This window comes from Vigna unguiculata, chromosome 2 (assembly GCF_004118075.2).
Source record: "Vigna unguiculata cultivar IT97K-499-35 chromosome 2, ASM411807v1, whole genome shotgun sequence".
Lineage (NCBI taxonomy): Eukaryota > Viridiplantae > Streptophyta > Magnoliopsida > Fabales > Fabaceae > Vigna > Vigna unguiculata.
In genome coordinates this window covers 22149376-22221464 of record NC_040280.1, presented here as the reverse complement: position 1 = coordinate 22221464, position 72089 = coordinate 22149376, and the positions used below count along the sequence as shown (strand labels likewise).

General features: G+C 28.8%; 4 protein-coding genes across 4 annotated transcripts; 2 read left to right on the top strand and 2 right to left on the bottom strand.

Annotated features, from left to right (window-relative positions):
• Positions 1 to 1934: 1934 nt before the first annotated feature.
• LOC114174011 (protein JINGUBANG) lies at positions 1935 to 3429 on the bottom strand. Its single transcript, XM_028058733.1, has one exon. It carries the CDS (start codon positions 3398 to 3400, stop codon positions 2150 to 2152), a length of 1251 nt encoding a protein of 416 aa, XP_027914534.1. The 5' UTR covers positions 3401 to 3429; the 3' UTR covers positions 1935 to 2149.
• A 37906-nt stretch (positions 3430 to 41335) lies between these two features.
• Positions 41336 to 42655, top strand: LOC114166962 (metalloendoproteinase 5-MMP-like). The gene has a single exon (XM_028051845.1). It carries the CDS (start codon positions 41384 to 41386, stop codon positions 42458 to 42460), a length of 1077 nt encoding a protein of 358 aa, XP_027907646.1. The 5' UTR covers positions 41336 to 41383; the 3' UTR covers positions 42461 to 42655.
• Positions 42656 to 62119: 19464 nt separating this feature from the next.
• On the top strand, positions 62120 to 63406 carry LOC114174074 (metalloendoproteinase 1-like). Its single transcript, XM_028058822.1, has one exon. It carries the CDS (start codon positions 62145 to 62147, stop codon positions 63204 to 63206), a length of 1062 nt encoding a protein of 353 aa, XP_027914623.1. The 5' UTR covers positions 62120 to 62144; the 3' UTR covers positions 63207 to 63406.
• A 4153-nt stretch (positions 63407 to 67559) lies between these two features.
• On the bottom strand, positions 67560 to 68604 carry LOC114173995 (metalloendoproteinase 2-MMP-like). The gene has a single exon (XM_028058714.1). The coding sequence runs from the start codon at positions 68562 to 68564 to the stop codon at positions 67608 to 67610; it is 957 nt and encodes a 318-aa protein (XP_027914515.1). The 5' UTR covers positions 68565 to 68604; the 3' UTR covers positions 67560 to 67607.
• Between the last annotated feature and the right edge of the window lie 3485 nt (positions 68605 to 72089).

The following is a 72089-nucleotide window of genomic DNA, read 5'->3' as shown; positions in this document are numbered from 1 at the left end:
TTTATTGAGTAAAAGTCAAGCATAAATCTAAACCTAGGTTGAGTTTAGTCTATGCCTAGTTTGAGCCAAGTAGGCTCGGTCCAGATAAAGTTGGTCTATGACTAAGTTTAACTAAGTTAATACAAACCGATATTAAGTCAAGTTGCTTTGGGTCTAGGTCCAGCAAAGTCAATCCAACCACATGTTAAACTAAGTTGAAAAAATTCATATTCAATCAAATCATGGTAGGTCCATCACTACTAGATAAAAACATTTTAGCCACCGATTTCGTCGGTGGCTAAATGAGTTAAATCGGTGGCTAACACCCTTCGCCATCGAAAATAAATAGTGGCAGGAATCCTACTTGCAAAAACAGTTAGCCATTGATTTTAAATTGGTGGCTAAATAGCCACCGAAATTATAATCGCTAATCGATTACTAAAAAATTGGTCACCTTAAAGCATTAGAGATCATGTTTAATAGAGTTGGGTTAGGCCCATGTTAATCCTAGCTTGATCAAGATACAGGTTTAGCTTAACCCAATCAAGATTGTGTCAAGTTGGGTCGAATCAAGTTTTCCAAGACCTTTGTCAAGTTGAGTTGAGACAAATTTACATCAATCGAGTGGGATAGGTCAGGATCATTTGAATTGAGGCCGAACAATGATAATTTTAATTGGACTAGTCCAACTCAATCTTAGTCCAACCAAGATTAGATCAAGCTAAGTTAAGATTGAACTGAATTGATAAAATATAGATTGAGCTAAGCCGATCTAGATCCAGGTCAAACCAAATTGGAGAAGAATCATGTGTTTAAGTGAATCGGGGTTGGATTAAGAGAAATAGGATCAGATTTAAGTCTGAGAATTTAATTTTATAATAATTGTAGGTTAAAATTTATTCACCGGTATCTTACTCTTATGTTTTCTGTATTCATCCCCGAAACCAGTGTTTTAGCATTATTTGGGCATTTTTGTAAGGTTGATCTCCAAGTGGTGGGGATGAGGGAATCCTCTTTAACCAGCCAGATCCTGATTATGTGGGAACATCCCTCCACAACAAATACACAAGAACTACCCAATTCATTATATTACTCTGCATTCATTTTGGGATGAAACTTTTTACATATATATTGTCCTTAGTTTTATTGCTATGCTAATAAAATTATATTTTGGCCCCCCAAGTACTAAACCGATTCATGAACAAGCAAATTATGAAGATGAGTTCCGATTTTCTTATATTAATTATGAAACTTGAAGCAAGTAGGAGATTCGTTTTTTTCTTTTCTTAATATATGTACATGTGGGCAAATCATGAAGATATGAACAGTTGGGAGTGAGAATGAAAGCTTGTATAATGCTTTCCAGCTTACACTAAAAAAAAAATGGAGGCAGTGGATCAATTGAACGTGAAGGAGAAGTCCATATCCTAAGGTTAGGTATATATGAAAGGAGAGAAATCTTTTAGATTCCATTATTTGTGGTCCAAGCAAATAGTTTACACGTTAAGGATTACTTGCGTTTTAAGCTAGGTTTTTGTATTAAATTCTTATGTAATTTTCATTCCACTATAATTTTGAAAGAAAAGTTAGTCATAAGTTTCTAGATGATGCAACTTGCACCATGAAGTCTCACGTACAACAACAAAGGACAAGTATTTATGCTCTTTTGCCTATCTCCAACGTCGTATTCTTGTCTCTTTTTGCAGTCAAAGGAGAAAAAAACGGAATAGCTAGCATATGTCGGGAAATAATGAATTTTGGAGAAAACTTACAAGCTAACATTTTCATAAAAAAAAAAGAAAAAGATAATATTAAAAACAATTTCAAATATTCTTAATTTTTATATTAAATTAAAAATCTTATATTTAAAATATTTTATGAAAAAAAAATACCCACTACAAAATTTTAACCAACGTTAGTCAGACAGAATCAAATTATCCAAGTACACACCAAGTACAAAAGAAAACAGATACATTTGTGTGAATCTATCTATAAATCTTAGTTTTTGAGTCAAAGCAGTAATAAATGCACTATATTTGAGGTGGAAAATAAGTCAACCCAAACTCACACATACACGAGAATTAAAGGAAAATTCTCATCCTATTTACAAAAAATCCATTGTAAGAGTAAGAAAAGAAAAAGAATACTGGTACTGTAGTAAGAAAAAGAATTACAGTGACAACAAAGGAACGCGTATTTGCCACACTTTAATGTCACAGTCCAAACCTGCACTGTAAACCAGATAAGACCTATCATCTTCATGAGGACCACCACCAGTGTTGGAGTCAACAGCCATAGCTAAACACTTCACGGGTCGTCGATGACCTTCCAACACCGCCAAACACGAATAACCCTTTCCAATCTCTTTCCTCCATACCCTAACACTGTTATCAGCTGATCCACTACACACCAAATCCGCCATCACCACCAAACACAGTATCGCCTTCGTGTGTCCCCTTAAAGCCCCCACCACCACCATATTATTATCATCACTTTCCCACACCAAAATTGATCTGTCACACGCGCCAGAATACAGCACCGACCCATCTTCGCTAAGCGCCAGGGCGTTAACTGCGGATTTGTGCTTCTCTAACGTCCCCACGAGCGAATGCTTTTTCTCACCCTCACGCTTCTTCCACATCTTTATCTTTGTGTCGGCGGAGCCCGTGTAGACGGCGCCGTCATTCGACAAAACCAAGGAGTTAATCGCGTCCTCGTGCGCGTTTTGCACGGACTCCAGACATTTGAAGTCCGAGGTTCGCCAGATTTTGAACGTCCTGTCCCAGGAAGCGGAGTAGAGGAGGGAGCCGTCGTGGGAGAGCGCGAGGGTGGAAACGGCGTCCACGTGATGCACCCACGTGCGTTTCTTGTGGCGGCGCACCTCGACGTAGTTCTTGGAGGAGAATAGCTTGGAGACACGGTCGTGGAGCGTGGGAAGCGTGGCGATGCACTTGGTGGGTTGGTCGGCTTTCCAGACTCGGATTTTGTGGTCTTGATGTGCGGTGAAGAGCGTGTCGTGGTATACGATGAGAGACTTGATGGGCGCGTTGGTGGTTGCAACGACGACAACGTTGGTATTGGTGTTGGTGTTGGTGTTGATGTCGGTTTGGAGGGTGAAAGGGTCTCTGCTGCATGTTTTGACCTCGCCGCTGGAGGCGGCGCTGTAGAGGAGTTTGCCGTGGAGGACGAGGGAGGAGATCGGGGAGGAGTGGATTTTGACGGTGGTTTGAGGTTGTTGTTGTTGGGGGTTGTGCGGTTGTTGTGGGGTGAGGGAACTTAGTGAAGGGACTGAAGGAAGACTTGGCTGTGAATGGAGAGAAGAAGAGGTTGATGGTTCTGAATGGAAGTGTTCATAGGATCTTTGATTTTGTGGTTGTTGTTGCTGTGAGTTGCAACACAAGGGATGTTGAAGAAGTCCCATTTTGGTTTGTGTTATGTGGGAAGTTTTGAGGTTTTTATAGAGGCATGTTGATGTTAGCAATTTAAGCGAGGGTAATGGTGCATGTTAGCAGTTTGGAATTAGGCATAAATGAGGACCAATGCTTGTCCCTTTGTCTCCTTCAGAGTCTAATCAGTCGTTTAATTCCATGCTTGGTTGGGTCCAACTTTTGTTTTCTGAAAAATCATTGTCATATGAAAGAACTTTCCTTAGCTTTTGTATTTTAATTAAAAATATACAATAAATTCTTATATTTAGATTACTTTCGACAAAACTAGTCGGGATATTTAGTAAAATAGTATGGAATATCTAAAAATATAAAATGATTATTTGCATGTATTTATATAATATTTTTTTTACATAATTTCATTTTTTTTGGTTTAAAATATAACCTTTTTAAATTACTTTTTAGCTCTACAATTTTTTATTTATTTTTAGTTTCATTTATTCTTATTTTTTCGAGTTATGCATTATATTATTAATCTTACATTATATGTAAAAATATTTTTGACAAGTTTAAAGCTAAGTAAAAATAATGTACACTCAGGTAGATGTGATATTTTATATTAATTAGTGTGTTGCTTAAAAATAAGTAGTTAAATATAAATATTAAAAATAATAGGAAATAATAAATTAAGTATATTATCAATTCATTGTAGTATAACAAATTAAGTATTATAATATAACAAAAGAACGAAGAGATAAAATACATATAGAAATTACCTTATTGAGAAAAGTAATAAAAAAATTAAACAAAAAATTTGAAAAGAAAATCTAGAAGTTAGAATTAGCGTTTTAAAAAAGTTAGTTCAGGTAAAAAACACTGGAAGCTACTACAAACTGTTTAACTATAAAAAAAAAGCTAGAAAGAAACTAAAAAACTATACTAAGATCTAGTTCAAACGTAGCTTTAGATTCAGATGTTAATTAAAACATTATTAATATTATTTAATTTACTAATTACATTTAAAATATATATTTTCAAGTTTCTTTTTAATAATAATATATTGTTAAAATTAATTTATGTTAATTGAAAGTATTTTACATATGATATCAGTTATGGTATAAGTAGTTAGAATTTCTTTATTTTTGTATATGCTTTAGCTCGACGATGTAATTTTATATTAATAAATTGTGTTCTCTAACTGAAAAAATATGTAACTTTAATTCGTCGTAATATTAAAAATGGATAATGAATTCTTATCGAAGAATAAAATCTATATATTTTTTAAAAATGTTGAAACCAATTTTATTGATATTAAAGAATACCAGCTTTACCGAAAGTACAAAGACTAAAAATATTTTTATTTTTTAATTATTTTTTAAAAATAATGATTATGCAATTCTAATATAATTTTAGTACTTTCCACCAATTAAATTTTTTAAAATAATTTTTATAAGAATTTAAGGAGTGGTGGGCTTTTATAGAGACATGCTAGCAATTTAAAGCTGGCCCACGGTGCATGTTAGCAGTTTGCAACTAGGCGCATGAGTCAAGGCGCCGTAGTTGAGACTTCATATTGTTCCCTTCACACGCTGAGTTTTACTTTTATAGTGAAATATTTATTAGTTTTGATGATAAATTTACTTTTTACCTTTGAAACTCTACCTATTCACACTCTAATGATAAAAGTAACTACATTTTTTAAAAATTGATTATTCTTCTAAAATGACCTAAATTATTTGAAATACTTTTTTCACACATGTTTTGATCGTTCCATTACATTTTTCTTAGATTTGGTTTAATGCAAAGTATCAAAGAATCTTAATCCTATAATTAATCAAGGAACAAAAAGTTGTTGAGACATGACATTTTTTTTACTATATACTCTACACTGAGCTGAAATTTTGGATTAAAGTATTGAATAGGACATTGATTTGGAAGGATAGAAGAAGAGATGAAGAGACACACTTTAATAGCTTATCCAAAAATTAGAGACATAGTTCATTAAATTCAAAGGGAAGCCAATAATTTAGACTTTAATGTGAATTATTAGTTGATTTTATCATCCAACCAATTTCAGTATGAAACATGTGTGCAAGTGCAAGTTGCCATTTAGATTCCTTGACCATGCAACCAAGAGTGAAAAAAGTCAAATGAATTGGGAAAACTAATAATAATAGAGTGTATCATTAATTGAGTCAACAAGTTAATTTAATACAATATGACAAAGTGTGATTGTACGAACTAATAGTGTTTCACATTAATTAAGTGTATTAATATGTTGTAGTAATTGGTATAGCTTTTTTTTCTCCACACATAACATAACACTTACCATTGTAAGTGTTATTATTTTCCGTTGGTTAAATATTATTTTCATTTTAAACATATTTTCCCATTTTTTAGTTGTCGACTTTTTGCAATAAAAGAATACATTTTTATATGTTATTTTTAAACTTCAAATTAAACTTTTTTTTAATTATTTCTTTAATTTATTTAATATAAAGATGAAAAAATAGTTAACATAACAAAGAAAAAAAAATACTTTTGAAATAAGAAAATCAAAAGAGATATAATACAAAAACTCATTTACAACTACATTATAAAAAATAGAAAATTAAACATGTTTCTTGTAAAAAAAAACTAACAGAAACAAAAGATACCTTATAATACAGTTAAACTTATTTAATATTCTTAATTTTATAAATAAAAAAATAAATCTTCTAAACCATCTTCAATCATATCGCACGTATATACAATATATATAATGGTCAAGTTTAAACATAATTATGTTTGAAATAATATGTGGTTGAAATTGTCTTACATTTAAATTTATCAAACTGGAGAGATTTTATATTGATTAGAAATAAAATATATTTATAATATTTAAATGAATGAAATTATCTTATACTTAAATTTATTAAACATCTAAGATTTTATATTGATTAGAAATAAAATATATTTATAATATATAAATAAATGTCAACTTCATCTTACAAATTTGTTTTATACAATTAAATTAAATTTATAATTTATTTTTTAAAATTAATAACAATATTTTTTTTTGTTATATATGTGAGTTATAAGAAAATTCTTATTAAAAACTAATTTTAGAAACAAAATATGATTAGTTACTGTGATCAATTTAAATACCAATTTATAAAATTAAAAATTATTAATTACTTAGTTATTATTATGAATAAAAAATTATAATTGATCACTAAATTGGTTACTAATTGAAAAATTAATTCCTTTGATAATAAAAATTTTGTTAACAATTTTTAGTAATCAATTTAGAAATTAATTTTTTGGCAGTCAAAGTCTTGATAACTAATTTTAAACAGTAATGTAATGACCAATTATAATTTTTTATCCATAATATTAATTATTTTAGTAACTAATAATTTTTAGTTTTATAAATTAGTACATAAATAGGTCATTGTAGTAATCAACAATTCTTGATCACTAAAATTGATTATTATCTAGGAATTTTTGTGTGTGTAGTATTAGAAACTAAAATTGATTATTATTTACTAGGGTTTTTTTTTTTAATGTTAGCGATAAGGGGGAATTAGTTTTGATGTTCGATAATTATGATTGTTTTATTATGAAATCTTTAATTTTGATTTGTGATGTGGTGGTCAAAAGAAGCAACTGTTCCACAATGGGTTTGAGGTGCCACTTGCTATGTGAATTTCGTGAGACCAATCGAGAATCTTCGACGAAAGGGGGGAAATTTGTCCACTTTCTGTTTTTAGGTAATCTGTGGTTTTGGTTGGCATGGAATATGGTAGCTACTAAAAACCAATGATGAAATGGTGCAAGATCATTACCAGTGTTTTGCCAGAAGGCTATTCCATAACTTCTTAACCTTTTCTGTGACGCGTCGTCCCAAGGAGGCTCCACCACTCACACAAATCATTCGTAGACTATTATCATTGTGCAATGCATTCGGATCAGATATATATCATTTCCTTTGGATCATTGTGGCAAACATTGTGCAAGGAGTTTTCGATTCACTTCTTATAAAAAAAAAATAAGTTATTTTAAGTCTACATTTTGCAAGTGCAAAGCTTACATCATCACAAGACTTGGCCTAAAACTAAAACAACAACAACAATAGATAATATATTCAGTTTTACTTTTTCTTTTATTAAGAATAATGTATGCGTCAAAGTATACCATTGAATAAAAAAAATTAAATGTTAGATATAACATCCATAACCCAATTATATTAAGGTTAAGACTTTAGATTATAAAAGTGTAATAAATCAAATAATTTATATTTATAAGACTAATCTCATATATAAACATAACCTGACACTTCTTTCTAAAAGAGTTATTTTTATCAAAGATCATTCTGCATCAAAACACATTGTGTTGCAACACTTCCAATAAAATACGATAGTTAAAAGGAAGCACCAACTCTTCCACTTTTATAATTTTTGAGTTATTCTTAACCGTATACTTCTATAATTTTGATGTTACTTTTAACTTCATATAGGATGGGGACGCACTAGCGTCGATGTTTCGTCTATTTTACAAATCTAGGTTAATTTAATTTTAAAATTATAGATTTGGGTCACATTTTTTAAAAAGGAGTACAAGATCAAGTTATATTTACGTGATACGATTTTATTGTGTATAAGTTATGACCTTCAAAGACAACTTTAAATTAAACAAAATGAAGTCGAACAAATACAGGACGACTTCTGTATAAATGCAGAAGTCATTAGGGTTAAACATGACTTCAATTAAATTAATCATACACTTAACTAAAGTCGTACAGCAAATAGACGATTTTACTTATAGAGCGACAACAACTTCTTCTAAAGCTCATAAACACTGAAGTTGTACATGGTGCTAACAACGTCTTCATTTTCATATAACTTTATTATTAATTTTTTGTTTTTTTATAAAATTCGTGCTTCATTCTTTTTGTTTAACTTTTGATGTACATAATTTTTTAAAATTATTTTTTAATAATTTGGTTAATGTATTTTGAAAATTTCAAACATTTTTAAATTTTCTATACAATCATATATTTTCTAATTTTAGTATATTTCTTTTAATAATTTAAAAATTTTGATCACATTTTATATCTTAGTTTGTTATAATATGATTAAAAAATTTATAACTTTTTATTTTAATTTGTGAATCAAATTATTAAAAATCATATCAAAGAAAAAAAGTTTACACCAAAATTAAAAAAAAAATTGAGATGATTTTTAATAATTCGATTGATTAAATTATTAAAAAATAATTTAAAAGAAATATTTTTGAATGGAAAGACTTTGGTTTTGTGAGATAATTTTTAATAATCTGATTCGCAAATATTAAATGAAAAGTTATAATTTTTTAATCATATTATTATAAAAGATTAAGATATAAAATGTTATCAAAAAACTTTAAAATATTAAAAGAAATATCTTAAAATTAGAAAATACATTATTATAATAAAAGTTTTAAAATGTTTAATTTTTTTTAAATCAATTAATGAAATTATTAAAATATAATTTAAAATTAAAAAATTATGTATATCAAAATTAAAAAAAAATGAAAAAAAAGTTAAAGAAAGGAAAGAGATGTTTTGCAAAAGGAGCAACAGTTAGTTTTGATGCACCAATATTTAACAACCAAGAGGGTGGAGTGAATTGGTTTTAACAAATTTTGTTCAGTTTTAGCAATTTCGAAATTGTTTTGATAAACCCTTTGCTTGTTGAATCAATTGAAATAGTGTGATTGAATGCTTAATGTTTGAAGTATTTATACTATGTTAAAATATAGAGAAGAAGAGATAAAACACACAAAGTTTTTATACTGGTTCGATTACTAAGAATATACATCCAGTTTCACCTAGCAAACCATAACTAGAAATTTTCACTATATCTCAAGAATTTCAAGATTTACTAATACACTTGATAAATCTAAACTCTAAGATAAAGGAACACACACGCAAGGCTTCCACACACTTGCTCAAACAAACACAACAACAAGGCTATCACACACACTTGCTTTAGGCAGAAAACAACAGAAACAAACAGTTTCAAACAGTATCAAAACACAAGAACAAAGCCTACGAATTGGATTGAGTACACCTTTTCCAAGACTGAAATTTCTTCATCTTGCCAAGTCAAATTGGATGTGTCTTGATGGAATTCTTCAAGAGGACCTTCCAAAATAGCTCCCAGAACTTGTTTCACACTTCTCTTTCTTTCTTTTGGTTGAACTGTTTTCTTTCCAAAAAGTGCAGAAACTATTTTTTATATAACAGTTGCTATCAGGCACGAACCTAGTTGACTACATTAGTTGGCTAATCAACTATATTATGACAGAGTCCAACACCAAGTTCCAGGATATACGTAGTTAACTATATTAGTAGCCTAGTCAACTATCGGGGCAGCAGATTGATATTTTCAGGATATTACATACATGTCATATTAACCAATGTCATGTTATTATGCGCATCATCAAAAACTTAACACATCACACATGCATACATTTAATAGCAATAGCAACCTCTATTAGAAAAACATAAAGTAATATAAAATTGAAGAAGTTGTCAGTGCATGTTAAGTGTTTTTGACTTTTGAAAGAACTCGTCACCTCTCTACCCGACTTCAGTATGTGTCTGGTTGGAGTAGAAGTCGTCCACCTCTTACTCGACTTTAATAATTAAGTGTATGTAACTGTAATTTTAAACTTAAATTAGTTGTTCAATTATCATGGACTAGGTCTCCTTCTAAGTATAGTTGTTAAAATAGGTTAAAATTTGTGAGTTAATTTAGTTCACCATCGGTTTGGACTAGTTTGAGTTAAAATTGTTTTACAAATTTTAATACGGGTTGATTTTTTATCCAGCCTATCTATAATTCAGCTCACCTGGATTGAACCCATGATGAGTCAGGTTGGTGCAAATAAGGATTACACAAGTATTTTTTGTTGAGTAGGACTTTGCATTTGAGTCAGGTTAAGTTGTTTTTTTTAGCCAATACATAAATAATTTGTATTTTTGTGATTTTAGTTATATTTGAATTGTATTAAAGTTTATTTATATTTTAATTAGCATTATTATTTAGTTTTGAATAAAAAAGATAAAAAATTTGTATTTTTTTTAATTAAGTGAGCCCGTGAGCCAATCTGTGGTGGGGTCGGGTTTGAATTTTTTTGGCTTGCAAATAAGTGAGCCGGGTAAAGTTGGCTCATTAAATGATCAACTTGTGGTAGGTCGAGTCGGACCAGGCCGAGCCAGGTTACCCATTGTGACAACTCTACTTCTAAACAAACCTCTCCCTGTTTCAATTCAATATATTGCTTCCTGCACCCCATGATTATTAACCACACCCCACATTAAAATATCTTTCATCACTCTACCACACCAGCACGCCGCTACAGAAGAAGAATAAGAGAATTTTTGTGGTGCACAAAGAAATTGTGGGGGTGAAGGAAGTAAAAGCCTTCAAAGAGAAAGTAGTGACTATTAGGGCCTGGCCCCATGTCTATTTAGGTTTTCTTAGTGCTTTCATATGATTTTTCAAGTTTGGGGTGTTTCTGCCAAAGATACAACGTGGGAAAGGGAAGGTCTAGGGTGGCTGAACAAGTCTTTATTCATGATTAAAATAAATCAATATTAATACTTTCATACAGTCAAATAGATATTTTTAAAAATAATAAGTATATCTTTTCATTTGATTTGTCTTCCTTTTTATGGTATTCGTCGTGCACTTGCAAACAAGGAAGCGGGCTTTTCTATCGACCCAGGTTAAAATGGATCCAATTTAGTGTCAATTGTTTACGGTGTAGGCCGATATCCAATAGGTTTTTGGGTGATTCTCTCTGTCCCACCAACAATTATTTTAGCACCCTCATAATTTTCAAAATACTAAAAATACCCTTTTCGACTTTGACCTGATAAGGAATCTACCGTCCTAAAAATATGATATCGGATGTCGAAATTTGGTTAAAAAAATTATATAACCAAATTTCGACATTCGAAATATATATATATATATATATATATATATATATATATATATATATATATATATATATATATATATATATTAAATTTTAAATTTTGATATTAAATTGCATTTCATTTTTATTAATTTTTTTTTTAAATATTTTGATTTCAAATTTAAAAAATTAAAATGTATACATTAGATTTTTTATTACATAAAAAAGGTTTAATGTATGAACTAAAAGAAATATACTAATTTATTTTTAAAGTTTCGAAATTAAAATAAGGATAAATTATAATTTCGCGTCAAAGTTCAAAAATTAAAAAGTATATTTAACCATTTTATTAATTCATTTTTAATTCATATAGATTATTTTTTAGTTACAATACATTTTATTGAAAAGTAAAAGAGTATTAATTAAAAAATATAAACTATTTGAAAATATTATTTTTAACTGTCCATAAACATTGTAAAGAAAGGTAAATAAAAATTCCTTTAAATTAATGACTTTTTTTTCTTTCATATATATATATATATATATATATATATATATATATATATATATATAAAAGTCCTTCTTACCAAATTTTGTTAAGTTTATTTGACATTTTAAACGCATTTTATGATAATATTTGAGTTAACATTGAAGCAAAAATGTCTCAAACGGTATAAACAATTCACATACTATGATGAAATTCGCTTGAAACGTCAGATAAACTTAGCAAAATTTGGTTAAAATGACTAAATTCACGTATTTTTAAAGATCAAAGACTGAATTGGTCAAAAGTTTTGAAGAGAGACTAATTTCAAATTTCACTGAAACTTGAGGCACCAAAAACATATTTAACCCTTTAAATAAAGGAGACATTCTTTTTTATTGGTTTTTGCTGTGTATCCAGGAGCTATTTCTACTACATATCTTTCTAGTCTTGTATATGTATCATAAAGATCGAAAAGAACTGGAAAGGGTTGCATTTGTGAAAGAAGGGGCAAATATCTATTTTAAATATTCTTGGAGGAGTGTAGAACTCAATATATGGCATCATCATGGAAGTTAGCCCCTTCGTAAGGATCAACCTCAACGGTAAGGATAATGTGAATAGACTTTCTCAATTCGAGATGTTAGAAGGTGCAAAATCAATGGGTGTAGGAGCTGTTACAATTGCTTCAGCAGAAACTGCTCTAGGTATTGAAAATGTATTTAATTCATTAATTTATTCTGCGACAAGAAATCCATCATTGGCAAAACAGTTATTCGGATATGCAATTTTGAGTTTTGATCTAATCGAGGTTAATACCTTGTTCGAATTATTGATGACCTTTTTTATTTTCTTTATTTTTTAAGTTTCTTCTTTTCAAATGTGTAGTCTATATATATATATATATATATATATATATATATATATATATATATATATATTTATATTTTAAATTGTTTCTTCCAATAATCTAAACTAAGGGTGTGTTTCTTTGTGTAGATGGATATGGGGGAGAGTGTGAAGATGAATTTGTGTAGATTTAGGTGGATGGATATTTGTGTTTTTTTGAGTGAATTTAGAGGGTAAAGTGAGTGGATTTAGAAATAATTTGTATGAAAGTTAGTGAAAGATTTGATTGATGTGATAGATAAAATTATGTTAAAATAGATATATTTATTAAGTTACCATAATACCCTTGTGTAAAAAAGAGAATGATTTTGTAATTTGATGTTATAAAAATAATTATAATTAATTAATACGAATTAAAAAAAATATTAAAATTATATAAAATTTTAAAATAAAAAAAATTAAATTTTTATGAATGTAAAAAAAATATATAATTAAACTTTTAAAAAAATTATATAATTAAATTTTAAACTAAAGTTAAATAATGTTAAAAAAAGTTAAACAAAATTTAAAAAAAAATCAAAAGAAGTTAAGAAAAAGGTAAAAAAAAAAAAACCAATGACACCGGTGTCGTAACCGGTGTCGCCCCTTTGAAAAACAAGGCACCGGTTACGTAACCGGTGCCATCACTCTCTCACTCACCTCAACGCCGGTGCCCACACCGGTGCCATCCAATCCAACCCCAACACCAGAGCACCTCACCACCACTGCAAGACACCGTGCCCCGCTCACCACCCTCACCTGTCAGTGTCATCCACTCACCACCCTAACACCTGCCATGCCCCCTGCAACACCACTCACAACACCGGTGCCCACACCGGTGCCTTCCCATCCTCCACATGTGAAATGAAAAGCGAGGGCAAATACGGTAATGTGCTCGTATCACTCTCTAATCTGCTCATTCTATGGTGGATGAAAAAAATTGGGTATCCCTCAAATCCGCACTCGCTTATCCGTTTAAATCCATGCAATCGAACACTTCAATGTTCATCAATCCGCACTCGCTAATTTATTTGAAGAGTGTAATCAGTGCAAGCGAACAAGCCCTAAATGTACACAACTCTTCCGAGTCATCTTTTGTGTTCTCGAATCATTCCCCACAAATATTCAGAAAAAGCAAATAGCCTTTAACAAAGAAGGCATAAAACAAAAAAGCTATTGTAAGTTTTTTCAACACAAAACTTGTTAAGTCAACGAAGAAAGAGACTCTGATTGAAGATTTGCGTGATAAGGTATGGTAGATACAATAGAAAGTGGTAAGAATAATGTGGACATATATCAGATCAAATATCTTTGGAGATTTCATCGTACCATTCAACAATTGAGACATAATTATTCATCATTATTCTATATTTTTAAACCTTTTACTTCCTCCTCTATTATCAATTTAATATCATCACAAATTCTATAATCTTTTTATATTGTATGTCTTGTTATACAATAAAATTGTGTGATACTTTTTATCCTCATATTATTTAGCCACCAAGAAAGGAAAATCCATTCCAAATATCTCGAAAACAACACTTCATACATATAAAACAAACCTATCACATCATGTCTGAAATTGTAATCCCTATTTTTTAGTGATATTGTTTACTCGAGTCAAATCGTAAGAAAACATAAAACGTTAAAGAAAACAAAGACAATTAAGTGAAAGTAAGAAAAAAAATGAAAAATTTAGATTTTGAAAAAAAAAATCAAACATTTTAATAAATTTGAGAATAGTAGCTGAGTTGTGTAAAGATAAATACGAAAGAAAAAAAAAAGGAGCAGTAAGTAGTTAATCTTAGAAAACTAAGTTTGAAGAAAAAAACTTAAGATAAGAAGAAAATTTTGAAAGTAGTAAAAATTAAATATTAAAGCTATATTAAAAATAAGTAATGAATAAAGGTAAAATTATGTGTGATAAAAAGATAAAAAAAAAATTATGAAATAACGACAAATTTTAATTTTGATTTAATCATTGATAAATTCAAAAAATCAAATATGAAAAATAAAAAATAATATTTTAAACATGTATAATTTTTTTATAATCATAATCATACTAAATTATGTTCTATTTTTTTTAATAAGAATAACTAAAAATATAAATTTTAAATATATTATTTTAATTTCTTTTATATTATTGGTTTATATTTTAAATCTATATATATATATATATATATATATATATATATATATATATATTCGCTATTTTACATTTCACATATGATCCCATCAAGACGGATCTTAGTACCGTGTGAGGGGATTATGACCCCTAAATTTTTTCAAATAAATAAATTAATATATAAATAAAAATAAATTTTTATAGTTTTAATATATTTAATATAGTTAAATACGTGAAATTGTAATTTGTTTATATTTCAAACTTTGATAAATTTTGTTTTCTAACATTTAAATATAAATGAACATGATTATTAATCAAATGACATTAAATTTTGTTTAACTTATTAAACAACATTCTTGAAAAACGTTTGAGCTAAAAAAGATGTTATATGTTGTACGTAGTTTAAACACTTATCTAAAATGTAATTTGACATATAAAAAGATTCAACACATTTGAGTTAAAAAAATTATATTTGTTCATTTTTTAATTTTGATGATCAATTTTTATTAAAATTTAAAAAAAAATAATTCCAATGCCGTATAAGCTAAGAGACAAAAAAAAAAAATATTTTGACCCATTTAATATGTTTCAAACCTTAAAAAAAAATATTTTTTTTTGACAGACCAAAATAATTTTGGAAGATGAATCTAACTCACTCTATGTGACACTGAGACAATACAGACATAGTCACTGCAACTCACAGTAGCGTGAGAGTGGCCTCGGTATCATTTTATTTAGATGGAAAATTGGTTGGTTACTAGTGGAGTCACATAGACAAAGAATAACTATGTGATTAGAAAGGTGCTACTATTCCACTGCATACAAACAGCTACAATGCTCTGTAATCACAGGATTGGTGTGTCTCTCTAAACACCTAACCCATTTTTTTCCTACATTAATATTTAATTATTCTTCTCATCTTTATTTATTTTTTATTAAATTCCATCGTTCGGAAATTAAACTGTAGTTCATAACTAGTCATGAATAATTTATCAAAATTAGTTTATTGACCGAATAGTTATGACTAATATTTCATAACTAAACGAGGATTCGACATAATATATTATTAGCGAACATACAAATGTTATTGTATCTGTGTATCCATATTATTTAATTTTTATAAGATCAATAATATTTATTTTTAAAATATATAATAAATTTTAAAATAATTATAAAATAATTAATTTTTAAAATAATAATTAAGATTAAAATTAGAAAATAAAAAATAACACACAATTCGGTCAGAGTATATATATATATATATATATATATATATATATATTTTGTTATAGATACTGACTGAATTTATCACTGCCTGAATAAATTTAATATTTTAAAATTTTAAACGTTGTTATTATTTAGTGAGCGGGACAGAAACCGACATAAAATTCAATAATATTGTTATATCAACTAACGCTAAAGCTTTTCTCGCAAAAGAAATGCTTGTTTTTTAATATTTAATTTTATATTATGGAAGATAGTGTTAAAAAAAGTGATGACAAGAGACAAATTAATTTAAAAGGGAATAGTGCTGGAAAGTAAGTTGTCCACCATATGTGGATCAATGGATGAAATAACTTACCACTTGTTTTTTAGCGTTAGGGTATAGGATATGTGCATTGAGGGGATTCACATTAGTAGAGTGAAAAAAATCAACTAAAGCAACATTTCCAACAATTTAGACTCTTAAAATTCAATAATAAAGGAACTAAGATAGTGAGCAAGAAGGAGAAAAAAAAGACGTCGAAAGAATTCTGTTGAGCACAAATTAAAATATTAGTCCACATAATTAATAAATTTTTAACCATATTAAATTTTAAATCTAATTCGATTTTATAAAATTAATTACAAAATAAAATTGATATTTATTTATCTTAATTGATGTGACGTGAAACTTTTGTATATTTTTACAACTTGGGGATAAGATATAAATAGTAAGAGAGGTATCATAGGATGTTGATTGTAGATAAAAAAACAGAGAAATAGGTATGTTCTGCAAATGTTGTGGTGTAAGGCAACGAGGTAAAGAAAAAGACACACTAGAATGCCCCTAATGGTTGTGTAAAAATTGGTAGATAAAGAGGAATAGAAGTTGTGTGCAATGATGATTGTTAGTGATGTAGGAATAAGATGGGTTAGACAGAGTGGTTGGTAGGGTGTTGATCTATATAAGGGAATCAAGTAGTAAGTTAGAATGTTGTATAGTTAAGCTAGATACATCATGCAGGCACAACAAACCAAAATTTCTTTTCATGTGCAATGGCTCTGCATAATTGTAGATAGATATGAAGGAATCTTATTGGTTATACTGTATGCATAAAGTGAATAAGTCATATTCTTTTGGGATGCTGCTGATGAATATAAACTTTACAAATAGTAACATTCTAAGCTACCGTTATAATATGGTCTATGTGTAAAAATGAAATTTAAATTAAATATCGTGTCAAGAATAATAAAACTATAATTTAGTTCATTTTTAAATTGATGATGAACCGTACGTCAGTCGGATTAAATATGTTTTTAATATTTTAATTTTCAGTGAAAATGAGAATTAGTTTTTCTTCGAAATTTTGATCAAATTTAGTTTTCAATTTTAAAATTATATGATTTTAGTCCTATTTCAAATATATTTCATGATATCATTTAAGTTGTTTACGTTGTTTGACATAATTTAACAAAATAAATTTACGGAGTTCTAAAGTTGAAAGACTAAATTAGAACAAAGTTTAGAAAATTAACTAATTTTAATTTTAAATAAAAAATAAAAAAATAAAAACATATTTAATCCATATGACCTTAATTTACATTAAGATTGTATTAATTAACATGCAGTGACAAAATTTAAAAGGTATAGATAAGCACGAAAGTACAAAAATGAGCATCAACTTGGTGGTTGAAAGGCAGAAATTACCAAAAATCATACTGTGTCGGCCCCTACTAGGAAGCCTGTGCAGTGTTTTGTATGATAGTGCGAGACCTTAGTGACATAGCTCTATTATTATTCAACAATGCTTTAAAAGTGATGGCCCAGACAGAGTTCATTGAACGCAATCCACCAAATTTGGATTAGATCCAAGAAAGATACGAAGAAGAGCATTCAAGATATCTATATCAAAAACACTGATGATATGTTCACATGTACGGTACATAACGACCTAGAAAAAATAGTAAAAATAATAATAAATAATATGTCAGATGAGGAAAATAATTACATTTTCATTAATCATTAGGAGGATAGGAGGACGAGTACCCATAAAGAAATTGAAGTTCAAGCGTGCTTTTGAAATCTCCAAAGAATATATTTGGTCTCATAAGAGCACTTTGGTAACGTCTTGAATTGCTTTTAATGTATGACACATAATACTCTTTACTTTTTGGTTATATGGGAATGCAAGCTTTGTGTCTAATAAACTTAGTGTGGGAGAGGAACCACATAAAGTGTTAATAATTTTTTGTTTTCTTTTGATTATGTTGTGTATGAGTTTAGGTAACCTAATTACATCATTAATTTAATTTGTTTTTACTGATAAAAAAAACCTATTAAGTGAACAAATAGTATACCTCTTTGAAGTTTAAGAAATTGAACAGAGTCGTTTGCTGGTTATGCATCTAATTAACTATCATCTATTATTGAAAACAAGCGTCGGGCTCTTTTATATCTTTTACAGGCTCTTTGTTGTACTTCTACATGCGCATTAACTGAACTTTTTATAATTTACAAGAGTTTGCCATACCTGATTTAATTAATCTAGATATTAGATTCAGAAAGTTATGTTAATGACCTTGGTGAGAATATATATAGCAAATAAATAACATCATTACTGAAAATTACAATTCAAGAAAATGTCTCTTTAACAACCAATTTTAATAATTAAAAGTTGTTAGTAAATGTAGTGATTAATTTATATACCAATTTACAAAATAAAAAATTATTTATTACTAAAATAATCACTATTATGAATAAAAAAATATAATTAATTTTTAAATTGATTTCTAAAATTTAACTATTAAGATTTTAGCTATTAAAAGAAATTGGTCACTAAACATTAGTTATCCAATTTTTTGCTACTAAAGAAATTGATTTCTAAATTAGTCTGTGATTAATTAGTCACCAATTATTTATTCATAATATAGACTATTTTATTAACTAATAACTTTTGGTCACTAAAATTAATCGTTAATAGCACATTTCTTTATTGTGTGATAAGATAAACATATTGAAAACTTTTGGGATTGTACAAATGGAGATATTAAATTAGATTATTGGTAAAATTCAGGGAGCTAACCTTTCTTATTTTTATTGATATTTTTATCCTAAATGCGATATATTATCTTCACTTAATTAATGCACTTATAACAAGGGTGAATATAATAAAGACATATTCCTGGTATACAAATATAAAAGGACATACTATAATATGATCTACCAATTAGTCTCAAAGGTTTTATATCTAACTAGGTCATGAAGATTCAGCCTTGAAACCGATGGTAGTATAGGGCCAATGCAATTAAAAGCTAAGTGGGAAGTATAACTATTCTCTAATCTATAGGCTAGCAAAGAGTGATCTTTAAATGTGTATCTTATTATGTTTGTTTGTTCGGGTATTGTAAACCTCTTTTCTGTGTCGATATCAGTTTATCATATTTTCTAATCCTATCAATGTTTAGGATAAGTTTATCATTTTCAGTTTTTGTATAGTGTAGAAAGTTTAGTTGTTTGATGCAGCATAAACGCTTAATGAATGTTTTATAACTTATTATCAGTATGAGAAACAAATATAGAAGGGTTTAACCATCAAGTTAAAAACATCAGTAGAATAGAAGACAATGGGAGATTGTACACACCCTTGAAGTAAAATTATCTTTGTATATTGCACAATCATTAGTATGTGTGTACCTTGTTATACTATACACCCATCAAATATATATATTCTTCACCTTATGATTATGTAACATTTTTTTTTCTGTCATCAAAGAATTAATAAATAAAAGAACATAGTATTTGGAGTGCTCTACCCCTTTTACAAAAGTACAGTATCATCTACCTTGAGTTATATATATATATATATATATATATATATATATATATATATATATATATATATATATATATCAAAATACTAGTATATGGATGATAGCTTAACTAAAACTCAAAAGGATGCTTACATATTGCTCTCCCTTTATGATTGTGAATCAAGTTATGGTTGAAAATTCTATTCACTGGAGATGCAAATCTATGATTGAGAATCACAAAGATGGTACATGTGGGTTTGGTTTAGGTTGAAAATTATGTTTTGTTGGACATGTAAAGTTATATAAGAGCATTATTTTGTTCATAATTGTTTGTATAAGGGTTAGAACACCCTTTAAGTGCTCTCTTTAATTTAATTTAATTCTTTACTGATAAAAAATAAAAACTAAAACTCAAAAGATATGTTATGTTCTAGAATTATATCCTTCAAAAATTCTAATAATTCAGTGAAATTTTTATGTGTCCATAATTTTCTTGTTTTTAAACCGAACAATCTTAAAGTTGTTAATAATTATATAAAGTTATTTCATCTTGGATACAATTGTTGCTCCAAATTTGACTTCAAGAAATCGTACACATAAGCTCTTTAACAAATTTCTTTACTAACATTACATATCATGTTCTCTAAATGTTTGTCCATCCCTTTTTCAAAATTTGTTGTTGTTGGCATTATAGAAATTTCAAATATTTCCTTTTGTCAAGTTCATATTGTATAACTCTTCATTACCAAAGATGAATAAATGATTACATATATCCTAATAATAGGTTTTCGGTTTTCGTGAGCAAATTACCATTACTAAACAAACTTATATTTTTTGCCAATTTTGTTTTGAAATTTTTTCCGTAGAAAATACGTACAAATTTTGTTGTGAAAATTTTTTTGCAAGAAATTGCTACTAATTTTTTGCAAAATATTTTGTATAAAACACTTTTTGCAACAAATTTTGTAGGAAATAGTTGCAAATTTTATAATTTTGTAGGAAATAATTACCCATGAAGGAATTATCTACGAATTAAGATTCTTAAAAAGAGGTAAAAAAAAATTTCTCGTAATATTTTTTAACAAATTAAAAAATTCTATGTAATATAAAAATTCTTAGTAGTGTACAAGAATATGTGAGTTTCCTTTACATATTTGTTACTAACATGACATGTAGGTTACAAACTTAATCATCATCAACCATATATTCAATGTGTAATTCTCACTAGTTGAAGATGAGACCTTACCCATTTGAGAAATATTTTCCATAAGTCGCTAGTTCATACAAAAAAAGTCTATTATCTTAAATTTGAAAAATGTTTGAAAATATATCGCATTAGTCTTAAGTAGCACGAAAATAAAAGTGTTAACAAAGCACCAAAGTCAAGTATGCATCCAAATTTACATATAGACTTACAATTTGTTTGTAAAAACAAATTATGAAATAATGAATACATGAATAATATATTTAATTTAAATCATATTAATAAAAAATCATATCATCTAAAAATATATTTAATACACCGTCAATGTAAATTACATTTAGGTGTCTTTGGATTTGAAAATGAATTTATGGAGTGAATTTGAGAGAATTGATTAGATTAAGAGAAAGATGATAAGAAATGAAGGAATTTAAGATGAAAGTTTACGAAAATTACTGATGTGATAAATTTATAAATTAAAAAAATATTTTAATTTATAAAAATAAAAAATTATAATTATTTATATTGATTATTATAATTATTATTTATATTAATATTAATATTAATATTATATTATTATTATTATTGATATTAAAAATTAACTTCATTTAAAAATAAAATTAATAGGTATGTTGAAAAGAAAGCTAAAAGCGAAACAAAAGTTTTGATTTCTGTGTTTTTTTTTCTTCTTGTAGTTACTTTCTGCATAGACGGTGAATAAGCACATTTCTATATGTTGAATTCTTACAATTTAATCTCTATCAATTTAAATAAATTAGGGACGAAAATAATTAATTAGTCTATAATTTTTAATATTCATAAAATACAAATTATAATTTTAATCTTCGCATAATAGTACTAACTCCTATTAAAAGTACTTTCAATAATTAAAATTAACAAACAAAATATCACAATTTAAAATACACAACAAACAAATTCAATGGAAACATTCATTCTCGTGATTGAGTTCTCCAAAAACAACAATTGCAATTTAAATAGTATAATGGAGATATGAAACACCACTCAATAATCCACTTTAAGCCAAAAAAATGAAAGTTGAATATGACAAAAGACCCACACCAACTGAATCAGACTTTCAAAGCGACATCCAACACCTTTGGAAACATGTAGAAACCGAGTTGCCTAAGAAGACATGAAGAAAATGGAGGTTTGCATTGTCAAAAATGCAAGGAAAATGAAGTGTAATAAAGCACCAATTTAACCATATTTATGTTGGACTCATTCAACTCTAACTTAAAAGACGATATTTACGTTGGACTATGAGGTGGTGCGATGGAGTTATCACGTTTTGCATTTATTCATAAAGATGTAATCACAAATTTTATTGTTGATTTCTTCATGGTCCGTTGTAAAACGTCTTACGCAAAACCCAATTTCGCATTAGTGAAAACTTATGATTCATTGATACTTCAATTTGAATCACATATCTATGTGTGACATGTATGGTATCCGATATTTTAGGTTGTTTTAACAATACTTACAATGAAATATCTAATATAACAGCAAAGTACCTTGTATGAATGTTTATTTAACCAAAGGTTTATCTATAACAAGCCTAAATGGAACTACTACCATAGCCATTATCATATTTGCAGATTCTAGAGGTGATTGGCCTAAACCCTGTTTGTTCTAATCTTCCGATAACTATAATGTATATTAGAAACTGTTAAATGTATATCGTATCGTATCTACAAGCTTGTATATTCACAGGTAGCAACAAAGCATAATGATAGCAAAATAGACAGCAATAGACTTCTAGTAGTAAAGTATTGTTGCGTGACCTGGATTAGGTCGATTTGTCCGACATTCGAACAATGGACAATAATGAAACCACTTCGAGTCTCGCCAGACGTCAAGATGTTGTTGCAACTTGCAACTTCCACAGTCCCAGATTTTGCACAAACATGCTTTTCGAACGCTTTTTCCTCCCTTTATAAAGAGAATTAATTTAGCACATATTCCTTCGTATAAACATAGTAGTATAGCATATATGAGTTCATCCTCAGAGAACAAATCTTCTCCTTCTTCTGCTTCTTCTTCTTCGGTGTTGAAACTATTTGGTTTTTCTTGCAGGGATAGCAGCGATGACCATGACAAAGGGGGTAAGAAAATTCAGTGCCCGTTCTGCCATCGCAAATTTCAGAACTTGCAGGCAATGGGGGGTCATCAGAACGCACATAGAAGAGAAAGACAAATGGCTAGGTTGGCCCAATATGAGTATATGCGTGAACATCAAAGAAACCATATATTCCAAGCGGTAACACCTCTTGTAGTTGCACAAGGAGCATCACCGACCTCTGTTTTCGGTGGTGCAACCCGGTTCAGGACACCACCTGTGGCGGAGCCGCCAGGTACGCGCCACCGTAACGTACAAGTATCAGTAGTAGGGCTTGACGATGATGTCGATCTAGAATTGAGACTAGCTCTCTCTTCTAATAAGGAGGCTGGGATGTAAGATATATATATATATGAATTTAGGGTTTGGCTGTTTTAATAAAGGTGAAAATAATTTAGGTATAAGAAATTTAAATGTTCCGTCGTTGTATGTGGATTTAAAATTAGGGTTTGGCTGTTTTAGTAAAGGTGAAAAAAACAAGAGAGGATATTTGTAATCAGCTTAATTTAATCCTCTCTCTATTGTATTTAAATTTAGGGTTTTTCATGTTTAGGATGCAGAATAATTTGGCGAGGGAGGGGTCTGCAATTATTTTAATTTTAATTTCTCTCCCTTGTAGGGCTTGCTGCAAATATAAATGAATTGTATCTGTATCGTTTGAAGAACTTTTCATTTTGATAGTTTAATTGTGTTTTGGAAGTTTAATTATCTGTTGCAACGCCAGGTCGATCCAAATAGGGTTAACACTGATGAGATACTCCTGAGGTTTTTGAGAAAACAGGTTAGAATATTTGTTGATAATAAAACGACAATCATGTAATTGCATAACAATAACACACGTGATTAAGGAATTTTAGTAATGGTTTGATGCTCATATATCGTTGATCCTTCTAAGGTGAGTGGTTTCATAGTTACATAAATTTTTTTGACTATCCTAGGGTATTTTTTTAGTAGACCTGGTTACTTACTAATTGTTGATCTCAAATATCTTATCAGTTTTCTAGCTGATAACATTAAAGTGTCATATTTTTACTACCATATGTCAAATTTCTTTCCATATATGAAAATCAGTGAATGCAATGTTTTATTTCAACCTTTAAGGGAGGAATTTAATTTGATTAATTTTATTTCAGCTGTGATTCATGTTATTGTCTGAATCTATTGCTGAAAAAGTTTATCTAAATTGCCGATAATTCTTAGTTTTTACTTACTTCAGCTGATTTTAAGTTAAACATTGTGAAGGGCCACGTTAATAAATTAAAAAAAAAAAGGTATAGAAAATAGTTTAACCCAAATGCTCCAGCTGATTATAGCAGGACTTTGTCAGCACCGAAATACAATCAACCGGAATAGTGCAGCTTTCTGAAAATAGAAGAATAGTTTTAGGAAAAAATAAGAAACAAACCTTATTTTAATAAAATCATAAACACTAATTATGTCTTAACCCATTAAGATGACCTCAATTTGTTTTAGTGAAAACATTTTCAAAGCATACTATCAGACAAATTAGTTTTGGCATAGTTTGTTTACTTAAATCCGTCCTCACAGCTTTACCACTTTATTATATGTTAATGTTTTTTATATGTTAATGTTTAAGACCCCAACTTGTATTTGTGAAGAAATCATGAAGATCCAAAGAAATTTTCCATGGGACTGAGGTTCAGAGGGAAGAAAAATAGCTAGGGTGAAATAGATATCTCTTTGTAAACCTAAGGATAAGGGGGACTTGTGATCAAAGATATAAAATTGTTCAATATATATAACGTTGTTAGCTAAGTGGAAGTGGAGATTAAATATAGAAAGTCAAGAATTATGGAAGAACATCATGGAATCCAAATATGGATCTTGAAGAAGCTTAGAGGAAATGAAGAGTGGGAGAGCAAAGTCCTACTGGTAGACTGATTTACGTCAAGCATGTGGATCAAGGGAGGGGAATACATGGTTTGAGAAGATTGTCATGTGGAGAGTAGGTTCAGGAAATAGGATAAAGTTTTGGGAAGATGTTTAGATTGTAAATAGGCCACTCAAGCACGTGTACCCTAGATTATACTCAAATACAAATATAAAACAAGGAACATTTGGTTGACTTTGGAAAGTGGAAGGATAATAATTGGGGATGAGAACTACTTTGGAGGAGAGAATGGTTAATGGGAAAAATCACAAGTAATATCTTTTTTGTTAGAGATTGGAAGGATCTCATTAGACAAGGAAAAAGAGGATACATGGGTATGAGTGCATGAAGAGGATAAAAAATATACAGTGAAATCTGCATATAAAAAATTGGAGGGTAATTGGAGTACTAATTATGAATATATGTTCCAAAAATTGTGACAGGTTAAAGCTACCCCCTCTAAATAAGTTTGTGCCTAACAAGTTATGGTAAAGAGTTTGGGCACAAAGGATAACCTAAAATGTAGGAGAATAATACTTGGAAATGACATGTGCCCTATGTGTGGTGAGAAGGAAAAAACAATAAGGCATTTATTCTTTATGTGTAAAGTAACGGTAAAAGTGTGGAACATGTGTGATAGATGAGTAAGGATCATGAATGTACATCACAACCAGACAAGTGAACACTTTCAACACTTTCACCTAATAGAACTTAACCACAATGAGAACATGATTTGGTGCGGGGTTTGGATAGCTTTAATTTGGGCCCTTGGAACCATAGGAATGATATAGTGTTTAAGAATGCAAAGGTTGATGTTGAAGAGATCTTCTACATGGCTCAATTGAGAGTATGGGTGTGGCTAAAATGTAAAAGCTTAAATATGAATTTTTCATACACCAGTGCAGGAAGGGCTTTTGGCCCCGGTTGTTTTTGATATTCTGCCTCGGTTCTAGAACCGAGGCATATTAGGGTGAGGCCAAAAGGGATGGCTTTTGGCCTCGGGTGTGAACCGAAGCCGTAGAACTACTCTTCTACCTCGTTTCTACTGTGAACCGAAGCCATTGTGTCAACGGTGGCTCAGCCGCGCAATCTGCAGGGGTCGCGACAATGTTTACAGATTTGGTTTTTTGATTTGCAGGTTTTAGAATCACAGATCTGGTAGAGGTGGTCGCAGGTTTCGCAATCGCTTTCACGCACGTCGCTTCTGCTTCACCCACTCCTCCACCACCATGCGCGCCGTCACCGCCGTGCGCCCAAAGCTGGTTTGCTCGCTCCACTGCAGCGGCTCCACTGCACCACCTGCTCGCTCCACTGCAGCGGCTCAACGCCCACCGCCGCCCTCGCCTTTCTGTGCGCCTCCATACTCGTCGAGGTTCAGTTGCGGGAAGAGAGGGAGGAAGGAGTTGCGGGAAGAGAGGTAGGAAGGAGTTGCGGGAAGAGAGAGAGGAAGGAGTTGCGGGAAGAGAGAAAGGAAGGAGTTGCCGGCGTCGACGAGGGAGGATTCGCGGCGGCGGGGCTCGGGCGCCGGTGACAGCGTGTGGAAGATTGTGGGGGAGGCTCGTGCTCGCAGAGAGAGAGAGGCGCTGGTGGTGCGGGGGGAAGAAGGGTTTGTGAATTTTGAACCCTAAATAAAGGGTATGGCTTCGGTTGTTAGAGGAACCGAAGCCATTGACCCTCTTTTGGCACCGGGTCTCCTTGGACTGAGGCCTATACCCCTGACTTTCAGCAACTTTTTGGCTTCGGGTCCTATTGGACCGAGGCCTATACCCCCTTTGGCACCGGTTTTGAGCGAACCGGGGCCTATACCCCTCTTTGGCTTCGGGTATTTGGAGAACCGAGGCCTAAAACTTGACTCTAATAACAAAAATGCCACCGCGCCATTATATGCTTCGGTTTCTGGTCAACCGAGGCATATAAGGCGAGGTAAAATGGGAATTCTGCACTAGTGATACTTGGATTGGTGTCTATGTCTCGCCCATTGTATAAAAACATTGTTAAAGTAATTTAGACGGGACGAGTCAAAGGTTAGTATCTTAGGTGAGAGGACCATAAAAGGTGTATAATAGCAAACATAAACAAGGTTATCACTATTATAGAGCAGGTTTATAAAAATCATTGGGTAAAGTCTTTGAGATTGATAGGAATGTAATGTAAATTTTGAGGTTTGCGTATTAGCTCTTAATGCATTGTATATATGGGTTAGAGCATCACAAATGCTTCATTTAATTAAAATTCTTTGTCGATAAAAGAAAAAGATAGATTAGTTTTGGCTTATATTACATGAAAAGAAAGTCCTCCATGCACGAGCAGAGGTAAAGAAATATAATATTTGAGAGAAGCACGATAAACTATAACTTTTCTTCGTGACTCCAACTCCTTTCTCTCTACAACTTCTCTTTTTCTTCATCTGTCTTATTTTTATGTTTTTAATATCATTTCTCATTATTTCTTTAATGAAACATTATGAGAAAATTTCAATTTTATGGATAAAAATAATTAGTCACTATAGTGATCAATTTATATACTAAATTATAAACTAAAAATTATTGGAAACTAAAAAAATTTCTAAATTGTTCTCTAAATTTGTTACTATGATGAATTGGTCATTAACATTAGCTACCAAGATTTTTGCTACCAAAAAAATTAGTTACTAAATTTTTCCATTAATAACCAATTTAGATATAAGTATTTTGGTCGTTAATATTAGTGACCATTTAGAAACTATTTAGTTACCAATAATTTTTACTTTATGAGTTTATATCTAAATTGATCACTTATACTCATTAATTATTTTTTGTTACTAAAATTGATCATTAATTATACATCTTAAAAATTTCTCCAATGAGACAATAATAAGTTCTCTTATCACATATCTCATCCTGTTTGTGAATATTCATGGGTCTTATAAGTCTAACAAGTTGAGAAAATACTATTTGAACTACTTCAATAATTTGATTCATGTTTTTGTTTAGATGGTTATATTTACCAAATTATTGTGATAACCAGTGCAAAATCACTTCCCATAATTAATAACAATTGTAAAATCACCCTTGTAAAAGAATATATGATGACAATTTTGTAATTGAGATTTTTTTATCGTTAATTATTTGGGGATCATCATGGAAAATCAAATTTTGGATTTTAACAAGAAATATATAATTAAAATGTTGTTTAAAGTGTGAGAGAGATGAGAACCCCAATGGTGATTGCATTTAGAATTGTCGATAAGTGTTGGAAACAATGACAATTGTATTAAAATAATCGTTAAAAGTGTGAAAGAAGAAAAATAACAATTCCATATACAACCACACATTATTCTGATCGTTTGGTCACCGCACCTGAACATAAAAAAGAAAAAAAAATATTTATTGAAATTATTTAGATTTTTGTATGTTTTTCTTCACATTTAAACCCATATATATAAGAAGCTAGCAATGTTGTTAACAATACCAGGTTCAACTATCACATGGATTAATTGAAAGGAGTTTCAATAAGTTGATATATACGTCGAAAGCATAGCTAAGTGAAACAGCTGAATGAAGAATCAACCAGAAAAACTGTAATTGAGAATTGCTGCAGTTATAATGATAGAATACTATACAGTAGATGATCTTATATGCCTTGGCACCACCATCACACGACACGATGACCAAGACATAGTACAACAAAACCATAAAAACAAAGACAAAATGCAGAATGCTTAGGAGGCCCCAACCAAAGCCAAACTAGGATGTCGACACATTCATAGTCACCACTGTCTTAGAGTTCTTATGTGTGTTGATTTGTGTTCTCTTTATTACATCATTTCATTTGAGAACTACACCTATTTCCCTGTCTTGGGTGTGAGGGCAATATAAAAGGTTACTTAACTGCTTCTTCCATAGACAAGTGTTCCAATCCCAGAACATTACCTACTGGAATAAGAATCCGATGAATGCTTAAACCAAGTACGAAAAGTTTCTTTTTTTCGGAAAGCAAACTCAATCTTTCTCGGATTTTCATATATAACGACGAAACCAGAATCAAATTCATTATCTGCTGATGTACATTTTTAAAAATATTTATGTAGGGGACAATTTGTGCTCTATACGGTAGATCCCTATCATATCTTATCGTATCAACCAAAATTATAATATTGTAAACAAGATTACTCTTTTACCAAACTTTGGAGGAAAAAGAAAAAAGGAAAAGAATTCCATTACATGACATACATGATCATTATCCAAAGTGCTTTCCGAATAAACTAATATATATATATATATATATATATATATATATATATATATATATATATATATATATAATTTTGTAAAGCATAGAAAATTTATAAGAAAGACTTCATTTTTTTTCTGAAATTTAAGTGTATGAAGTTAAGTTCCATATTGAATAAATATAAAAGAGTTGAGTATTAACCTATAAATTTATTTGATTTGAGAAGTTGGATTAAAAGTAGTGTTAATTTTTAGAGTTTAGGGTTAAGTTTATGTTTTTTGGTATTATTTTTCTTGAAATGAATCTCTTGCTCATCGATTGTATAAAAATCATTATTAGTCTTGGTAACTTACTGACAGTCAAAGATAATGTAATAAATAAACATAAGATAATAAAAAGACAATTTTCCTGAAACACAATTAAATGTAATCAAACTAGTATATCACACTTCAACATGTACAGAATAATGTCAAACAAAGCACACTCTTTTTTCTTCTCAAAAAGTACTAAACTGAGATAATAGAAATTTCATTAGGCAAGACCAACTGCAAAACAATTATGATGCTATTAGAAAAAATATATATAAATAAGTTATTATTAATTTTCAATGAGAAATACACAACTCTTCTTTTACATAACTCAATAGTTGGTATATGGAATACAATTTATTGTGATAGTCACATGGGATCTTCAACTGTGACTCAGAATATTGCAATTCAATTGGTATTGTGAAACTCAATTTCCATTCTAGTTCTTATTTGTAATAAATTAAGCTGATAATAATTTTACTAGTTCTAATTAAGCTTTATATGATAAACTTTCAATGATTTACTTGAGAATGACTTGGTGAATATTTTTTTTTTCTACCGCACCCAAGAATTTTACATCGCTTAGAACTCAACCTAAGGTGGTTTAATTATCCATTCTTCCTTTCACTCACCAAAGTGTCTTTTAAGGATAAAACTGTGACGGAGCACAAATTTCAAAACAGACAATACCTCAGATGATTGACCCTAACGATGACTCACGGACTTGGGATCGAAACAATGGAGCCCATCATGGGGTCGATAACGAAGTTTTAAGACGAACCATTGGTCTCTTAAGCCCTCCATTGGGGATGATTTGCTCATCCCCTTTGGACCTCGACTGGGGGCTTATGTTCATATTGTCGTATCCAATAGTCTCACATCGCATAGAACTTGAGACCTAAGACAGTTTAAATACTTCTTTCTCCTTCCACCTTCCAAGAGGCCTTTTAGGAACAAAATTGTGACGAAATCGACACTTCAAAGCGGACAATACCTTAGATGTATTGTGATTGATAGCGATTTTATCATCAGACTTAGGATTGGAACATTGACGCCTATCGTGGACCCGATAACAGAATTATTTGACAACGATTCTATCATCGACTTGGAATCAAATTTTTTTATATGAGGTTTAATTAGTGTCCAATGTTAGTTAGTAAGTTCGAAAATTGGTTGAAATTTGTTTTATCATATTGAAGTTCTTTACATGTTACAAATCTTCACATAATTCTATAAATTTTATTTCCTTCAATTACGTATTTACGCTAAAGTACATCTCAAAATTATTTTTAATAGCTTAAAATTAGCCTAGCAATATAAGAAATATATTTATGGTAATTTAAAAAAACTTATAGTGTTATGAATTAATGATTGTCCATTGATTTGATATATTTACTCATATGATTCATTACTCTTTATGGTAAATATTTGTATTAACTAAGTTGATTTGTTTCCTTTATGGATTACATATTGTATCTATAAATAGGACTCTTCCTATCAATAATAATACACAGATGAGTTGCTCCCTATTCTCTTATTCTCTATTCTCTGTTGTTTCTTCTCTATTATGTTCTCTGTTATTCCCTTTATTTCATAACACGTTATCAGCACGATGCTCCAACCAATTGAGGACTAGTGGAAGTTTTTTTCTCTATAACGACAATGTTATGCGTGTCTCAATCCAGGCTCTTTCTAATCCTTTCTCAAATTATAATTTTACCTTATATTCTTCCTCTTGTGATAAGAATTATTTAACTTTATCAATTTTCATCTTCATCTTATTATTTTCATTTTTATTATGGTGATTATTATTATTATTAATATTATTATGTTATATGCTAGTTCTAAACACGCGAAAAGTTGCAAAATTTGGATTTGTGACTCTTGATATTACAAGGAAGAATTCCTTATATTGGAATTTTAAATGTTGAAATACATTTATATGCAATTGATATTGGGATACCATTGAATAAAGAAATAAAGCATCTAAGCAATTAATTTGCTCATGCGACAAAAATATTGTGAAAAGAGATTTCACAAATATTATGGATTTATTTCATGCCTATGTATGGCTGGCTGGACAAAGCAATAAAGATTTTGATGAAAAATCATGAGATCCGCCTAATATGCTTCATTCCCAGAAGTGAATGCAGCAATAAATATATGAATTTATTTCATTACTTCATGCCTTTGTATGGCTGAACAAAGCAATGAGCTTTTGATAGAAAATCAAGAAACCTGTCCAAATTGGTTCTGCTCCATTCCCAGAAGTGAATGCTGCAACATTTGATTTATATTTTCATGATCGTGATCATGATATTGATTATGGACATGGTTATAAAGAAAATTTCAAAGACACATTTTGTCACCAGAAGTAACACAATAATGTGAAAAAGGGTAAAGAAAAATGTGAAAATGCTGACAAAAAGATGAAAGTATATATTATCATTATGGTGGTAAAGGCCATTTGAGTTGTACTTATTGTACACCAAAGCATCTTACAAATAATGAGAAAAACATAGAAACATATTTTACTTATGAAGATGGTGATTTTGATTATGGCCATATGGATGCTACTCATCTTAATATTGTTATTTTCTTTGCTAAAGCAAATGAAAGCATTGATCACCTAATTGATTATGAGAGTGTTGAAAAAAAAAATCTCATATTGATATTTACGTTTATATGAAAAACGAATGTTTTGCACTAGTACCAAAAGATATGCGTCTTATTGATAGTGCAACAACTTATACAATTCTCAAGAGTAATAAATTTTTCTCTTGTTTGATAATGTGAGACATCGATGTTAGTATTATTTATAGTACTACAAATATATTTGAAGACTCTAAAAGAGCTACTATACTTCTACCAAGAAGTTGAATAGAAACTTATTAAGTTTCAATGATATTTGTCTGAATGGATATTATATTGAGACAAACAATGAAAAAGATATGAAATATCTTTATATCTCTATGATTGAGTTGAAAAAGAAAGTGTATTGGAGAAATTATCAACATTCTCTTATAGTTTGTACTACAAGTTTATTAGTACAATTAAAATGCATGTCATGGTAAACCAGAAGTTTACAAATCAAAATGATTACCTTGTTTGACATGATCAGTTATTATGATGCGAAAAAAAAAGGGTTGAAAAACTCATGTGGACACGTTTGAAGCGTGATAGACCTATTGGTTCCAAATATAAAAACTCTTGAATGAGAAAGGGAGCTAAAATGCAAAATGACCTAATCGAAAAGGTTAAAATCCCAAAAGATTCATTTGACATAATTAATGGTTCGGTTCCAAAAGAACCTCAAGTACCTGAAATGGTTGAAATGATGAGATCTCAATAAATTATGTCATGAATCATAGAATATGGAACCAAAATAAAGTTAACATTGACGAAAATTTTACTTATAACATAGCGATGAATGTTATGAATGACAATGAGGATCAATAAGCAATGATCATTGAAGATTGTCGACGAAGAAAAGATTGGCCAAAATGAAAATATGCAAAGAAGCAAATTGTATTTGCTTACTGAACGAAAGGTTTTTGGACGTATAGTTCGCACACCTGAAGTTGTGAAACTTGTTGGGTACATATGGATTTTTGCGCAAAAATCAAATTAAAAATGATGAAATTGTTAGATACAAAGCATAATTGGTTGCTTAAGGTTATTCACAAAACCTTGTATTGATTAGTGAAAAAACATGTTCACTAGTATTGGATGCAACAACATTGCAATATTCGATTATCCTAGTTGCACAACAAGGTTTGCATTTACATCTAATGGATGATGTTACAACCTATTCGTACGGTTCTTTTGAGAATCATATTTATATGAAAATCCCTGAAGGATTTTATTTGCCCAACAAGACAAATTCTAAAGAGGGTTATTCAATAAAATTGAACATGTTCTTTTATTGATTAAAGCAAGGATGTGTGTGGTATAACCATCTTATTGAGTTCTTATTAAAATAAGGATATGGAAATGATCCCTTCTGTCCTTGTATTTATATGAAAATATTAGAAAATCAATTTTTCATAATTATTGTTTATGTAGATGACATAAACATCGTTGAAACTACTAATGAGCTCACAAGGCAATTGAAAGAATTTGAGATGAATGATCTTTGAAGGGCAAAGTCTTGTTTGAAATTAGAAATTGAGTATTTAAATAAAAGTATTTTTATACATCAAGAGGCTTATATGATTAAGGTGCTTAAAATGTTCTAAATGGACAAGTCATGTCCATTATGCACTTCAATAGTTGTGAGGTCGTTAGATGTTGATAAAGACTCTTCTTAGACCTCAAGAAAATGATGAAGATCTTCTTGGTCTAGAAGCACCATATCTTAGTGTCATAGAAACACTAATGTATCTTGCGAATTATACTCGATCTAATATTGTATTTGCTATAAATTTGTTAAGCAAGATATAGTTCTTCAACTGCAAGAAGAAAATGGTTTGGAGTAAAACATATACTTCTTTACTTTAAGGGTACTACGAATATGAGCTTATTCCATCCAAATGATTCAGATTCAGACCAATGGGTTATGGATATGCATGTTATTTTACATATTCTTACAATGTCACAATGGTTGATCACAAACAAAATGTTTGTTCACATGTGGTAGCACAATAGTTTCATGAAGGTATATGAAACAAACCATAGTAGCAACATCGTCTAATCATACAAATTACGAGGAAAGTTGTGAATATGTTTGGTTAAGGTTTATAATTCAACATGTGCAAGAAACTTGTGACTATCCCCGAGAAAGATGGAATCAACAACCATATATGAAGACAATAGTGTATTGTTCAATTGAAAGGATGATATAGATATCCAAAAATTCGTTCATCTAAAAATATGACAAGTCTATTTGTAAAGTTTTTGCCAAGAAAAACTTTTGAGCAAATGACTCACAAATTCGGACTCACCTTAATGATGTAAGTTTACATGAGGGGGAGAAATAGAATATGTGATGAACAATATTGTATTAAAGAATACAGAATGTTGTACTCTTTTTCCTTCACTAGGTTTTTTTTTATCCCAAAGGGTTTTTCCTAGTAAGGTTTTAACGAGGCACATTCTTTATCAATGGACACTCAAGGGGGAGTGTTATGAATTAATGATTGTCCATTGATTTGATATATTTACTCATATGATTCATTACTCTTTATGGTAAATATTTGTATTAACTAAGTTGATTTGTTTCCTTTATGGATTACATATTGTATCTATAAATAGGACTCTTCCTATCAATAATAATACACAGATGAGTTGCTCCCTATTCTCTTATTCTCTATTCTCTGTTGTTTCTTCTCTATTATGTTCTCTGTTATTCCCTTTATTTCATAACATATAGAAATAATTTACAAAATCAAATATTCCATTAAAAATATTACTTTAGAAACCTTTTAAACTATTGGAAAATATAGTTTGTAATTTAACTTTCTTTTTAACTCCAATGCAAGAACAAGGTACAGTACTAAACTTTTACTAGAAACAAGGTCAATAATTTTGTTTGACCACATTATATATTTTGTTGCACAAGCTTTAAGAAAAACAATAACAAGAAAAAGTAAATTATTTTTTTATATGCTAACATTAATTTGCAAAAGACTTTATAATATAATCTTGATTGCAATCGCTGGTGAAAGTGTGGAAGAAACGAGGGTATTTAAAAAATAAATAAATAAATAGAGGGGTGGTGATCTTAAAAAGAGATAGAAAGAAAAGAAAAAAGGTTGCTTCAGTAAATTTTTATAGAAAACAAAGGTAGGAAGTGCATTTATTAATAACTGGGAACGTAAATAGTAGTATCCTGCTCTTTATTAGTGTCTAAACTGGGCCAGTTTCTATTTCAGCCTTATATTTCTGAGCCGGCGCTTCTCCCTGCACCTCCAAAGACTTCTACTACATCCCCAAAAATTTTAAAATTTCAATAATATCCTCTGAACTTTTTACTGTTAAACGGTAAAAAAAGTTAAAAAAGATTCTCTGCTCTTAATTCACGGCTGTCATAAATCCGTCCTCCAGTTTCTCTTCAATAAAAGTTACCTTTAATCTCACACCCCCAAATTGAAAGCAAAGCTTCTGCTGTTAGGGGAGACCCTTTGCATCCAAAGCCGCACCAGCCGCTGTGAAAATCTGCAAGGAAACTTTCTTTTTTCAGTAAGCATTATTCTTCTATTTATGATTATTGTTTGAATATACTTGTATTTATGATTATTGTTTGAATATACTTGGAGATGTAGATGAATATGCTTATTGTTTCAACATGGAAAAAATATATCGTGTAACATCATTTATAGCATCGTTCGTAGAAGTTAAAAACGGATTTGGGTAGAACGGATTTCGAAACCCGATAAAATATTTATCCGGCTTTCTAAACCCAGTAAAAACTTGAACTTTCGTAACCCATGGTGCACCGACATTTGAAATCCGGTGAGTGATTAAACGGAATTCAAACTCCATTTTATTTGTGGACCGGCATTGTAAACCCGTTTAATTTTCTACCGGCATTCGAAATCCGGTTTAATTTTCTACCGACAATCGAAGCTCGGTTAAGAAATCCAAAATCAGCTTCTTTTTAACCAGCATTTGTAATCCACTGATAATTTAAATTTTCATATTTTTTTATTCATTTGTTTATAAGTTTTAATTTCTATTATTTTATAATTTATGTATTAATTATTTAATTTTAGATCGTTTACATTTTATATAAGTACGTTAAATAAAATTTTATTATTTTAAATTTTGTAGTTATTTTTAGTTTGTTAATTTTTAATTAATAATGATAAATTTTTATTTAAAATATTTTACTTTATAATATGTAGATTAATAAAATTTAATAATTTTCGAATAATTTTGATTTATTTATTATTTGTTACCTTTTTATTTATTTATAAGATTTAATTTCAAATTTTTTATATTATATATTAATTATTTAATTTTAATTCTATATTAAATAAAACTATATACCGGCAATAGAAATCTGGTACGTTAACTATTTTTTTATTTAAAATTGATATTTGTATACCGGCATTTCAATTCTATTAGTTTTTTTTTATTTATTTTACATGTAAAATTTAATCTAATTTAATTTCACATTAGTATTATTAAGTTATTGTTTAATTGTTTTTAGAATATATTTTATTAATATTTTTTTATTTTTCTAATTCTGAGTTTTTATGTATTTATTCTTATTATTTTTGTTTTAATTTTTTAATTTTTTATTCATTTTATTACTTTATTTTTAATTTAATTTTTTGTATATTTTTTTAGTTACATATTTTATAGTTATTTTTACTTTTGTTAATTTTTAATTAAGAATGATAAATATTTATTTAATATACTTGTCTTTATAATATCTAGATTAATTATATTTAATTATTTTAAAGTTAATTTTACTTATTTATCTGTTGTTAGTATAATTATATTAAATAAAATTATATACCGGCAATCATTAAACTAAATTTCTTTTTAAAGTCACCGACCTTTACTTTATTTATTTACTTTATATATAAAATTTAATTTGAATTTGATTAATATTATTTAGTTATTATTTAATTGTTTTTAAAATATATTTTATTAATATTTATTATTTCTTGAATTTTAAACTTCAGCTTTTATGTATTTATTTATTTTCTTAATTTGTTAATTTTTTTATTCATTTAATTACTTTATTTTTAATTTTATTTTTCATATATTTTTAGTCATATATTGTATAATCCTCTTCACATATATCATTAATAAAGAAGGAGAAATATGACATCAAGCTCGAATTTATTTGTGAATCCAAATAACTCAAATGAAAATCTTCCATTTTTATATATGAAGAGATTATAATCACCTACATGACATAATAAAAAATTAAAATAATTAATAAATGAATAATATTTATAAATTTTTTAAAAATTTGAAAAATAAAAAATTACAATACATATAAATAATTATATGATACACAATAAAAATTTAAAATAATTATAAATGAATAATATTTTTTAATTTAAAAAAAATTGAAAAATAACATTACATAGAAAAAATTATATGATACACAATAAAAAAAACTTTAAAAAATAAACAAAACATAAAAAAAGTATTATTAAAACAATAAACATTGAATATAAATTTTAAAAAAATAACAAATAAAAAATTTATTAAAAAACTATTTAACATTAAATTAAAAGGAAATTAAATTTTCAACCAATTAATAAAATTAAAAATAAAAATATAAAAAAATATGTCAAATAAATAAAATATTATACCTAAAACTAAATAAAAAAAAATCCAAAATCAATACCGGATTTCGATTTCCGGTTTGTGTAAAATGAAATCCGTGGTTATCATTACCACTGATTTGTTTTATATTTTTATTAAAAAGATTTAACAAAAGATTTAACAAAAGATTTTATTTTTAAAAGTTGGAAAAAGAAATATAAATAAAATAAAATATATAATGAATCAGAAAAAATATAAACAATTTAAAAATTTAACCGGATATCGAAATCCATGTAATGTGTGAAACGGATTTGTAGATCCGTTTTTGCGTAATCGGATTTCGAAAACCGGTGTATGTGTACATGGAAAACCGGATGCCAAAATCCGTTTAAATTTTTAACCGGATTTCTAAATCCGTTTAAATTTTTAACCGGATTTCTAAATCCGTTTAAATTTTTAACCGAATTTCTAAATCTGTTTAAATTTTTAACCAGATTTATAAATCAGGCATAACCGGATGTCGAAAGTCGGGTTTATGCTTTCTAAGTTTTTTTTCTCTTTTCGATGTCGTTATCTATCAGTATCTTCAAACACAAATCACCCATTCATAACCATTCACAAACATGCATTCACTATATACAAAAAATGTATTTGGTATTCCATATATACAAAGCTTATTGTATAAAATGGTTGATATATGAAAGTTGAATGCATAATATAGTATTTCAAAATGATGGATGATGGACGTCCAACAATAACTTACATACCTTAAGAAGATATAACTTAAAGAACTGAAAAATGAAACAAAGTTTCGATAAACCTGAGCAGCGAAAGTGCAAACACAGTTCACAGTGAAAGCAATAGAGGTTCTAAAAACAGCAATGAAAGTGACTTGTCGAGGGGGAGAAGGGCGCAAGGCGCAACAACCAAATCCGAGTCTCAACTTTCAGGTCACCTACCTCAGTAAATATTTTAATTACTTTTACCTAATTAAGAGAGAGGTGAGTCAGAAGGGTAAAATGGATCGTGCAATTAATATTTGGGGGTGCAGTAGAAGTCTTTGGAGGTACAGGGAGAAACCCCCTTTCTGAGCCATATGCACGTTCGGATGCTACTTCATACACTCCATATTTTTTCCTGCACTCCTAATTTTTAAAATGTCCATTTTACCCTTTTGAGTTAATAATACAGTTGACCTTCGGTTCTCTTTCTTTCTTTCTTAATTTGAAATATTCATTTTAAGAGTGTCATTTTGAGCCATATGTACTCTCTGGAAATCATTTCCAGGTTCAGAAACAAACCACATTCTGGAACTCTTATTCTGAAATTTTCTTTTCATATTTTAGAATAATTATTTCGAAAGATATTTTCGAAAATTATTTTGAAATAAAAAGAAAAAAAATTGAAATAGGAGTTTTGAAATGTATTTCTAGATTTGAAAGTGATTTCAAAATACTTGTTCTAAAATTTGTTTTGTATTTTGATTGAATGTTAAAAAGAAATTCTGAAACAAGTATTCTGAAGAATATTTTTAGATCTAAAAATATTTTTGAAATATTCATTTCGAAACTTTTTTTTCCAATATTTCGGATTGGATTTTCTGAATCCGAAAATGCCTTCCCGTAACATTATTTATTTATGCGAAAATTATATTTAACTTTTTAAATTATATTTATATTATGTTCTAAATATAAAATAGACATTCAAAACCACTGTATTATTAATAAAATAAGTCTCATACTCCTTATTTTATTTACATTCTATTAGAATTTTCAGACTAGAACAATTTTATAATATATATATGAGGTGCAAACTTTAACTTACAAAAAATAATTAATAGTTTTAATAATGTATTTCATAAGTATTTTTACTTTTATATGAAAATTATGTGTTTCTAAAAATATTTATTTTTACTTTTACTTGAGTGATAATATAATTTTTTATATATATATTTAATTCATATTGATTAAAGTGTTTATATTTTATAACAGCCTCTTAATTTTTTATGTTTTAAAACTTTAATTATTTATTTTAATAGTTTTTTATTATTTTTTATGTATATTATACTATTTTTAAATAAAAAAATGAAGTAACACCTTTTTAAAAACATAAAGTGTATGACTAGAAGTGAAGCAATTGTTATTTTACTAAAAATTAAGCAAAAAGTGAATATTTATTTTAAACCTAAATGAAATTTAGTATAATTTTAGATACATAAAGGTATGGGTGATGATAGAAAAAGAAATGCACCCGGTGAAAAAGCCTTGAACTTAAAATTCTAACCTTTGCATTGCATTTAAAACCTTCAAGCAATCTAAGTGATTATGTCTTCCATAATGAACTGCAAACTTTATTCTTTGATTTGCTTTCAAACTTCATTGAGATTACCTTCTCACATATTATTTATTAAATTTAAATACTATTTTAATCTCTCTTTAATTCAATTTATTTAATTTAGTATTTTTTTATACATTCAATTTAGCCTCTGATTTATGAAATTATATTTAATTTTATTCTTTTTATTAAGACTGTTTAAATTAATAACGATAAAATATACAGAATAGCATTATTGCATTGTTTATATGATGTGGAACTCTTCATATTATAATTAGTTGTATTTTGTTCAATTCTGTCTTGGTTAAATTTATTCAATTTAATCTTCATCTTAATTAAATTAGTTCAATTTAATATTATTATTTATTTCATAAACAAGGACTAAAATAGATCAAAATAATATTTAAATCTATTTATTAATCTTGCATTCACACTCATACTGGGTGGCGACGTTGATTCTGTCCTCCGTTCAAACGAAGACGCATTTGCACCTTCTTCCTTCGTTCGAACGAAGACGCATTGTTGTTTCGCTGTTGGACCACAGATTGGACTTGCTACCGGTGTTGTTTGGTCACATTGTGAGTGATGGTTGCACTTTCGTGGAAAAACTAATAAATTCTACAAAGCTTTCGATTTCTATAATTTATTCTTTGATTTTCATTTGAATTCAATATGTCTACTTAAACTTATAAATTAATTAGTTTTTCTTTTTTGCTATATGAGTTATCTTTCGGAAAGAATTGTCCAACTATCACATCAAGTACACGATACCTTTTAGACCGGAGAGATTAACCTATAACCTTGTTATATATTCTTAAAATAAATCTTTGAATAAAAACGAAAATGCATTTTCAGAATGGCTGATGTGTCATTTTTAGGCTTTCTTATCATGGAAAGGATGATGAAGACTTGAGGTCAACGTAAAATCATTTACTTCTCTTCAAATCCATAGAATCAAACATGGATTGCAGACACTGATAGCTAGCCACTCTTCACTTCACATGTTGGCTTTAGCAATTTGCTTCGTCATCACCAAGTTGCTATAATCATGCCAATAATGGCATACCAACGTTGCGTTTTTCGAGATCACCAACTTGTGCCAAAACTCTTTCTTTACACACACTTTCTCCAACTTGGCAACTTAATAAATCAATATTTTAATCATATTTCTTTTATACTTCCTCTATAAATTATTCCTCAACTCCACTGCATACACCAAATCGACCAAGAACTTATACTGATAAACATGAAAAAACCATTCCTTTCTGCGTTCCTATTATTGTCCCTTCTCCTTCTCGACCAATCCCATTTCGCGAAGGCTGGTATAGGGTCTTCTGTTGCGTCGTGGTTCAAGTCTCTGAACAGCGAAAAAATTATCAACTATGTCAAGGGGAAAAAAGCACCAAAGCCAGAATGGGATAACGAATTCTATAACTATGTGAAGCCAGATCCCAAACTACCAAACCTGCCACTGAATAAGGAAAGAAAAGGGTTCGCTCCACTCAAAGAATACCTTTCTAACTTTGGCTACCTTCCATCCTCCGACTCATACAACAACACTGTCGACCAACAAACATTATCGGCCATCAAAACCTTCCAGGAATCTTTCGATCTCCCAGTCACCGGCGACATAGACAGCCGCACCCTCAAACTAATCAAGCTACCACGATGTGCTGTCCCCGACATGGATTTCAACTACAGCTTCACCCAAAACGTGTCGTGGCCCAAAGCCGGTCACCGGTGGTTCCGAAAGAGAAGCCTCACGTACGGTTTTCTTCCGGAGAGTGAAGTCCAACCCAACGCCACCAGGGTGTTCAAAACTGCATTCACGAGATGGGCGAATGCCACGGGGAGTTTGAACCTGACGGAGACAACCTACGACGACGCGGACATTAAGATTGGATTCTACAATTTCTCCGATTCCGTTGTCGGCGACTTGTATGGCTTCAGCTTTATAACGGAGAACCCTCCGTCTGACGTGTTGACGGCGGAGATAAATCTCAACGGCAACATGTACTGGGCGCTGCCCAGTGAAAAAGAGTTCTTGTCGGCGGAGGATGGAATTCTGGACTTGGAGAGTGCGGCGATGCATCAGATAGGGCATTTGCTTGGGTTTGACCACTCTTTCAAGAATGACTCTGTTATGTACCCTTACATTTTGCCATCGCAGGAACGAAAGGTGGAACTCTCCATTTCTGACAAGAACAACATTAGGAAACAGTTTGCTAACGCTGACTCTGCCAATGGTGGGTGTTTGGGAGTGCCTTCAATCACCACTTTGTTGTTGTCTCTGGGATTTGCTTGCATGCTTCTTATGTGTTAACCCTCCTCCTACTTCTCGCACTCGCAACTTTGATTTTGTTCTTGATTTATATTGTAGGGAATAGTTTTGTTTCGAAGAAGATTGAGGAATATGTTCCTCGCCCCAAAATGTCTTTCATTTGAGTAGTGTGATTGTTTCGAATTGGCCTCTCGTCTGAATATGGAAATAAAAGATGTTTATATGTTTAGTTCTGTACATCGTTTTTCACACCTTAATATTGTAATTAATGTTGTAGATTAAACATTCATAAATCGTCTTAACTTTGGGTTTCGGGTGATATTAATGGTTTATTTGGTGAGGTTCAAGCTTTATTGGAATGGTTTCTTTTTAATGAATCTTTTTTTTGGAAAAAGTCCGACAAATGAAATTAGAGTTGATGATTAATTTTGGTGAATGATTCAGACAAGTACAATGTCATTGTATCGAAAAGTCTTTTTAAGAACGACCATATTAGAAAGGGTATAGTTAGAAATATTTTTACTGGAGAGAAAATGTATCAATGTGGTAGAAGAGACTCATCCTTAAAGAATGAGATTGTTGAAATTTAAATCTCACATTAATTATAAATAAAAATAAGACTCATAAATATATTATCTTAAGATTTTAAATTGACAATATCTTATATAATTAAACTTAGATCTCGTTTACGAGAGTTACACCGACTTAAATCCCAAATATTAATATCTAATATAACAGATCGTGAATGAAAATAATTATATGGGAGCCAAATACCTTATTTAAATATATTTGTTCTTGTAACTAAAAATGGAAAACGACAATTACAACTCATCATGCCGGGGGAACACTGTATAAGAGAATCTAAGTTTGAAGGAAATAACAATTGAATGCTACAATTTTGTTAGTAGACAGTCAATCAAATGAATCCCGAGATACATACAACTGTCATTTTTTTTGGATAAGGTTGATCTCTGTCCAAGTCTTTTTCTTTTTTTTTCTACCACGGAGCATTTGAATAGCCCTGATATATAAAAATAAAAAATACACAAAGAGGATAAATCTTTAAATCCTAAAGTAAGTTAAAAATCCTTATCAAAACTTATAATCAAAAGATTATAAAAAGCTATTCCTACTTAGAAGTTAGAGAGCTTTATTTCACTACAGAACATTTCTTCATTATTATTCATGAAATTTTATCGTTGAAAAAAAATTCTGGTAGTAAAATATATTTTATTGATAAATTTTAGATTTTTTATTATTAATAAATATTTTTATCATAAGAAATTTATTGATAAATTAGAATTTTATTATCAATAAATATATTCACCAATAACATGTTTATTAGTATTATATTTGTTAGTAAAATTTAGTAATTTTGAATTTGTATTATTAATAAATATTTATGTCAACAATGAATCGTTTGGTAGCAAATTGGTTGATAAAATGAATGTAAAAATTGTTGCTTTAGACTTTTATAATTTTTTATAAAATTTGTCAATAAAATTTATCGATATAACATTTTTTTTTATGTTTGTCAGACTATTTTTTGAAAATCTTTATATGATTAAATTGTTTTAAAAACTTATAAGGAGAAGGAGGAGAGAAGAAAAAACAAGAATCAAATTATCAATGAATAATTATCAATGAATAAAATTATAAATAATTATCAATGATAAAAATTTGTTGGCGATATGTGATAGTGATTATTGATAGATTTTTTGATAAAATTTACCTATATGCATTCTACCAACAAATCCTAGGTCATCAAAAATTGTATTTTATTGATAAATATTTGTTATTAATTATGAATAATAGTCGTCAATATTTTTTTTTTCTTATAGTGTTTCATACACATTTGTGATATCATCCAACAATAAAAAGAACCAAAACAGGTTTTATCATATATTAGAGATGTAATTATGCTAATGTAAATATTGTGGCTGGCTCTCTTTTTTTCCGTAAGGAACAATATTCTGCAAGAGTTTTAATTCTTTACATTTCTCGAAAAATGTTTAGGAAGTTTTGGGTTGAATTTGATAAATATATTCTTTTTGTTCCGAGAAGTGATCAAACCTATTTGAATGATGTTTCACTACAACAAAAATGAATTTTAGTGACAAAAATTTAGTGACAAATATAAATTTTGTCATTTTTTATATATTAGTTGTGACTAAATTTTTATTTGTCGCAATTATTAATCATAATAGTGATAAAACAAAAAAAATGTCACAAAAACTATATTAAAAAATTTATTAAATAAAATTATTATTAATATATAAATTATTAAATATTAATAACTTAGTTTTTATTTTTATTAGTAATAAACTATTAATTATTACAATACTAAAATATTTGTTTCATTAATAATAATAATAATAATAATAATAATGTATAACAAATTTATTTCTTATGTTTAAAATAATATATATATATATATATATATATATTAAAAAATATTAAATTCTTATTTGTTCAGATATGAGTAACATATTTTTATTTTATAAGTAGATATTATTTTCATTTTGTCACAACGTGGTTAATACAATAATAAATATAAATTTTGTCACCATTTATTCATAATTTATAATTATCTTTTAATTTGAAACAAAAAATTTATTAAAAATGACAAAATATATATGTCACAAATAACTGTTTTTTTTACAATATAATTAATAGTGATAGAGATAGAAATTTGTCATTATTTATATATGTAACCGTTTTTTAAAAATTTTATTTAAAACAACAAAATATCATAGTTATTATGACAAAATTATTTTTTGTATAAAAATATAATATTAACTTTCATTATATTATCGGTAACGGTTAAAAATAATAATAAATTTGTTTTATTTTAAATTTAAACTCTAGTTCTTTTATTTAAAAATTAGTTGTATTTCCACTACGCCACTTCATATTTATAAAATTAATTTTACTAATACATTAAATTATCTATTTGTACATACTTTTATACTATGATATTAATAAATAATATATTCATTTTAAATTTAAATTCAACATATTAAATTTGAAATATCTAAATTATATAGTAGGTCTATATTTAACATATTTTTCTAATTTTAATTTTTTTAAAATTTGAAGTTTACATATTCAACTATTGATAAGTATAAGATTTTTTTATCGAAAAGATAGTACATTATCATGTAATGGGTTCCAATTTATTTTTTTTCTATCATTTGAAAGATGGATTAGATCATTTCCAAGGAGATGATCTTTATTTACGAAGATTTGGTTACAAATACTAGAGTTATCAAAATGAGTTGGAACCCGCGAGCCAACCCGACTCACCATGAGTTCAGGCTGGGTTGGGTTGAAATTTTTTTACAAATTTCAATACGGGTTGATTTTTTACCTGGGTCACCTAGAACCCTGCTCACCCGGGTTGAACCCGTGGTAGACCGAGTTGGCTTATCAACTTGTAAATAAAGGGTCATATAAGTATTTTGTGTTAAGTTGGGCTTTGTTTTTGGGTCATGTTAGATTTTTTTTAGCTAACACATAGATAATTTGTATTTTTATGATTTTGATTTGTATTTGGATTGTATTAAAGTTTATTTAGATTTTAATTAGAATTAAAATCTAGTTTTGACTCAAACAAAAAATAAAAAAATTGTATTTTTTTAATTAAGTGAGCCTGTGAGCCAATCCATTTAACCCACCAACCCGTAGTGGGCCAGGTCGGGTTGGATTTTTTTTGGCTCGCTAATGAGTGAGCCGGGTTGGGTTGGCTTACTAAGTGATTAATCCATGGTCAATCGAGCCAGATCGGGCTGGGTTACCCGTTTTGACAGCTCTAACAAATACCAAGTAAATGTCTCGATTTGAAAAAATATATTTGGCAAATCTCATGGACATAGTCTAGGTGCAAACGACCATTCCAACAGAAGAGACCTCGAATTAAATGAAACATAAAGAGACCAATTACTATTTCTTTGGAGAGGGTCCTGATACAAGCAAATCGATTACCATTCCCACACAGAGGGTGTTGTCAATGTAAATGGAACAAAATGAAATTAGTGACAATTCATATAAAGAGGGTCGTATGTAAAGAAACCATATTTTTTTAAAGAATTTGAGGTTGGTATATAGGTCATTTCATATGAATGAAGAGGATCATTAACCTAAAGAACCAACTAAACATTTTTTTTTCATTTTCTGAAGAAATGATTTGATAATCATTGGTATGACTGAAGAGAGTTTCAATACGAAAGGTAGAAATTATTTTTTTCTTTTCCTTTTTGAATTTGATGAATAATATGTACATTATGCATGATTATGTCAACACATAAATGAATGGATAAAAATTTGTTTTCTATTTTCTTCTACCAACACAATATATAGAAACCTTTTTGTTTGAATTAGGTGTCAAAACCTTAAGATGAATGCATGATAAAGAATTTGTTCTTTTATTTTTCTTGCTACTCAAGGAATAAAAAGCTTAGTCTTTAACATTAAAATAATTTTCAAAATCATATAATTTATGATCTACATATATCTCAAATATCAATAGATACCCAATATTTTACATACTTGAATATACTAAATTATTAAATTTAATTAAATATACCAAATAATATTTTAATAAATTAAAAATTAAATCAATAAATTAATTATAAAGTATGAACTAAACTTTTTTTTTATATATTTTATTAAACCTTATCTTTAATTTTATATCTCTAAAAATAAAATTGATTCTTATTTATGATATATATATATATATATATATATATATATATATATATATATATTATAATTGATTTGTTTTAAAAAGATTATAAAATTTGTTTGCTAGTGTTATTAGGATATATTATTACATAATCATTATTAAGTTATATTAATACAAAGATATATAATTATAAATTTTGTTCGATTAAATATTAAACTTTTTATTATATAAAATCAAACAGTTTAAAAAAATTTAAATATGAAATTGTTTCTTTAATATACGAGGATTTTATTATGAAAGTTCGGTTAGTAAACAAAAATTATAAGCGCTCTTATTTGGCGCTATTAGAAATTTTTAGTTGGCGCTATTAGAAAATTGACAGGTAGTTTTATTAAAATTTGAAATATTAATGTAATATTAGATTTTTAGTCAGATATTTAGGGAGTTAGTTTTCAAAATTTGTGAGATTTTTGTGGTATAACTGTATGCAGTTTCTCTTTCCATAGTTCTCACCTCCTTTAAAAGCATCAGTTTTTAATTCATACGCTTACGCCACAACACACAGAGAAATATATTGAAGTTCCAACTCAAATTCTTAATCAAATGTCCATGAGGGAAGAACCTAATTTGTCTATATACGTATTAACTTCTCTCTTTCTCTTTTTTCAATTATTTGTAACGCTATATAATTGTTTATGTCATGTCTATGAAATACCTATTGTTCCTATTTCACGTGAGACTCAAGAATCTAATTGTTCCTTTCTCATGGTGAGACTATAGAATCTATTTGTTTCTTTTTCATGGTAATTGATAAAACAAGTTAAATATGCAGTTTCATTTTCTTTCCATTAGATGTTAATATTTTGCTTTAATGTCATCCTAATTCATTGTTTTCATATTTACTAACAAGTACACAAATCTTGAATCTTTATGTCGTATTACCTTGTAGGTGAGTTTAAAGTTGATTAAAATTGTTTTGCTATTGTTTGGCATTGTAGATATATTCATGATGTTAATTATTCTATTTCAATATTTTACAGGACAATTTGATAAAGGGGATTGAGGTGCACGGAGAAGAAATTGAAAAATAACTTGTCCTTTGAAGAAAACACTTTAATTCTGTGTTAGAATACAATTGATTAAAATTGTTTTGGCATTGTAGATATATTCATGATGTTAATTATTCTATTTCAATATTTTACAGGACAATTTGATGAAGGGGATTGAGGTGCACAGAGAAGAAATTGAAAAATAACTTGTCCTTTGAGGAAAACACTATTCTGTGTTAGAATACAATTGAATCATTCAAAGGGTGTGGTGAAACAATTTGTTCGAAGTCAAGATGAAGATGCACAAAAAAGAACACTTAATTTAGAAATAGAGTTATAAATGATCATATGTATTATATTTGGATTCATTAGTATATATTTATAGTGTATTTTTATTATCATTTAAAATGTAATTAATACTTTATATTTTAATATTTATATTTGATGTACATTTATTTTCTTTGTTATTTATTTTAACACTTTTCAATTATTTGTCTATTTATTATGATATGGAAGGAATGTGACAATTAAATATTAACATAATTTCTAATGATAATTATAAAAATAATTAATAATTATAAAAATAATTCATAATTATCCTAAAATATTTGAATTAATAACATAATTTTAAAATATTGTCACAAATATAATAGTAATTAGAGTATTAAGAGTGACAATTAATTGATATTATTATTATATATAAAATATATATTAGTGATACTAATTTATCGTATATGTGTGATAGTGTCTTTTTGTCACTATTATATTAAATTATTATAGTGACAATTATTTTTACCACAATATAGTTTAATTTTAGTGATAGTGTATTTTTGTCACTATTATAAAAAATTATTAGTGATAATTATTTTTGTCACAATATACTTTAATTTTAGTGATAGTGTATTTTTGTCACTATTATAAAAAATTATTAGTGATAATTATTTTTGTCACAATATACTTTAATTTTAGTGATATATAAAAATATTGTCACAAGTACAATAGTGGCAAAGTTATTAGTGACATCTTAATTATTGTCACAAGATGATATTAGTGACATATTTATAATTTTTAGTGATGAATATTAGTATCACTATAGATACTTTTTCTTGTAGTGTTTGTTTGACGGTCTATTAGAGCCAGTCTAATATGTGTATGCTTGTAATTACTATCAATATTTATATAATTTTTGTGTTCCTTATAAAAGAAACGTGTAGTTAATAAATTTATATTTACCGCTAAAGTTCTTGTTCCTTATAACTCACGACAAAATCATCAAAATAGTTTCATTTTGACTTTAAAATTATGAAAATTGTGTAATTTTGAAATCGTTCTAGTTTGATATGATTTTATTTTGAAAAAATCATGTCATTTTAATATAACTTTAACTTATTATAATTTTTTTTAAATTTTAATTAAAATTATGATAATTTGATACAATTTCCTATAATATAAACTGAAGCCGTATCAGTTTAGTACGACTTTAGTTCGTTATTTTTTCTTAATTTTAATTGAAATTATGCCTATTGATATAACTTCAATATATATCATTTTAAAACAATAAAAAATTTATATAAATAACTAAAACTACTACAGTTGTGGAAGAGAGGAAATATCACATACATATTATCAATGCTAAAGAGAAATAACACAGATAGTAATTATAATATTTTTTGTTGTCATATTATTTATATTAAAAGTAATAATATATAATATTTTAATAGTGATGCCCATGACCTTATTTAAATATTTTAAAATAATTTAATTGGAAAAACTTTCCTTCTCTGTTAGTAAATACACGACTTTCAATGAAAAAGAAAGAGTAATTAGATTGAAAATAATTTAGGAAGAAAAAAATTTATATGATTTATTAGGATATAAAAAAAAGGTAATGATAGACAAACACCCAACTTTTCATTCAATCCCTATCCACACCTATAAAATAATATTTTTACTTTAAAATATAAATAATTTAAAATAAACTACGTAAAAAAAAGTAAAAATAATATCTCTAGTAAGTGTCAAATAAAGATAGAAAACTCAATTATTAACTTTTCATCAAACTTTTTCATAAAAAAATCAGTCAGTTTGAAATATTTTCAGATGGCTAAAAGTGCAGTCCATTAAGTAAAACTCGTTTTACTTCTGTAGTCTATTGTTCACGGGATTACTATTTATAATCCAACAATATTTTGTATAGATAAAGTCCAAAAATAAGATTTTTTTTTCTCTGCTATATAAATTGTGTTTCGGAATGTGTGATGCTAAAGTGTTTAACCGTTTAACTATCAACCTTACGTACCTTATATATATTGTTAAAATAAATGTTGGAATAAAATAAAATAGAATAAAATGAGAAGTATAAATTGACAATGGCTTTCTTATGATTTGAAATGTGAACTTAAAAACATTCACTTCTCTTAAAATCCATAGAATCAAACATGGATGACACATATAAGAAAGACGTTGATAGCAATGTTGGGTTGTGAGTTGTGAGCAAGTTGTTTTAAGCACACCAATAATAGATAGACCCACTTGCCTCACACCAGTGACCAAAACCACGAATACATCGTCGTACCATGTTTTTGTGAACCAAAACCACGCGTAGATATTTTGGTGCCATGCATGTGTGAACCAAAACCAAGCACAGATAAGGCAATTAGGACAGCGAAGGACAGAAGAGAGTGGGACAGGATAGGGAAACTAGGAGGAAAATAGAAAGTTTCAATGATTTCTTAACATATATTTCAATATAAAATTTAAAAAGTTCAAATCTAAATCATATAAAATGTTTCTTATTAAGACATGTTAACAGAATATAATCTTCAATAATATTTTAAGTTATAAAAAAGTATTTTCATACATAAATAAATAAATTTTTACTAAATTTTGTCAATAATCTATTTTTTTGTTAAAATTGCTAATAATTGATTTTTTTTTTTTTAAAAAAAATTTAGAAGAAAAATGAAAAAGAAATTAATTTGCAATATTATCGACAAATAATTATCTACGGTTAAAATCTGTCAAAATTATAAAAAATAAAAATTTATTTGTAATTATCTTATATTTATCGGCAATTAAAAGTATTGATGATTAAAATCTTTTAATTAGTACATACAATAAAAATTTATTTATAATTATTCGTTAATAATTGTTGACAAATTTTTCTTATTTGTCAATAAAATTTACCTTGAAATTTATCGTTATAGTTTTATTTTACTGTTAAATGTTTGTTATTATTAACATATTTTACTTACGATATTTTCATTTTTTTTTTCTTATACAGTTAGAGTTTTAGACTTTTCAGTTAATGATTAAAAAAATATGTAATACTTTATTAAATTTGGATAACTGATATATTTATCTTCAAATAAAACTGTTCAAGGATTATATGTATAATCTGACCTTTGAAACTTTATATGTAATCTAAATCCAAACTTTAAATATCTCAATTACACATATCGCTTTAGTCATCCCTATAATTGCTACACCAACTTTCTTTTAAAAATGTTATATGTGAAATAGCACAATAATAATAGATATAATTGAGATACAATTTCTTATATTTCTTTTACAAGTTTTGTAAAATAATTTGTCCAAATATTTTATTTCAGAGAGAAAATATACAATAACTTATTCATTTACATTCCACTATTATTTTTTTGTTGTTGGAAGAGTTAACTTATGTTCCCAACTTTTTTTTGTTACGTGCACTTATATTGTCACTCCAACATTTTTATTAAATATTAAATGTCAAATAAATACAAACTATAAAACTGTAAAAAAATATTAAATTAACAAAACAAATTAATAGACCACAAACCAACAATTTTATGAGAATATAAAATTGAAATGAAACGACTTGAATAACGATTCACTTGAATCAATATAATTGTTTTTATTATAGATTATAATCCTTATGCTAGAAATTTATGCTCTAAACCGTTGGACGGACATTCATAAAAAGGTTATGGTTTGTGTAATGAAACCTGTGAAACGTCTTTTGCACTGTAAAATTGTTACAAGTTTTTGTTGTGACTCTCCATTTGAATACTTTATTTGGTTAAAAAAATATAATAGTATTTTTATAAAATAAAATTTATTTATACATATGTTAAAAATAATATTTTTAAAAATATAAAAATGTAATTTGTGTATGATTTTTCAATAAGTTGAGTTATTTTTTCTTTTCTTTTTTATAAAATTATATGAGAATAAAATTGAAATGAAACGAGTTCAATAACGATTCACTTGTTTAATATAATTATTTTGTTATAGATTATAGTCCTTATACTAAAAATTTATGCTCTAAATCGTTGGACATGCATAAAAACACAAGTTTATGAGTTGTGTAGTTAAACTTGTGAAAATTCTTTCGTTGCGACTACATTTGAATAATTTATTTGGTTAAAAAAATAGAATAATTGTTTCATAAAAAAAAATTGTTCATATGTTAAAGATAATATTTTTAAAAATATAAAAATTTAATTTGTGTATGATTTTTCAAAAAGTTTAATTAATTTTTCCTTTTTTATAAAAACTTTTATAAAAAAATTATCTTAGCATAACAACAAACTTTTTAAGATTAGAACTTGTCATTTTCTTTATTACTAATCCACTTCAGCTGATTTTCTTTATTGAATAAACTAGCATACACACAGGCGCTATCGCGTCTATGTACGCATTTGTTAAATATACGTGATATTATATTAGTAGATGATGATAATGTAATGTTATTAAGTTAATATATAAAATAAAAATATATTTATTAAAAATAAAGTGAAATATATCAAAAAATATAAGAGAATAACAGTTGATAAATAAAGAAAAAAAGAAGAACAGAGATAGACGATTTTATAAAAAAGTTTGTAAAAGTAACGATTAATTTTCAAAAATTTAATAAATAATTATATTTTAAAGGATAAAATTGGTATTTTGAAATGTGAACATAAAAGAGGAAATTATTTTTATATATTGTTATAGATATTATTAACTTATTTTTAACACAAAATTAGATTAAATATATAGTGTCAATATATACATATTCAAACAAATCCATTATCACTACATTTTTTTTCTAGGTATTATGAGTCCACGACTTAATACAATAAAGAAAACTTTGAATATTTCAACCTAGAATGTTGAAATAAATTCACTTGAAAACAAATTTGAAGAAGTATTAATTTGTCCATTCAAACTTTATAAATAACAGTAATAATAATTAGTCTCTTTGTCTATGTGAATCCTTAATTATAATTCTAGTATATTTTCACCCACACTGGATAATTGTCTAACTAATGTTATAGAATTCTTTATAAAGTGACAATGAAAAAAAAATATGAAAATGATATTTAAAAAAATGTATATATATAAAAGATCACGTCCACAAGGAAAAATCGGAATTTGAAGGAAAAATGTATATGTATTGACAGGAGACAAGATGGAAACTGCTAACATAGGGTACATTAGCAGGGCTTGCTCTAGATTCTTTCTATAAGAAGGTCCTGTAAAATGAATTTATTTTCTACCTTTTTTTACAAGCATGTTTATGATTAACACTTCTAAAAACATTTATATTTCATGTTAATTTTACTTTGAATTTTTTTTATGTAATATTTATAAATTTTGTTATAAAAAAATTTAAAGAAAATTGTTGTCAATTTTTTTCATAATATTTTGTATAAAATACTTTTCATAAAAAATATTTATGAATTTTATAATTTTATAGGAAATAATTATCCATTAAAAAATCATCTTTCAGTTAAAATTATTTAAAAAAATAGTAAACTTTTTTTCTTACAATTTTTTAACAGATTTGAAAAAAAAAATCCATATAATATAAAATTTTTTAGTAATAATTATTAGACCAGACATGAAAAAATACTGATAACTCTCGATTCCTCAAATATCCTATACTTGAAAAAACAAGGGGACAATCAAACTCGTGAGTACTGTAGGTATGTAATTTCAGTTTCGGTCACATAAATAATATAACCATAGCTTGGGTTGTTAAAATGTTATAATCATGTCAACCAAAAAAATATGCAGGTTACCAGGTTGGTAAAATTGGGAATGGGGAAGTTGGAGTAAATGATGTTGGCATGGTTCAGGAGACTGATGTTGGAGTTGGTTGGTATTAGTGTTGCTGAAGGTATCAGGTATAAAGACGATGTTATTAGCCTATGTCAGTTACTTCTATCGGTTACAGTTACTTTTGTGTTCAAATTTATGACAAACAATCTTATATATGAGATAATAACTTATTGAAGAACTGCTTAATTAAGAATTTTTACATTAATATGTCATTAATCTAATCAGTTCTATATGGTCTTAACCTTGTGTTAGTTAATATGTGGTCTTAATATGTCATTGTATTATTTTCAAATTATGAAGAAATTCACTTGAGCATAATTAACCAAGTTGTCAGACCAACCTGCATATGCAACATAAGTTATCAGTTATCAGTGTGTACATAGAGTTGTCTCTATTTTTTTTTTCTTCCTATATTTCGTTGCACCTTAATATATATATATATATATATATATATATATATGAATAAATTTAGTCTAATTGGTTATCTTGCCCGTTAATTTCTATATAATTATAATAATTTTTTTTTTTTTTACAAAATTAGAAGAAGAGGATTTGTTTAACAGTCATGTTCACCCTATATAGATTAGCAGAGTCACAAGATATATATTAACTAAGTAAAGTTTGAGTATTCATTGTACTGAGAACGGGTACTGTATTTGTTAAATGGAAAAAACTATAGTCTTCTGTTGCTGATTATCATCAAGATAGTGATTTTCATTTGTTGATAGGTATAGGACAGGATAGAATATTTTTCTGTAATAAATAAATAAATAATTTAAATAAAATAGATAATTAAAATATCGGTTATCATGAAAAATAATTAATAAATATTTGAAAATTTTTAAAAATATTTTAGATATGTTTTTTGTGATTTGTAATTATTAAAATATAATATATTTTATAATAGTTTTTAAATGTGAAAACAATAATATATTTAGTGAGGGTTAAAAACTATCAAAATATAATATATTTTGTGGTAATTCTTAAACATCAATACATGATATAACATAATATATTTTGTGATGATTTTTAACGATAATAAAAATAAATTTTGTAATGATTTTTTAGTGTTAATAATCTTTTCTTTAAAAAAATACAGACGATTAAATTGTTTTTGTCACAAACTCTTTTTTACATGTGCAATTCTGATATTTTTTAAATGGTTAAAACATTCGTTTGTAATAATTTTTAACCGTTAAAATTTGTAATTTTTATTTTCACAAATATCCATTGTTTTTGTAATAATAATTTGATATTTTAGATATTTTTATTTAAATATTTGAAAAATAATTTAATTGATCAGAATAAATAACTTCAAACTTACTTATAGTTGTGTATTTATAGAAAATAATATATATATATATATATATATATATATATATATATATAATGATTTTAATAAGGTGGATGAAGATTATAGGAATTATGAAATAACTAAGTTAATGGGAATCAATATGAAAGAAAAAAAGAAAAGAAATGGTTGAAGACCCTCTAAAAGATCAAATGATTTTATATTATATTGAATCACATTATTGTTATTTAATATATAGTCACACAATTTGTATTTAGTCTTACAGTCATGCAATTTTAAATTTTAGTAGTTAAATATTATGTTATCTTTGTAATCATATTTTCTTTATGTTTATCTTTACATGAAATCACACATTTTATTTTCTTGTCGTACTAGTTTATATATTATTTTGAATTTATTTTCAATTTTTATCATTTAAAATTATATGGATAAAAACATTGAATAAAATATGTATAACAATTAAAAAAACAGTTCAGAATAAAAGAAAGTGAGCATGGGTAAAAGAAAAATAACGAAGAATATGATTGATTATGAAAATTGATTGGATAATATAATGAATTATGAAAATAATTTTTGGTTATAATATAATAAGAATGAATATGAACTAAAATTTAACATAATTAACTATGAAGTATTTATATTTACAAAATTAAAAAATATTATTTGAAATTGAAATCAATTTATTTAAATAACTAAATGAAAACTATTTGTAATTGTTTTTCACATATAAGTTTTAAAAATTAAAATATAGTAAAATTAATTAATAAATTAATTTATTAAATTTAAAAATTCTCATAAAATTTATACTAAATATTGAAATAGTTTATTCACAAAATATAAAAAATTAAATTATTTTATTTTATTTATTATTATTAAACTTCTTATTATATTATACTAAATAAAAATATTTTAATATATTCATAGAAATATAATTCAATATTTGTAATATAATCGTTTATGTCTTTAATTATTTATGTACAGTTTTTGTAATATTTGTAATATTATGTTTTATTTCTAGTATGCTAACATTTTACTTTTTATATTTCTTTGCCTTTCTCCATTTTCTATGTTTCCAATATGTTTCCTCGGTTGGAAACAGTATAGAAATTGTAAAGCACTATAAATGTTAACTTTTAAATTGTAAGGATTTTCTAGGCCCAACACCTTATGTAGGAGAAGGTCATTTCTTCCGTACATATAAGTCAATACAAAAGACCATTTTACCCTTAATCTCATTATAAACTTCTATCTCTATGTGCATCTCCTACCAATTCTTTTTTAAGGGCTAATTATTTTTTAAGTTACAAAGAAAGTGAAAGAAAATACTAAAAAGGTGTAAAAATATGATTAAACACATTGATTGAACACACATATCCTCCACCTCTTCTGGTCCACGCACGCATAGCCTCTTTCCCTACTCTAACCACACGTACACCTCCCTCTTCCACTTTTCATTTGTTTTTTCTTATCAAACATATATTTTCGATTTTACTATTCAAAATACAAAATAAAAAGTATATTTTTAATTATATAATTCGAAATATACTTATTTTAGATTACACAGTATATAATATAAAAATTAAAAAAACATTCTAATTTATATAATTCATAATATAAAATAAAAATATATATTTTAAACAGTATAATCTGTAAAATTTGTATCTTAAATTTTATATTGTTTTTCAAATTTTATATTTTGAAATGTTTATTCCGTTATATAAATTATATGTTCCAGATTATGTATTCCAAAATATTTTCATATTGTGTATTGTGAAATAAATAAATAAAAAACCGTAAACGTGGAATTTAAAATGCATGAAAGTGCAGGAAGAAATTTTAGAGTTGCCAAAGGTGCAGAAAGAAATGCACGTAAGAGAATGGAAGAGATTGGCCCATTTGTCATGTTTTGTCCATCCATTTGATATGTACTAATGCGACATGACTCTGTAAGATACCCTTAAAAAATATATTACCAAAATTAGAATTATAAATTCTAATAATTAAAAATCATAATATTTTTTATAATTATTAGATTTGTGTATATCAAAAATAGTTTGTAGCAAAATGTTTCAAAGGTCGATGTTTTTATTGACAAAAAAAAGTATTAACTTTTTAACAGTTTCATAATGTCGTATATTTATTATATATTTATTATGCGCACAATTATCTTTTTCACTTTTATTCATTTACTCTATCCATTCTATCTTTTTATCTCTCTACTCACACACATCTTTATTATCTACATTTTTTCTCCTCCTCATCTTTTTCATTCACAATTTAGTTATTTTATCCACTACAACATTTTTATTTTGTTATTTATTGTTTGTATTTTATTTTGTGGAATGTGGGATGTTGTATAAAAAAATTTATTTTTTAAATTACCATCATAAATGTCAATTAAACCAACACAAATTAGATTAATATTAAAAATAAATTTATTTAGCAACTATTTATTCGACACTAAGTTAAATGAATTTTAAAATAAAAAATGTCAATGTCAACTTCATCAATGTTAAACTATTTTAATTAAAAATCAATTAAAAAATTATAGATGAATTAAAATTGACTTAGTCAACTCTACGTTGTTGGTTTTCAAATGTATTTCTTTTATATGGTAACTTTTGCTTTGCTGGTCTTTTATTTGAATATGCATCTCTTTTGGATGAAGCTAAATGTATATTTAGATCTTTCGAAAGAAGATTACTGAAAATATTTAATATTAATAAAATATGAACTCAACTCACACATGAGATTGATACTACTCTTAACCCAAAACCTTAAAATAATGAGTTTATGGAGGTCTTCATCCTTATATGGTGCCCAACTTTCTCATTTTTACTCAATGTAGGACTTAAACTCACACTTAGATTTTCAACAAGATGAAATAAGAAAGTAGAGACGAGATACAAAATACTTATAATCTTGTGAGAGAATTATTAGAACCGTGAAGCTAGTTTACCAAATAGTTTTTCATGGATGAATATACTTGAATGATTTACTTTTGAAAAGGGTGCTTTTACTGAGAAAAGGATAGGGATATTTTTTTATTAAACATCAAATTTGTGGAGTTAAACTAACCATAAATGTTATTATACTCTTAAAGTTTCCCTTTTCTTTAATAGGTCCAAGAAATTTAACAATAATGTTAATAAAACAAGAAAAATCTAACATAACTACACATGAAAATGAAATTGAAGTGTTGATTGAAAAAGTAAAAGAAGACAATGAAGATGAACAAGAGAATTTCATATTAAAAGAATAAGATGAATTTATGAAGGACTAAAAACCACCATCAATATGCACAAAGAATAATATATGTAAACTTTATTGAAGGACAAACTCTTGTGAAGGGATAAAGAAGCAACAATATGTGACAATTGAAACTCTATATTATGATCAAACTTTTGAGAAGTTTAAGTTACCTCTTTATAATTCCTTCACAACATAATTTAATTTTAATTTTAATTATTGATATTAACATTATCATCACTAGTGCAGAATTCTCATTTTACCTCGCCTTATATGTCTCGGTTGGCCAGAAACCGAAGCATATAATGGCGCGATGACATTTTTGCAATTAGAGTCAAGTTTTAGGCCTCAGTTCTCCAAATACCCGAAGCCAAAGAGCGGTATAGGCCCCGGTCCGCTCAAAACTGGTGCCAAAGAGGGGTATAGGCCTCGGTCCAGTAGGACCCGAAGCCAAAAAGTGGCTGGAAGTCAAGGGTATAGGCCTCGGTCCAAGGAGACCCGGTGTAAAAAAGGGGGTCAATGGCTTCAGTTCCTCTAACAACCGAAGCCATAGGGTTTATTTAGGGTTCAAAATTCGCGAACCCTTCTTCCTCCCCGCGCCAGCGCCTTTGCAATTCCACTCTCTCTCTCTCTCTCTCCGCGAAGCCCTTCCTTCACTTTCCCTTTCTTCCTCCTTCACCGCCCGCATCCCGTGGCGAGCTTCCGACGAAACCTGCAACGGCGACGATAGCACCGACTTTGGTCGTTCACCATTACTGTGCGCCACTGTGACCACTGTGCAATTTTGCGCCGCCAAACTCTCTCTGCACCAAGCTCAAAGACGAGAGTCTCTGCACGTTTCGCATCCTTTCTCTCGTTCACGGCGTACCAAAGAGGGTTGACTGCACCTGAGCCCTAAACAGCCATTGGTCGCTGGTGCCTTCAAGGTTCAACCCCGTTTCTCCTTTCTCTGTTTTATCCATTCTTGGACCCATTGCTTGAATGTTGTTTGGGTTTTAATTAATATTATCATGGGTTCCTTTAACGGAGTTACCAATAGGGTTTTGAGGCTGGCGCCGCCGTCAACAGTGGGCGAAGCGGGGCTTGCGGCGAGGTACGCGGAGGTGGTTTTGCTTGCGGAGCAGTGCCTGCACGCGCCGGCGACGATGAGACAGGGCGCGCAGGCGGCGTTTTACGGGATGTTGCCGGAGAGGGTGAGTATGCATACGAAGCTGGGGTGAAAATTGGTGGCCTGCGAAAATTTGAATTAAAAAAAAAATATTTATCACCTATGGCCTCGGTCCTAACTGACCCGAGGCAGAAAACTGTGTATATGGCATCGGTTTTAAAACAACCGAGGCATAAAATTGGGTCTATGGCTTCGGGTGATAACCGAGACCAAAAGGTGTACCTTTAGGCCTCGTCCCAATATGCCTCGGTTCCAAACCCGAGGCAAAATGTGGAAAATAACCGGGACAGAAAGCCCTTACTGCACTGGTGCATTCAACATAACTTGATTATAAGGCTCAACACATAAAGGAAAAATATATATTTCTACAGGGAACAAAAACATAAAAAACCATAAATTGAAATAAGATGAATTTATTAAGTGATGCAGGAAAACACTATAAATTGATAATTCACTCATTTCTTAAAAAATTTCTTATACGTATGTGATGGAATTAAGATATACTTTTTAGATTGCTTAAACTTTTATTATAAATAATGTTTATGTTTAAAAAATATTTGAAATTAAGGATTAATCACAGTTTTGAAAATTATGATAATTTATTTTATAAAGATCAACTAAAACATTATTCATTCCAAAAGGAAACAAAATCAACCATTTCAAATTTTAAAGATAAAATTTAAACAAAAACAATTTTTTCGTAAAAAATATTTATATTTATGCCAACTTTTAGTATTATCACTATCCTCGTATATCTTTTATATTTTATCTTCTGATATATTTTAAAAGATTATTTGGAAAAATATTTAAATTTTTTTAATTATAGTTTATAACTGTTTAAGGATAATAAAAATATACTACATTGTGATTGGTTTAAATTAAAGCTTACTTATCCTTAGTTAAGTAATATTCTGATTGAGTCGCACGAAGTTTCTATCCAAAGTACTGTATTGACACCCTTTATTTTAAAATACCTAAACATTATAAGTTTTATTGCACATCATATCAACAATGTAATATCTATAATTATTTTTCCCACCAAGTGCCATTTATTATTTATACTGTAATTTCCATTGACTTTCGTAATAGCATTCTCATTGGTATCTTCCTAAAATCTCTTAGACTATCAGAATTTTATAAGATCATATATATACATGCCATGTTGCGCGTCTATTTCAATCTGACTGTAGTTTCGACTTTCTATTTCCTGAGTCCTAAACTCGCACAAACCTTATTTTATACTAAGAAAATTATTTTTCAGACACCAAGTTACTAGTACTAAACATTTTAACAACCTCATAACGTTGACTCTTCATATAAAAAAAAGTAATATCACATTTCATCCAATATTTGTTATAATTCTTTGATATGATTCAATATTTTTGTTCAACTTGTTTTTTATATTAGTTAAAAAGAATCAATATGATTATTTCTATTAAATTGGTATAAATAATGTTTTAAGGTGATTATTTAGTATTATCTAATGTGGTTGGGTCATTTAAACCGATATCAATCTTTTAAAGTTTTTTTATGCCTAAGCATAAATTTTACTTTGAGTAAAAATCAGAAAGTTTAATACAAGAAAAATATATTGTTTTAAAGTTTTGGGTTGAGGTGGTATCATATCTTATGAGTTCATGTTACATTAATGTTGGATCTCTATAACGATTCTCCTTCTCAAAAGACTTATAAGTGTTATCCGATCCAAAAATTTGTCTTAATGATTAGTTCAAACGAGTACTTGTATTGAAAGTCTTAATGAGGATCAGATACTCATTAAAATGAAAAAGGAATACAAATAGGAATACTAATTGGCTGATAAATTTGTAATATTTTGGGTTGAAGTTGATGTCAATCCCCTATAAATTAGACTTGTTATATTTTTCTATTAATCCTCTTCGAAAGATCCATCAAAGAGTTTAATGTCATATTACAAAACAATTTATATTTTCACTTTCTAAACTTTGTTAATATCAATTTAATAAAAAAAAATATATTAATCCTTTTAACAAATATAACCACATCATTTTAAAAAAATGAGAATATACGATTAAACACATGAAAATAAAAAGAATTTGGATTCTCTCATGAAAATAAAGTGGAAGTCGAAACCCTCATACTCACCTTCCTCTATATATTATTCCCTCAATTCCCCTCATATCCACCACGAATTGATGATATCTATCAAAATGAAGCCAAACCTTTGTGCATTCCTATTATTGTTCCTTCTCCTTCTGGACCAATCCCTTCCCGCGAAGGCTGGTTTTCTTAAAGGGTCCCAAAACGTATTCAAATCGTTCCTCAGGGGAAAATATCCCTCAAAATGGATTGTAGACGTCGTGGACATTTTGCTCAAACAAAACTTTTCTTCCCCACAACCAAACCAAACACCACAGCAAATCAAAGGCTTGTCTCAAATCAAAGAATACTTTTACAACTATGGCTACCTTCAATACTCTGACCCATTCGACGATTATTTGGACCAGCAAACAGTATTAGCCATCAGCACCTTCCAGCAAACTTTCAATCTCCAAGTTACCGGCGACCTAAACAACCAGACTTTACAACTAATCTCTCTACCACGATGTTATGTCCCCGACATCAATTTCACCTACGGCTTCACCCAAAACCTGTCGTGGCCCAAAGCCGGTAATCACTGGTTCCAAAAGAACAACCTCACCTACGGTTTTCTTCCCGAAAGTGAAATCCCCGACAATGCCACCAAAGTGTTCGAACAGGCATTCACGCGCTGGGCGAATGCCACAGGGCGTTTGAACCTCACCATGACAAACTACGATGACGCAGACATTAAGGTTGGTTTCTACATTTTCAATGTCAGCTTTGATGGCGACGTGTTTGGCTACAGCTTTATAAGGGAGGAACCTCCGTCTAACGTGAAGACGGCGGAGATACGTCTGAACGCGAACATGTTCTGGGCACTGCCCAGTGAAAATAACAGCTTGTCGTGGGAGGATGAAGTTCTGGACTTGGAGAGTGTGGCGATGCACGAGATAGGGCATTTACTTGGACTTGACCACTCTTTCGTAAATGACTCTGTTATGTACCCTTACATTTTGCCATCACAACAACGAAAGGTAGAACTCTCGAACGCCGACAAGAAAAACCTTCTGCAACAGAATGCTAACGTTGGCTCTGGCGGTGGTAGGTGTTTGGGAGTGCCTTCAGTCATCACTTTGTCTCTGGGATTTGTTTACATGCTTCTTATGTATTATTAAGTCTCCTCGTTAGTCTCGTACTCGCACGTTTGGTGTGTTGTTGATTTATAAGCTTAGTGGGAAGTAGTTTCCTTTGGAATAAGATTGAGGAATGTGTTAGTCAAATCCAAGATGTTTTTCGTTTGAGTGGTGTGGATGTATGTTATTGCATGTATGGAAATAAAAATGATATAATTATAATTCAAAAAAGAAAATACACTATTAGTCTTTTTCTATTCGCTTAATTATTGTCTTTTTTCTATTGGAAAATTATCTTCTTTGACAACAAAAATTTTAACAAACTTAAGAAAGATTTAAAAATGGAATTAAAGAAGATTAAATTTTTAATTTTTAATTAAAATAAAATAATAAAATAATATTTTTTTACTTGAATAAGAAAGCTTGTCAAAAATTTCTCAAAAAAAAATTTTGTTAACCTATCATAACTCTTTTCTATTATTAAGAAGTTATCTTTTATCTTCTCAAATTATAATTTTTCTAAAATAAAAATATTTTTGAATTGGATGGTTTGCTATGTACATATGTACTATACATACCCCAAAAGCATCATGGCTATCTAGTCCGAGATCATCTCGACCAAAACTAATTAAGACCAATTTGGATTTTTTGTTGAGATTTTTGTACTGTTCTTTTTACTATACCTTTAAAATATTTTGATTGTTATTGATTTCAAAATTTCAAAATATATTAAAAATATTTTTAAAGTATCTACAGTATATTTTTAGTACTTAGTAAAAGATAGCATTAAAAAATTCAATAGAAAATTTTGACTCAACGAATACGCAAATGATTAGATAAATTAATTAATGTGATTAATCAGGCTCATCGAGGTACAATTTAGAAAAAAAAAAAATGTATCGCTTGATCGGAAGATAAAAATATGAATCAATTTGAAATATTTGTAGATGGTTAGAACTGTAGTCGAATGGAGGGAGTTTGTAGGTGTATTCTTTAAGTTAAACGTGTTTTTACCATTCTTTATTTTCTAAAAGAAATATTTTAGTACTTTAACTTTTTTTCTGTCATACATTTTCTTTAATATATTGTGTGAAAGGCTAACTTTTCTATTATTCTCTTACAATTTTTTCTATATATAGACCAAGCAGAGGTTCATTGGTGCAGATAATGTGAAGTAGGATATCGAAGAATTCCACGAAAAACAAGGTGTAACAGTAATATTATTGGATATTATTGATAAAAACAAAATTTTGAAGTTGGTTTAGGCCAACGAAGAGGCCCAACAAGAGATTCATGGATTGGTGGGCTTGAACGCAACATTTATTCGTGTGAGGAATTACCCAGATAAAAATCTCAGTGCAGAGGGTTTACCACGTAAATAAGAACTATAATATAGAAATAACATAACTAAACAGTTTGTAATAGAAAAAATAATAAATATGTCAACTAATTTGTAAAAAGTAATTTAGTAATTTATATTTGGAGGATTTCCAATAGAGTAAAACTAAAAAATCTAATTACATTTATCTCTTGCATTACATTCATTATGTGATTAACAAGGATAAATAATTTTTTTACAGACACAATATTAATTTCAATTTAACGAAAATATCAAATTGAATCTTTCTAAATGAATAGAATAGTAAATTAAAAATCAATAATATAAGACCAAATTAAATTAAATAAAATAATTAAGAGACTAAATTAGTAATTATACTTATAAATTAATGCATAGTTTTTTATAAGATGCATTATACAATACTTCAAATATTTCACATTAACTTTTAATAAGTAATATTTAGTATTATTAGTAATTTAAATTCCATTAATATTGTATTTAATTCTCATTATATATATATATATATATATATATATATATATATTATGGATTATTAAAAGGATAAAAGATACAAAGAAAAAATCAATATTAAATTGATTTCTATGTGCATAAATAGATGTAAATTTTACTTGACAAATTAGTTTTATGGGTTTAAATTAGATTTAAAACACTTTAGTTTGTTTTTCTATGTGAAATTTGTTAAAATATCATACAAAACCTTAAGTTTGTGTGTCTTGTATAAAGTGTGAAACAAATTCATATTCGTTTATCCTTACAATTTTGTCAAACCAAGCTTCATTCATAACATATTAACGTTTTATTACAAAGGTGGAAATTTATAATTATGGGATGTTAAAAAAAAAAAAATTCGCCGTCAAAATCTATGGAATATAAAATTTTGTAACTTGCTACGTATGTTTTAGTATTATGCTTTAGTTGTAGAAGTGTATATGGATTTAAGTCTTCCTCCACTAATTGCTTAAGATCTTCCGTTTTTTCATCAGTAAGAACACATATATTAATATATTAATAGAAGATAAAAAAATTACCTCAACTCATAAACAATAATAATAATAATAAATATTATGATTTTCCTTCATCATTCTTTATATAGAGTAGTATCTCATAATCATCACAAAAGCATAGAAACAAAGATTATAACAATATATACATCCAACTAAGAAGCATATCCTTCATGATTATGCTTTGAATACAAAGCTTAAACGTCCTTCTCTAGTAGTATCATTTATCCTGTAAAAAGATGAAACTACGAAGACACATAAAGACAATACAAAGAGCTAATTTCACAAGATTTTTAATGTAAACCAAACCAAGACTACAAATAACAGTGAATGGAATCTAAAAACGTGAATACTAAAGTGTACAAATAATACCATCTCTAGCCGGTGCCAGCATACAACAATCACAGAAGGTATATCATGATGAGCCAAAAGGTGAGAAACCACCCTAAACTTGAAACTTTTAGATCAAGAGGAGGCATGTAATTGGACTCAAACACCAATCAGAATAAGAGAATGTTGCTGATCGATACTTATTGGTGATCCAAGCCTATGCTTTAGTTTGAGCCAACATAAAACAGAATGATGCAAAGAGGTAATTCCGCAATACTGTTGGTGTAAACCAAACCAAGACTACAAATAACAGTGAATGAAATCTAAGAACATGAATACTAGAGTGTACAAATAATACCACCTCTAGTTGGTGCCAACATACAACAATCACAGAAACTATATCATGATGAGCCAAAAGGTGATAAACCATCCTAAAATTGAAACTTTTAGATCGAGAGGAGGCATGTAATTTGACTCAAACACCAATCAGAATAAGAGAATGTTGCTTATGGATACTTATTGGTGATCGAAGTCTATGCTTTCGTTTGAGCCAACATAAAAATTTTCTCCATGTCTATTATTGCATTTTTAAATATAACACCATTTATATGTAACCAAATAACCCAAATAATAGCCATCCACATACAACCCCACATGTTACTATATTTGATATGAAGACCTAAGAATTTGAATTGACTAAAATGAATTTGAGCACTCATGTGATATATTGATGATCTCCCTACCCAAGAGTCGCACATCTTCCAAAGTATGAAGTCACATCAACTAAAGAACATATGGTTGATGGTTTCCTCATTAGTGCCGCATAAGACACACATTCTGCTACCAACCTCTATTCCCCCTCCTTTCCAAATTATTTCGTGTGACTACTTTATTTATGATAACTGTCATACAAAAAATTGAGCAGAAGGAAGTGCTTTGATTTTCCAAAATCCACTATAGCTAAACTCATCTTGAACAAAGTTATTGTTTTTAAGCTTTGTGTAAGTTGAATTCACAGTATAAACTTGTGTTTTATCATACCTCCATTGCCACTCATTCTCCCTTTCTCTACTTAAATATATATCTTATGAGGACATTTACCATTGTTTTTTTCCACTCAAACCAACTTCTTCTCCAAGGTAAACACCATTGCCACGATCATCATTCCAAATGCGCTAGATCCTTCAAATGTTAATTCCAAACACTCTCACCTTCAATAATATATAAGAAAAGAATGCCACAAGGAAATTATTCAACAACGGCAAGTTCTCTAAAGCTAAATGCTTTTAACCGGTTACCTTTCTCCGTATCTTTTTTCCATTACAAAAATCATTTAAAAAAACTAAACTTTAATTTCCATTTTTTATTCTCTGATTTAACTTAGTTTGGATTAATTCTTTAAAAAAAAATAATAGTCAATGACCTACATTAAGCTGCATCAGAAAATAAGAAAAAGAACTTAAAAACAATAAGAATCATGATATCATTATCAAGAAAAAAAAATTAGACGAGATATCCTCTTAAGTCTTAGATAACATTTATTCTTCTGTTTTACACAATCTAATAATTATTTAAAATTTCATATAAAATATAACCCAATATAATTCTAAGCTTACATATCCCTCACAATAACAACAAAATATACACAAAACCTATTAAGTGTTCGTATTTATAATTCTTCTATCTCTCTTACTTTTTCTTTAATTTTTAGTTCTACACGCATAACTGAACAAAACCTAATATGCAGCAGTTTTATTTAGAGTTCACACCATATATTTGGTGAATCCTCCGCAAATCATCCAACGCAAAATCAATCTTCTCCTCCAACACGATAGGGTACATAACAGCCTCTTCCACAGAGGAATGCCCTAACCCTAGCACGTGACCCACCATGTGCATCACCACAGATTCCAAGTCCACGTCACCATCTTCGTTCTCACCACGCACCACCCACTCCTCCTCCGAGTCCAAATACACACTCCCCACATGCTCACTATAGTCCGTGTCCGCAACCCCCACCGCTCCACCTCTTCCGTCGAACACCACAAACGCTATCTTCACGTCCGAACCATTCAACAACGCCGTCTCCGTGAACTTCAACGCCGTCACATTCGACCACCGCTCGAAGGCATCTCGGAACAGAAACCTGACGCCGTCACTGACGTTGTTCTCGGGGTCAAAAGCGTAGGTCAGTTCTCTCTTCCCCTCTTTCCACCATGGATTAAACGCCGTCGTGTTGGATACTCCCGAGTTCATCGTGGTGGTGCCGTTGACTATGTCTGGAACGCCGCATCGTGGCTCTGATATGACTTTGGTGGTGTTTCGGTCGAGCTTCCCAGTGACGTTGAGATTGAAATTTTTCTGGAACGTGATTATTGCGGATTGGAGATCGAGTGTGAAGTTGTCGGTGAAGTTTGAATGTGAAGTGGAGTTTAAGTAGCCGAGGAGGTCTAAATACTGTTTCACATTAGACAAACCCTGGAATGTATCTCCAAGCTTTAGGTCCTTGAAGGTGATGAGGAATGACTTGAGTTTGTTCCAGAACCAGGAAAACAATTTACTCGATTTGATGAATCTAAACCACAACGGGAATTGTCTTGCTATTTGTTGTCCAAGGGCTGGTGGAAAAGATATTGAGACAGATACATCGAAAAATAGAGAAGACAGTGTTAAAATGAACACAAAGCTTCTTAGTGCTCTTAATCTCATGTTTGTGTCGGCTTGGTCTGAGAGAGGGTTTGAGCGAAACCAGAATTTATAAGAACTCTGTTATGGGTGATAATCGCATACCTTGTGCAGTTGAAAAAGACGTGCTTTGTAAAATATGAATGATGTTGTTTTGACTCGATGTTAAAATATTGCGCATATTTTGCATCGAAACTAGCTGGTAACTTCTTAGTACAAGTGTCACACGTTTATCAGAAGAAAAGTGGGATACTCAATGGATATGTTAAAAAATATTTTTTATGCTTGAGAAGGTGTAGCATAAGAGTAGTTTGAAAAAAAATTAAAATACAAAGAATTGACATTTTAATTATTATGGTGCTTTGTTTGCAATGCTTGTGTACATCAGCTTAAGTATTTGTTTTGCACTCTTGTGCCTTATTTTAGCCTCTCTTTTTTAATAAATTTGTCTGGAAATAGGGTGCAAAATCACCAGGAAACATCATGGTTGACTTTGTCATTTGTTCTCATCCATTTTAACCAATAAATTCTAAATATTACCAACACGAAATTTCATATCAATCGGCCACAGGTCAAACATTTAATTTCTTTCATGTTTTTAATTTATTATTTATTTTATTTGTGTGTTTTATAGACTTAATGGGCAGCTTTTAACACTAAAAGAAATCCTTAAATAATAGTTTATATTAAAATTGGTTACTAACATTAATTCTTATAATTTTAGTTACCAAAAAATTGATTTCTGTTTAGAAATTGATCTCTAATTTAATCTTTACTAAAATTGGTACAAATGTAATGGATAGTTAGAGTTGAAGATGAAAAGTCAAAATAAAATTTTAAAGTTCTCCAGTTTTTAGTTTTGTAGAACAAGTGTATATGATAAGTATATGAATGAAAAGACATACTTTCAACATATTTTACAAAGTAATCTTAATAATTGTGCTGTTCAAATTAATATGGGAAATTCCCCCGAAGATGCGTTCTGGAATGTAAAAAGAAAATACAAACACAGTTGTTCTTCGACGACAACAACAGTGCAATAGCGGGGCAATGTTGACTCCAGCAGTGGCAATGCACGGCGGCAATGTTGACTCCAACGGTGGCGGACAGCGGCTTGTGCAAACCCGCAATCAGCGACAAAGTACTGGTGAAAGGAGGAAGATTGGGGTAAAACTATAGGTAATTTGGTCTTTTCCATCTTTACTACGGATGGAGGTGCAGGAAGTACAAAATTGTTTGTACATACATGTTAGCCAGATATTCTCCTGATGTACACAAGTCAATTTTTGCTTCCTGATCCCACCTTAATTTCTTTGCACACCCCTCCAAATTTGGAAAATGGCTTGTGAAAGTGATTTCCGGATTATCATTTTGAAAACTTTTACAGCCCCTCATGAAATTTTTGGAAAAAATTTTCCAGAATAAAATTTTTGAAATGAATGAAATTCATTACGGAACAAACTTTATATAATGGGACTTTTAAAACAAACATTACGGGATGTATATAATGCCTGAAACAATTTTTTAGATTAAACTTTCTGGAATTTATAAAATGTATTTTGAAAAAATCTTTTTGAAATGAGTTTTTTTTTTTTTTTTTTTTTTTTACGTTTTCTCTTTTTCTTTCCTTACCTCGTTCTTCCTCTTCTCGTCTTCTTCCACAGCAAAGGCGATGATAGCAGAGGAGCAAACGTGGCAGCAGCAGTAATTATAGAAGATACTTTAGTATGGTGTATATATATATATATATATATATATATATATATATATATATATATATATATATATATATATATATATATATATATATATATATATCATTGAATTACTCGGATTGATTTGAGGTTTGTTATTGATTTTTTTTATTGAAATGTTTCTTTCAAAATGCATACTATGAATTTGTGATTGTTAACAAGGGGCACTTTGTAAATGATTAATTGTTTAAATATTTTGCACTTTGTGCAAATGAGATAATTGAAGTTATGTGTTTAGTATTGGTTTTTGTTGTTGTCAATGGTATGTTTTGCAGCCTAAAATCCATGTTTAAAGTGATGACATTTGAAATGGATGATAAGTCCTAGGCAAATGATAGAGATGATATTCATTATTTTATGCTTTACTTCAAGTGGTGTGTGTAAGACCTACTTTTCTGGTATTATGTTAAAGGGCAGAGCCTTAACTTTTGGGCCTAAGGGCTGCCCCATAGGGTACCCAAAACTCCTAAACTAGCCTTATTCCTCTCATTCTCTGCACCTATCAGAAAAACAACAGTCTCACTCTCTCTTCTCCCTCCAACAGTGCTCTGCTAGGGTTTGACTCCCATTTTTCGTTGAACTAGGAGAACTCCATTTATTACACGTAAGTCAATACCCAACTAATAATTCCTCTTTTCTAACTCTGTTGTTGCAGTTCCAACTAGAGCTCTTTTAGTAATCTCATTTTCTATTTTAGTGTCAGTATTCCAGCTTGCAAATCAGTTCTTGAATCTATAGTAATCCTCTAATGTGTGCTTGTACCTTCCGCTAGCATTCGTCCAGGTAAGGGAAGCTAGAACCCTCTTGTTTGGTGTGATGGTTGTTATCTTGCTTGTGATTCGTGATTTTCGAGCTTATATGTTGCTATGAATGTATGGTATGGTTGGCATCATTGTTTGGATGTGGAAATATGGCTTTTGCAGGATGAACAATGGCGAGACCCGACACTCTCACCCAGGTGACCAGGCCCCGCCCAGGCAAGACTTGTAGAGACAGACTCAGACTCGCGCTCGAGCTCTCGCTCAGGCAGAGAGCTTTCGTTTGAGCGAGACACCATCTCGCTCAGGCGAGAGAGGCTCGCCTAAGCGAGGACGAGTGGGGGTTTGAGGTTTGTGCTGTAGGCATAGCTCAGGCGAGGAAGTCTTTCTTTTGGGCGAGGGACATGCTCGCCCAGGTGAGTAGCGGCTCGCTTAAGCGAGAATCCGCGAGCCTCGCAGGGTTCCCTAATGACAGTCTCGCCTAAGCGAGACCTTGTGGCTTGAGCGAGACTGGCACGGGATTTCTTTATGCAACTGTACCTTTTATGTTGTTGGGGCCTTAATTGTATGTTTGGCTTGTTATGCTTTATCTTGGGTATGAACTATATGAATTGAGTGACCCTGTATGAATGAGATGGAAATTATGATTCATGAGTTTTGGCATGATGTGAGCATGATGTTTGTATGAGATTGGTTCAAAAAATTTAACATGATGAGTTGGTTATGGAGTGGATATGAAATATGGAGGGATTCATGGAAAATGAATGATGTTCCTTGGCATGGTATTGGCATGATGTACGATTCTATTTTCATGGCTTTAGGAAGGATGAGTTGTGGTTGACTAAATATGAGATATGAATGAGGGATGATTACAAAGATTGATATGATATTGACATGTGTGGTGAATATTTCATGATTGATTGAATATGTATAGTATGTGGTCAATACGTAAATCCTTGGCCTAAAACTTGGCTGTAATTGCAAAAATGCCACCGCGCCATTATATGCTTCGGTTCCTGGCCAACCGAGGCATATAA

What these genes read in the sequence shown, in the direction of transcription:
- LOC114173995 (XM_028058714.1), bottom strand. Translation starts at nt 68,564, where the DNA reads ATGAGATTAAGAGCACTAAGAAGCTTTGTGTTCATTTTAACACTGTCT.
- LOC114174011 (XM_028058733.1), bottom strand. Translation starts at nt 3,400, where the DNA reads ATGGGACTTCTTCAACATCCCTTGTGTTGCAACTCACAGCAACAACAA.
- LOC114174074 (XM_028058822.1), top strand. Translation starts at nt 62,145, where the DNA reads ATGATATCTATCAAAATGAAGCCAAACCTTTGTGCATTCCTATTATTG.
- LOC114166962 (XM_028051845.1), top strand. Translation starts at nt 41,384, where the DNA reads ATGAAAAAACCATTCCTTTCTGCGTTCCTATTATTGTCCCTTCTCCTT.